The sequence below is a fragment of the Pieris brassicae genome, chromosome 12 (genome assembly GCF_905147105.1).
Source record: "Pieris brassicae chromosome 12, ilPieBrab1.1, whole genome shotgun sequence".
Lineage (NCBI taxonomy): Eukaryota > Metazoa > Arthropoda > Insecta > Lepidoptera > Pieridae > Pieris > Pieris brassicae.
In genome coordinates this window covers 6898860-6964531 of record NC_059676.1, presented here as the reverse complement: position 1 = coordinate 6964531, position 65672 = coordinate 6898860, and the positions used below count along the sequence as shown (strand labels likewise).

The following is a 65672-nucleotide window of genomic DNA, read 5'->3' as shown; positions in this document are numbered from 1 at the left end:
AGAAAACTAAAATAATTTTAAAAAGTTTGGTCCCAGTAGCACTTTACCTGTACGTATATGTTGTAAGTGTGAAATTTCTCATTATAATTTGAAAAGTCAAAATACTGCTTACATACGTTTTAATATATAATGTTCGGCTAAAAAATCATGTTTAAAATAAGGATAACAGACTTTTATTAATACAACAGTCATAACCAACATAATACCACAATCTTCACGTCAATTGTAGCCCAGTGTTGCCAATTAACACGCACAATAATTAAATTAAGTTAAGCATTTAAAAATGTCCGACTTTGTTTAGTTTTTTATACTCATCTGATACAGTTCTACGTAACGATAAATTGCACGTGTATAATTTTTTTTTTGTGTGAACACTGAAAATGGAAGCTCAATATGGCGGACTTGGGCTGTCATTTTACATTTAATAGTAATGTTTTGAATTATGCGTAAATCTCTTGACAGTTGCCTAAACGGCCGTTCAAGTATTACGTAAGCAGATTTACTGCTATTTATTCCCCCCCCCCCTCCTCTTGTCAGCAAAAGTAAGCAAAGCTCTCAAAAATAATAGTACATAAATGTTTTAAGTTTTTGTAGGAATCCTCGAAAATGCATTTCAATAGACAAGTCAAGCATAGAAAATTCAAATTCAAAATCATTTATTCATATACGTCACACAATGTACACTTATGAACGTCAAAAAAAGAAATGTATATGAAATGCTTCTAATTTTACATTTACTGCCAGTTCTCAAATCAAGGGCGTAGAACGGAAGACAAGAACTGGCAAAAAATGTGTGGGTAATGTGTGTTAAGAAGTAAATAATTACTGTTGTACGTTATCACCACATAAGAAAATCAAAGACCCCCCCCCCTTCCCCTTTAGTGCTTACATAATACTTGAACGTCCCCTAGTTAAAAAAAAGTGTTATGTTGCAAAAATTTGGCTTAATTATGTTTTGGAATATGTATCTTATTCGTTCATACTAAAACTCAATAAAATATTAATATAAAGGTTAGATTAGTGTCGAAATAGTGTCTCGCATTTAAGATTATTTTAGTTGATTGTTAGATTTTTCTCATTGGTTTTAAGAATATTATTTAAAATATATAAACTCAAATTGTTGAATATTTTTCTCCATAAAAACTTCACATTAAAAAAAATACTCGAATTGGTCCTGTCTTCGAGATTTGCGCAACATATTTGCAATTTGTTTTGTTTTTTGTACTTATTATTTGTTTTTACATAGTTTGACGACAAAAATTGGAAAAAAAGGAACACTTCAAAAACCTACTAGTTTCAAATGATAGAAGTTTAGATCATATTTACCTTTGTTATTGTTTAAAGTTGGACACACGTTCTTAATAATTTCATTTATTACGGGACCCATTTTGTTAAGGGTATTAGTATTTATAATCGGTACATATTGTAAAATAAAGACGGCCTTATTAGGGCAAGCACTGCATATATGGTATATAGTAAAATGCTGTATAGAAAAACAACAGGAAACGTTTGGTTACGTTAATTAGACGTATAAGATAATGTGTTTATCCTCGAGTGAACCACAAAAGCATGCATATTAAAAATAAAATATTTTTAACGAAAGAATACAATAAAACCAAGTTTTTTTTAAATACATAATAAGTTGTACCAAATTCTATATTATAAACCAAAAAAAGTTCTTTTTTCTCTCGCCTATCTGTAGCTGTATTATTATTTTGTTTCAAGGGTAAGATTTCAGAGGCGAGACAGTGTAGTCCGTGTGTCTTACTCTAAATAATGTAAATTTAATCTAAAAGTAGTATTTATAACTGTTAATTTTTTTTCTATGAAATAGTTCTGTATTGTATATTGAAATATGAATTATGACAAGTTTCGGTCCTGATGTCACAAATAAATTAGAATCTAGTCAATATAAGTATAACTTTTCATAGGAATTCTAAAATATTTTTTTCGACCTAAATAACTAGTATTAAACAAAATTTCTTGTTAAAATTTACTATTATTAAAAAAAAATCCTTTGAAAGTGTGTGTATTATTTTCTTCGAATCCCTTGACTTACAAATAAAAAAGCCAAGTCGTCATTAAATCTTGTGACAAACAGGAAAGTGGAGTGATTTTGCTTGTACACTGTCATACATTAAAATTAGTACGAAATTAGGAAAATTCGGAAATCAAAAAAATCAGGATAAGTATTTACACACTTAATTTCTAACATGAAGTGTTAATCTTGAAAAAAAAAATCGTTTCCAAGACAGCAACCAGGGGATCTTGTTCTTAAATTATTGTTGTCGGATTGCTATAAATATGTTTATATATTTCACTGATTTGTTTGTGTTTACAAATAGATTACGCTAACTAAACAATGTCTTATTATATTGCTCGTAATAATAAGTACGAATAGAATACGAAAAGAACCATTAGACATAGTTTTTACCCATCTTCTATGCAATATTTATTTTACAATATATTATAACTGATTTTCTGGATGATGCGTTTTGTGTCCACTTAACCGGTACCCCATCTTCGCCGCTCTATCACCGCCAACGGCTGCACGCAGCGAATAGAGACCACGTCTCCCCGCGAGCTGCAGCCCTCATCAAGGGCTATACAGACAGCAGTTGATATTTCTTCACTTAAATATGATTTGAAAATAGATGTTTTTCTGAAATGTGTAGCAACTGATCTATTTAATTGTTAGGAAGTGTAAATTATTGCGGTTTTTCTTCAAGTGATAAGTTACTACTATATTACTTATGTACTGAAGAATAATTGAGTATAAATCGTTTGTTTAGTAAACGTTAAATTGAATAACTTTATTAATTAAGTTAAATTAATACATAAATAATTTGTTTAATATAGGTGAAAATGAAGGTAAGTTACTATTGTTCGTAAGTACATATAAACTTATTTAAGAAATATGAAAGCGAGACAGCCTCTCAACTTAATGGCGAGTTAAATAAGCAAGTTATTAAAGTTGTCATTCTTGTAATCTCTTAAATAATTAATAAAAAATATGCTATTATTATTAAGGTTGAGACAAAATTCAATTGCTAAGGTTTAAAATTCTTTATGTTTGTTAATAGGTACTCGAAGATAAATTTATTAAATTGACCATATTTTTTTACAGTTCCTTATTATCTGTACGTTACTAGTGATGTCTGTGTACGCATCGCCTTTGCTATACAATACGTAAGTTATTTTAGTTAATACAAAAATAATAAAAAAATAACAATTTATACGAAATTTATAAATACTTCTTCATTTTACAGTAACCAACAAGGTTCGGGGGTAAGTTACTTATATTTAAATGCTTAAATAACAGTAACTCTTGTCTTGAAAATAGTAACATATATTCGTTAGTTCACGTAATTTAATGTACTCTGGATACGTTTCCGAAGAAAGTAAAAAGTCTTTGACTGGAATTAACAGAAATTTTGATAGATGTTAACTAGAAACATGGAAATTGCAATGCCTTATTTAAAAAAATAAGTGCATCATAAAATGTTGTTTTCTGTTTTTTATCTTTATCTGTCTCTTTTATGAGAATTGAGAAAGTTTATAAGAAAGGGACAAGAGAGTATGAGAATATTTATTTGTTTCTTTTCTTCATATAATAATTTGACGTGAGGCACGTCGGGGTTAAGTTCTTAACAACGCACAAAAGGTGTGAGCGTGCTTACTGCTTACGTTAGTAAGACGACAATTCTATAAGTGCAACACTTCAAAAATGTACTTTACTGTGGAGGAGCAACAATCTAATTTTTTTCTAGGACAACGACTACATGTTCAAGTATTTTGTAAAAGAGCAGCCGATTGGAAATAACTTTGGACACCGTGAGATGAGAATAGGCAATCAAGTGACTGGGATGTATTACGTGTTGTTGCCGGATGGGCGTGTTCAGGTAATAATCTATATAAATAAAAATGAATCGAAAATATGTTACTAACACAAAACTCGAAGACGGCTGGACCAATTCGGTATTTTTTATTGAACTAGGTTTAGAAGTTAGGTTTTTATTCCGAAATAATGAACAATCTCTGTGGGTAGCATAGTAAAACGTTCCATATGTTGGTATGTAGCTACTAAATAGGTAGGCTAAGTATAAAGGCGAAACTAAGTTGGCGGGGGCAGCATAACATATAACAAAAAAATTATAACATTGTTACCAGTTGATTCACTTATGACTTATGTCGATAAAGACTCAGCAGATATATGACTTTGCCCGAATTTTTTTCGGCCCAAGCAGTTAAAAGCTAAAGTCTTAATTATTTTTGTTAGATTTTTTAAACTTAGTGGTGTACGATTTCAGATAACCTTAAGTTAAATTAACATTTTCGTGAATACTTAATTACCATAGATTATATAAAAGTTCTTTCACAGCATTTATGTTTTTTTACAGAAAGTCGATTATGTTGCTGATGAAAATGGATACAGACCTACAGTTACATATTTGAATCCTTGATATCTTTTACATTTTAGGTGAATTACTTATTTTTATACATATTGTTAATTCAATTTTGCCGTAAAATTTACATGTAAATGAATCTTTGTAGATTTCAAAACTTGTCAGTGAAAGTTGTCTGTTTTTGTTATAAATAATATAAAAGGAAACAAATACATTTTATAAAGCGTCTTTTATTATTAAAAAAATATCTGTACAAAACCTTAACATTAATTTGGCAATACTGGCCGAATGACAATATACATAGACTAAATAAAAGCAAATTGTAATTTGTTCTACTCTGTGATCATAATAAAGTTCATTCCACAGATTACACCAATAAATTTCCACATTTTTAGTTTAGTATATCATAATTAAAACTAAATAAATAGTCACAATCCATTAACATAGCCTCTGTCGTAAAAATCTACTTATAATTTGTACTTAACATCAGTATTCGATTACTTTTATTTATTAATTGGTGGTATAAGTATAGATAATAATTAGATCTATAATAGTAAAATATTATGAATTTAATAGAATTTGCAAATATGTTAAGTTTTAGATACACAGTTATTAGTGTCATTTAGTAATGAAACTATGAAATTTTAGATATACATAATTTCTGTCTTCAGTGAAAGGAGATCTATTATCTGGTCTGTGTACAATTTAATACTGGTAACCACCACCGGAGTATCCACCTTGGGCATTTCTGTTGTAGCCTCCAGCGCCTACACCAACGTCTTGGTAAGAAATCTTAGGCCTGTATCCATTTTGGTCGGCTTCGTATTCGACAGTCTGAAATAATTAAAAAATTCGAGGTTACGGATGCAAAGAAGAATACAATTTGTTTGAGAAATGAAAGGAATTAATTCATGTGGACGATTTAAAAAATCATGTATGCGTAAATAAAGCTTAGCTTTATTTGGAATGCGAGGTTGAAGCCTACTAAAATCATTAACTATTATACTTTAATGAATCTAAATAGAAATCTTAATTTAAAATGTAATTTATTGGCATGAGACATAACCACTTTTCGACAGTCAAAACGAAACTTAAATATGATCATTTTTGATTTTGAGCTTGCAATAATTATAGTGAATAACAGGTTCGTTTTTGCCATAATGACAATCGAATGACATTTCAATATGGCTGCCTTTTTTTTGACGTTCTACAGATAAGATGTAGGCACTGTTATTTTACATACATGTTGAAACGACTAACCTGTTTTCTGCCATCTGGGAGCAGCACGTAGTACAGTCCCTCAGCCCTGTCGCCCTGCCTGGACTCACGATGGCCAAAATCATTTCCAGATGGCTCGTCTTTCACCATGTATTCAAAGCTGTAGTTGGCTGGCTCCTAAAGAGAAAGATTATGTATTAAGTTGCAATGTTATGTTAGTATGTTCCTTTACTTTCCAATAGAGAAAATCTCTTAACACAAGACTCCTTCGCGGGATTCGGGGTCCCGAGGTCCAAGGTTCAATTCGTAATGAACAATTGTCAACATAACATAAATAATAATGAATAGGTGAGTAGTTCATTATGATTTATGAGTATACATGTGTAGAAGTTTGACTTTTTAGCAATAAATATCTAATAATAATTAAATATTATTTTACTTACGCCGTTACTACCATCATCAGAGCCGTATCCGCTCTGGTTAGGAGGTAAATATTGTCTGTTTTGAGCACTGTTGTATCCAGAGTTTGAATCAAATCGGTTTTGAGAGATACGGTTGCTGCCTACAAAAAATAATAACAGGGAATTTATAATATGATTTTTTCTTATTGACATGTTTTGTTTATCAGTTACTAAAGTGGGATTGTGACAATGTACCTCGTGATCCAAGACCGGGTGCACCATACTCTTGCGAGGGTGTAGCATACGTAATGTCAGTACCAAAACCTTGGTTAGGAGCGCCATATTGTGTTGAGGGCTGAGTTATTCTTGCACTTGGCGATAGGTACTGGTTTGAGAGCTGGGATGGTGGTCCATATTGACTTGAAATGGCCTGGGATGGTGGTCCATATTGTGTGGAGAGTGCTTGACTTGGTGGCCCATATTCAGTAGAAGGTCTTCGTGGGGCGTTGTATGACGATGATGGGCGACCTCTGGTGATACAAGAAATTTTTAATAAGGCAGTTCTGAGTAATAAAATGAGGCTTTTTCTTTTGGAATTTAGTTTGGAAGGCTGAGAACATTCGTAAAAAAGATAATAAGTTTTTAGTTTCTTTGCAAGAATATGGTACAAAAGTATAATGGTGGTACAATCTAAACTTTGCGTATTCTGCCACACAATGGCGTGCAATCTCATAAGATAGTTTACATAGTAGTTACATATTACATTTCCAAATTAATTATCAATACAATCGTTTTTACTTTACGTAGTTCAAACTTTCTGTTTAAATATATGTTAAACAAAAAAGTTTTATAGAAAACTTCGTTAGATTCAGTGTAGTCCAACTGAAGAATTTTTGCATAATTTTTTAAATGTATTGACGTACCTGATAATAGCGTCCGTCTGTCGCTGTCCACCAAAGCCTGGTACTCCATATGATTGAGAAGGAGGTAGGTATCTGAAAAGTTTGTCGGTATTTTATATTAAACAATTAATGTTACTAAATCAAGCCTATTTACCCACACCGTACCTTTGCACTCTTATATTACTTTTAAGTGTGTAAACCTTCTAACTGGCGTGTAAACGTTCAATAAATAAATTAATATTAATAAAAACTACCGAAAATATAACCCGATTTTTTTGAAGCAATTAGCGTATTTTCATATAATTCATAGTTGAAAAATTAAAGTAGTTGGAAGAAAAATGACCCTTATTTTATTACGCTAAGAAAATACTATCCAGCAAATCAAATCGAGTCAAGAATGTTACCTATTGTTAACTGGTGGCTCGGCTATGGCCGATACAGCAAGAAGGACTACTGCAAACAACTGAAAAAATAATATAAAATATATTTACTGTCAAACCAGACATTTCTCAGAAAGCAGAGTTTCTACCGTACAGAATTACAGAAGGGGTCTGTCTCACATGTAGAGGTTTATATAAGTATAGAAAACAGTATCAGACGCACAATTGGTTTGAATTAAATAAGATTCCCTCGAAATTTTGGAATGAGAAATAGCAAAAGGTAAATATGTTTAACTGTCGCTTATAGAGGTATAGAGTTAGAGGTAGAGGCAAGTATCAATCTTACTTATAGAGGTTCACGCGGAAAAATGACTGTTACTTATGCAGGTTAAATGCTTTTCACTAAAGAATGTTTTAGGAGGGGAAAGACCCGGTAAATATTTTCATTAATAGAGTTTTCTCGCGTACTGTATAAATATCTCTGGTAGAAAGGCGAGTATTTGTACTATAGATTTGACACTTATTGTAAATAAGACATTATTTTATGTTCTTAGTAAAAGACATTGTAAAAATTGATATGACAATTTGCATGTCTATTTATATATGGCTGATTGTGCCGATATTTGTAGCTGATCGATCTAATCGGTGCTTTCCTCGCTCAACGAATAAGTATCGCAATATAGCGAGTAAAAGCTACCAGCATAAAATTAATTTTATTCTATTCATGAATTTTTAATTATTAGTACTATTTTGAGGTTGAAAATATTGTCAATACTTTTTACAAAAGTAAAGTCTTGTGCGGTCCAAATTGTATATTTTACCGCCGAAAATCTTTTGATATAATTGAGCACTACCATTCATAATGACCCGAGATGAAGCAAGTTCTTACCTTCATATTGTTTCCACTTTCGTCAGCTTTCTGCAAAATAAATGGTACTAAGTAATACTGGCAAAATTTTATAATATTCACTGTTTGCCAAAAACACAAATGAACTTTTCACTTCACAAATGCAATATCAAATCCCAAGATTTTATCAGATCAAAATGAATTTATATAAAATTAACTTGCCCTGCTTTTCGAATAGCCTAAGAACTAACAACACTAACAACTAACTAACTAAATAAAAACGTCACTTATATTTTATATTACGTATGAAATAATTAAAAATGGATTCAAATAACACGTTTAATGTGCGCATTAAATAAAATATTAAATGAATTGTTAAATATCTTTGTAAGAACTCAGAGTTGCATTTAAACTTACCCTATATGCAAAGGAACTATTAGTTTATCTAAACAAGGATGGTACTCGAATGATGGTCAGTGAAGATTCCAAACATTTATATACTAAATCAATCGTGTTATACATAGCCGTGTTTATGTATGCGTGAGCGCATCTCCTTGTGAACGTGAAAGATGCTCTACTTGTGTGTAGTTATTGAGTTCATATTAATAATAATAAGGCTTTATTCATCCACATCTGATTGACATACATTTAATAAAAAAAAAATTTTTACAACTCTAAGATGTTTTCCGTCCGATTTTATTTTTTGCAATTGCCATTCAATTTTTACCCTTTCGATCCAGGTCTATCGCTGTATTCATCTGCCCTTGTTCCTTTTTTCTTTTGGACCAGTGCATTCGGTTACTGACCATCTGTCATCTGTATAACTATGTGCCCTGCTCATCATCATTTAAGATGTAAGGCATGTTGCTATAGATGTTATATTAGCTTTGTCTTGAGCATTGTTGATATAGAGTTTATATTAGCTTTGTCTTATTAATTATCGATATGTGTGTGCCTATCATCGTAGTTTTTTTTATGTAATAGCAGGCAAACGGGCAAGAGGCTCACCTGATGTGAAGCGATACCGCCGCCCATGGACACTCACATAATAAATAGTACTTACATAATAACATACGTGTTTTTTACTTAAAAGGTGTCCCAAAGCTTACACAATATAATGCATACTTATAATGAATAAAGACATTTTTATTTTATTTAGTTATTTCGTTTATTTGATAAAGATGATATTAATTTATCCCTAATGGAAAAGGCAAAGGACTTTAGTCTATACAGCCAGGTCTTGTTCTTGGTAATAGTTGAAGTAGTGGTAGTTTTAAACACCGAAGCCATGTTTTGTTTTATTGTTGTTCGTTTATTTGATTCCTATCTTAAGATTCATATTCCGCCTATATTATATTGAAATATTATAAGACTATACCTACTTAAGTGAGTCTTTAAGCTTACTCATGTGCTTTATATAAATTATAAGTACTCAAACATTTAAATGCGATTTTAAATACCAATAGCATATTTATTGCAATTTAAATTTCTTTCGTAATCATTATATTTTAGCACGATATTTCGAGCAAAGTTTTGGTAAAATTTGTCGCAAGTCATAAAAAGTTTATTGTATACACACAATAAATTTGTATTACCAATTTATTTCGTATGTACATTCACGCCAGAATATAGCGTAGAGCATAAACACGACAGTTCGTCATACAATCGCAAAATCCCAAAATGGTGAGGCGTGCTCCAGTTGGCTTTACTTGAAACCAACAACATATAATTTATTGATGACTAGCGATCGCCCGCGGCGTTGCTCTTACACGATTCACAATTAGCCTTCAAATATTGCAGTATTAAGATTTTGTATTAATTGCTTCTTTCGACAAATCCTTGATTAGTGCCTTACGAATATAAATAAATAAATACGTGATATTCTTAAACGTACATATAAGGAAGAGTTTACATAAGAATATTATATGCAAGACATTCTAGTAATTATTTAATTTACAAATGTTTTTTAAGTAATTTAAAAAAAAAACATTTGGCGAGTAAAAATTTCCATTCTACGCCCTTGATTTGAGAACTGGCAGTAAACTAGAAGCATTCAATGTGTCTTTCATTGTTTTGACGTTTATAAATGTACATTGTTACCTATATGAACAAATGATTTTTGACTTTGACTTTAACTTGAAAATATAGAAAAGAATGTGCCATGAGTGTCCATGGTATGGTCCAGGAGGTAACATTTAATTTTAACAGATTACAAAAAGCCGATTTTCTGCCAGTGCCAAATTAGCTTCAAAATATCGCTTTGTTTTTCGATTCGACAAAATCCAAAAGTTAAATTAATACTTATTCACTAACTACTACAAATATAGGCAATTTGAATAAAAAATAGTGGCAACAACCATTTTAGGTCTGGGCCTCAGATTTCTGTATAATGATCATTTGTCATTCTAATAGGCAAGTAGGTGATCCTCGTAGGTAGGTAGGTGAGCCTCCTGGTGCCTGGCACACGCCGTCATCCTCTTCACAGACCACCAGATCACTCCATAATTCTCTACCCTTTGGAGAGTTTATCCAAGATAAAACCAAGAAATAGGTTTTTAGATTCTAACATGAAAACCGAACTCTTAATTCAAAACAATCTAAGGAAAAGTAAAACTACGCAATATGTAAATTTACATTTTGAATTACAAAATGTGCGCGTGCGATCAATGCATTCCGATCTGATATCATATTATAATTTGCGTATTTATCGATTGCAAATCAAACCAATATGAGATGTTACGTTGAAGGATCTCGCTTTGTATTGGAAAGGCATTCTAATCGCCTATAACTGAAACTATAAGCTCCATAAAATCAGAATCAGAATACAGACAAGAATTATTACACAGACCTTGCCTTAACTTCATTACAATCGTATTCGAAAATAATTAGGTCGCGCTGATAGAGACTTATAAACAAATTCTTACGTATTTAAAGTACTTTTCCCAAGTCTCTGAAGAAATGGGGGAGTGGGAAAAAACTTGATATTTATATATGTATTACATTGATAACAACATATTTTAATCTTCATCAGTGAGTATCGTCTTTTGTTAACATAGCTTTTACACATTTAAAGAAAACACTTTTTACCGGATTTAAGCTATGTATTATTATAAACGTATACTTATTTTACATAATTTATAATAATAAGTTTATAATAATACATAGCTTCAATCCGGTAAAAAAGTGTTTTCTTTAAACTTCATCAGTGAGTTTATGCATTATAATATTCCTTATTCCTTGAAACATTCATCCATCTTTACAAAACAGCTTAATTTTTTTTACAGAAATAATTATAAATGAATAAATTATATTTTTATTTTATATAGGCCTCCTCCAGTTATACTAGCTTAATTTAGTTTAATTAAGTAAATTTGTGAAAGTGAATATTCCCTTATCATCCAACGGCTCCGGCTTTGGAAGGTAGGTAACTGTGTGTATAGATTATAATACTAATACTATCCTACCCCAGATACCGGAAACTCATAGATAATTTGATAGCCTTTACGAAATTGTTATGAAATGATTATCTGTTCCGGTTAAATTATATTGAAAAAGTTTTACGAGGTTATTTATAGCTTTTTCCAGAATTCTCTTATTTTCTTAAATCTGGCTCTTGGTTGTTGTGGTGTTTTAGCGAGAGTGTAAACCGGCGTAAGGCCTTCTTTGATTTGGAATAAAAGAACGGATTCATTCTAGATGAGAACTTGCCCATTAATAAATGTAAAGTTCCAATTTGATCGATGAAATCAATTCAATGGTAAATGAAATAGAATGTATGCTATTTACACGTTGCAAATTCTACGAAATAGCAAAACCATAAATAGTACAGTTACTACATAGTGGGGTTAAGTGAAGACCTTGCTCTGAATCTAGCGATTACGATTACAGATTGTCAAATTGGTGCAGTATAGTGATGCGTGACAATGGTCGATGGTTTCTCAATCTGCCACTGATTTTAGGAATTTTCATGCTCTCTCCTGTCATATTCCGTAAAGCTCTTCATAAAATCATGCTTCGTAATCTTAGATGAATCAACCATGGAGGTTCGACTGCCTGAAAATTATTGATTAGCGTTGTTAGGTACGGTATTATATAATCCCCGAAATGTGTCACTCTCATGACCTGTGGAAAAGTTATAGTCCATACCAAATTGCCGTTAATGCAAATGCTATATTTTTCTAATTTTTATTTATGTTTGTGAAGTGACATATTCAGTACCAATATTCCCTTTAAATAACAGAAAATTAAAAATATATTCCTATAGTGTATTCAAGTGTCATCATATTTATAGTTTTAAATTCAAAAGTGTAAATAAAACGCCCATTATTCCGGTATTATAAATGAAACTCGCGGAAATAATTAACTAATAGTTGATATTATTAAATATCACAGTTTGTCGATTATTTTCTCCCATCACTATTTTATCATTGTTTGGGGCAATTACATCAAAATTTGCGTAACTTTATAATTATTTCACTTCGTGATGCGAGCTTTTATTAAATACTAATTGGATTAATTCTCGATCGTGTCTTAGATTAGAGACGAGCCTCGTAATTATTTTATAAAGCTATAATTTTTTATCGATAAATAATATTTTATAACTCGTTAGTCTAGTTATAAATAATTAGTATTATAAAATATTAATTCTATTAATGATTATTTATGTGAAATATTATTTACAACATTCTTAAAATACATAGTAATAATAATAGAAAATTTTAAAAGTTTGGTCCCTGCGACAGTTTACTTTAAATTCTAGCAGCATTTTCTCGCTCACGTCAAAAAAAGAAATGTATATGAAATGCTTTTAATTTTACATTTACTGCCAGTTCGTTGAACGGAAGAGAAGAACTGGCAATAAGCTCTCCGTCATTATTTTTAATCGCCAAGTTTTTGTTTTACATAACGTTCGTAAGGAGCTGCAACCATTACACCACGTTCCACATGACATCTTAAGTATAGTAAATATAAATTGTAATAAAAAATAGTTAAAACTAGTTTATTCATTAATAAAATATGCCTAGGCTGTGAGGATTACCAGTTTTGTTAATACAATAAGGAATATCATTGGTACAAATGGAGTTATTTTAAATATCAAATACAAATTAATACAAACAAATTGTTTGTTAACTATTTTGATGTTACGATATGTAATGATATCCATTTCACTGAGGTCCAAGGATTTGAGCGGCCACGGGTTTTAGCAGATCATCTAGATTAGGCAACATCTCGTGCGCGTACAAATATCGATTAGTTATCAGTTTATAGTCTAAGTTACAAGCCTACGCGATGTACTTTATTTTATTATAAAACTTAGTTTTTTATTATTATTAGACAATGTAATTGTCTGTGTATTTTAATTAATGTTCCTTTTGAAACAATATTTTTAACGTTACATTCGTTACGTTGAGTAATTTAAATCACCTATTCACTTTCTAAATATAATATATTATAATTCTTAAAATATAGAATGGTAGACATATGGAAAATAAATCTATGAATAAATCTTAATTAGTCCTTTAGTTCAAAGAAAACAACTAAAAAAAATTTTCATAAAAAGGTCTGTTTTATTTGTTATATCATACTATGAATCTGCATTTTGAGAAATGATATTGTTAATTCTGACTAATTCTTCAGCTAAGTTTTAACTTGGTAGCTTGAACTTAATTCGACTAGATTATGATTTTCTTAATTTTTATGTAACAGGAGGCAAACAAGCTGCCGGATCAATAAATGGGGCAGATGAGTGAGTCCACGGTGATTCTCATTTCGCGCCTTTTCACCTTGCTCCAAGTGTCTTCTGGCTCTCTTTGCCTTTGCAGCAGGTACATCGTCAAGTTTGCTTTGGATGGCCACGCTTCAGCTTTCTCCGTAGGATGAAATGCCTGCCGTGATACCGTTGGTATATTTGTGTAATTATCAATCAAATTTATCATTAATGTAAAGTGCGCGACAAAACTCTGATGAATTTATGAAAATTTCTATGTATTCCTAATCTCAGGGGTATCTTGAATAAAGTGATATTAGTTAAATTAATAACTGACGTTTTCAGAATCCAAGCGCAATTCTTATCGCTTGCACCATACAAAGCCCAGTGATCGCAATTTTCCTGCGCACGATTCAACATCTCTACACCGTGTTTTACATTACTTGTAAAGGTGAGCATCGACTTGCTTACTCATTAATAAAAATTAGTTGTAATAATTTATTTTGATATTGCAGCTTCTGTGGCTTAGTGGTTAGCACGTATAGCAAGGTCCTAGGTTCGAATTTAGGCCTAGACAATTGTTTTGGTTTTGTTTTGACTTGACGACCTATGATCCCTAAATAGGGCAGATGAGCGAGTCCACAGTGAGCTCTGATTCGCGCATTTTACGTTGCTCCAAGTCTTTCTTTGCATCTTTGCTCACGGCGTTCAGCAGGTACATCGTCAAGTTTGCTTGCCACGCTACCACTTTCCCTGTGGGATAAAGAGCCTGGATTTGTTTGTTGGTTGGAATCATAATCTTATTATCAATAAAATTTAACATTTATATAAAGCGCACGCCTAAACGCAGGATGAATTTTTCGATTTATTCATCATCTTATGGGTTAGTTAGTTAGCTACACTTCAATGTAGATTGAAATTATTTTAATTGGCAAATGCGTATTGATTTATGTAATACGTCCGAAAGTGGAGCTTCAAATCAAGGCTCCTGTCAATCAGTTTGAAATTTAATAGCAAATATTATTCTCCGTCTCTCTTTAATATAGAAAGCTGTGTATTAAGCAATAATGTTTCTGTATAGAAGGGATTCCATTTATTTCCATCACACAGATACAAGTACAGTATATACAATAATCTTTACATATGCTACAAAGTAATATAATAATAATTAAAAATTGATAAATAAAAAATTCCGGCAGCATTCCGGCTGCACAGGAGGAGACCCTTTATTTAATCCGTTTATTATTTGCTAGCGTCTGTGTTTTTCTGTTTATTATATATCTTTATAAATATAAATCTAAATGACTGGATTTTAGGAATTTTGTGGTTTCTAGTGGATGCGAGAATGGTTTATATTTACAAAAAGATATTTATTTAATTGTTCTTATAAAGTTTTTTAAAGATACGTGTAAAGGACAACGTCCGCTAGTATTATATATTATACTAGACTAGTTCACTAGGAATCGAGCCCAAAATATGTGAAAGTATATATACATTGAAAAACCAAAATTATTGATACTGAGAAATATGCCCTAAAACTTAAAGGGAGATGGGCATGCCACGTAGCCCGTTGTACAGATGACAGATGGTCTAAAGCAGTAACCGAATGGACTAGTCCAAAAGGAAAAAGGAACAAAGGAAGACCAATAGAGCGATGGGCCGACGGGATCGAGATGGTAGATGGAAGAAATTGCATGACGATAGCACAAAATAAATTAGGGTGGTAAAAGTTGGAGAAGGCCTTCTCCCGGACAGGGGCCGCATCTAAGTTAAAATTTTATTTTTATACATTTTTTTATTAAATGTATGTATAATATGGATATACATACATTTATTCATCCAATAAAATATGGATGAATAAAGGATTATTATTATTACATACAAGATACATAAGTACATAGAAATGATGCATGGATAAAACATGTTCTATTTAGTAATAAATAATTCTTAATTTTGGGTCCATGATGGGGCCTTAAAAAATTTCAATAAATATTCACTTTCGACATCATTCGTTTTCACATTTTGTGTAGAGAATAGTATTCGAAAATTTGCCTTAATTTTAGAACGTGATAAAGCTATAATTGTTGCGCACGATTCCATGGCACTTAAATAAGCTGTTACAAGCTACTTATATATATCTCGTTATATATACTTATAACATTGATTAACTTAGTCGTTAACCCATATTTAGTTCATAAAAGCACTAAGCTCTTTCTAGTTGACGAACTATACCAGTGGTATTTAACATTCAACGACAGTTTTAGAATGCTTTGGAATTTTTTAATATCTGAAAATTTTCCTATATTTTGAGTTACCTGGAAGGGATCGCTCGAAAGGCCGCCAGTTAGGAGAACTTTTCATTTATTTCTGTCAATTGTATTATATTTTTGCAACGAAGTGTTAATAAATAAATACTATATTAAAAATCAATGGCTAGCTTTCTACTAATAAAATAATTTCAGTATTTTATGGCAACAAAATGCATACTATCGTACATAGTGAAGATGTTTTAAACACATGAATGTTTATATACCCAATATTTCTCTATACTTTTCCTAAGTCGGAACAGATGAAATCTTAGTGATCGATTTGTGAACTTTTAGGCCGAAGCCCAATTAATCATAAATGTTCTCTGACAGCAGAAATCACAACTTCTATTCGGGTCAAACAGCTTAAACATGTTTATCACAACTAATAATATAGGAATTTACTAATTGATATGACTCATGATGTATGTAACTTCTATGTAAAATGTGTTTAAGAATTTGTAAGCCATTATGTGTGGCAGAATATGCGAACTCACAATTGTATCACCATAGTATTTGTGTACCATACTATTCCAAATAAATTTGTATTATCACATTAAAGACACTGTTAAACACAATAAAATATAATTACATTTTAGACTGAACAATGTCAAAAGTTTTAATTCAGAGATTAAGAAATCTTTTCATAGTTATCTCTCTCATATATAAATAAGATATATAGGCGATAGGTAAGGAAATACGAATATACGACTTGTATAACTTAAAATCACGTCACTTAAAAGTATCTTTTTAAAAAAAACTTTGCAAATCGATATTATATAAGGGTTATCTGAGTCAAGTACTTAAATCAAGTTTAAAATAAAGTTAAACTTAACAACTAAGATGTCACGATATGACGAAAGAATCGATTCTATTCTTATTTCAATCTTGTTGGTGATAATGAAAAAGGTTTTTCGAAGTGAAACTTCTTTTCCGGCGTTGGAAAAAAAATTACCGTCACATTTTTCCGTTACGTGCCATCTTTTTCTTGTCCGTACCACGGTTCGAAGCCATTAATAACAAAAATATATAATAACGATAACAATGATATTATAATAATTCTATTACAATTAATCATATTCTGTAACAATCTTCGTAGTAATAAGGTAAAATGAAATAATTGTATTATTTGTCTTCATGTCTATGATAATAAAAGCCTTTTGTTAAACTTTATCTAATTTTATTTATTTAACCAATTTCTGTAAAGTTGCATATAGTAGATCATTTTTAAAAAAATAAGGTCAAAAGTTTCACTTCTTATGTGTGTACACTGGTACACGCAAACCTTTTTTTTTGTAGAACTGGGGGAAAACTGCTCACTTGTTGGACACAGTTGAGAGTGTCCATTAGTGGTATCTAAGCTGAGGGCTGAAGGCTCGAGAGTGCGTTGTCGGCCTTTTTAGTATTGGAACTGTTTTCTTGAATGTGGCTAAGTCAAATTGGTTCGGTATGCGACAAAAATGCATTAAAAACTTCAACGAAGACGTCGAGGTGTATGGGTGGAATTTCATCATTTAATCAAAATACACATTACCATCTTAATATAACTATTGCAATTAACGCCACCTATTACCAGATAGCAGTTTCTGTAGATGCCGTTAAGATTTCTCACTTCGTGTATGTTTTATTTGTATTTTATAAATGTATATAAGTTAAATATAATTCATTTTTTGTACAATACTGGAAATAAACTGTGTTATCCTCGCTTTTATTTTCAATTAGCCCATCGTGCGCCATCTAGTGCGCAATAATCGAACATCGAAAGCTGCGAACACGATAGTTGCTTGTCGATTGCAATGCAAGGATCGAGTAAAATGAAGTTTATCATTAGGATATTATTATTATTAGCCACTACGGCGAACTTCGTACCGCCTAACTATGAATTGTGTTACAGATTAGCTGGACTTATTTTATAATTTAACTTCTACTTTCGCGTAAGTACTTATATAATATACTGACTGGATTGACAGAATAATCTGGAATGATTCAATGCGAAGTCATTTGTTGTACATTTAGGTAGCTTAATATTATGATTTCCTTGTGTTTCACAAAATATATTTCTGAACGAACGCATCTTTTCATTACTGACATTATCCGTATATTGTGGATATATGTCAATTAGAAACATTTACCTTTTGAACGCTATATCATCACGTCGTTAGGAAAAATTCTCCCCTAACACGTGATGCTAAATGTTTAACAGTTGCGAAACGCAACGAAACACTTGGCTTTTCAGTGTTAAATAAATATACTTATATTGAAAAGGAGACAGATCAAACCGTGACAATCAGTCCAGTCCCACTAGAGTTACCCAAACAAATCCGATTACTATATTAACATTATTAACGAATACACGATGGCACTATAAAAAATATTGTTAGTCTCCTTCATGCTTCTTTAAGCAATTTAAATGTTCTAAAACATTGTGTTTGATACATCCGAGAACTATTATTATTTAGTTAGTTAGGTACGTAGGTAGGTAGGTAGGTAAGGTGGACTCATTTTCCGCACTAAGACTTGTAATTAGTCCGTTGTGCGTTAAGTCCTGACTAATTTAGCCAGCCTAACTCCTTCCAGAAGCACAGAAGTCTCCGGGACACTTCACAGGCTTCGCGGAGCGACCGTTCCGAGGATTTTTGCACGATGATTTGCCACAGCCTCGCATTCCAGGACTACGTGGGTGACTGATTCCTATGCGCTGAAATAGTCTCTGCACAAGGGGCTGTCTGTCGCGCCTAAGACAAAAAGATGTTTATTAAGGATGCAATGGCCCGTAATTGACCGTATCATTGTTCTGAGTTCTGAAGTCGCTTTGTCAGTTGCGGGTTTTTATAGCTGGCAGAGCAATTTTTGACTGTTTCCCCACTTTGCGACCATCGTTGAAGCTGGAGTTCAGTGGATTTCTGGCGAATCCAGGTTCGCACTAGCAAGAAGGGCTAGAGGAAGAACAGATACGGGCCAGCAGGCATCATTCCTGAGCCTCTTCTCGCAAGCTTGGCGGCAGCATCATTGCCGAGAGAACCACTGTGTCCCTTTATCCACTGCAAGGTAACTCTGTTGGTTAGAGTTATTGCCTCCAGTGCTTCGTGACACTCCAGTATTAGTTTGCCGTATGTATTTTTGTTTCCGAGCGCCATCAGCAAGGATGCACTGACGGATGTGAACTTAATGCAAAAGTCATTAATTCCTAACCGCTGCACGGCTCTGGCTGCTTCGTTTAGAGCAACATATTCACATTGAAAAATCGTGCTCTGTATTCCTAAGGGTATGGTGTATGTTGATGTTGAGATCATGAGAGAATATGCCAGCGCCTGAGCCACACCCTGTTTTTGATCCATCAGTTTATATACGTAGCTCATTCAGGGGTGACTGATCATGTTCCTCTTCAATCAGTTGTATATGATATTTCCTGTTAAATATTAGTTGGTTAGTGATTCTATCACATGGCGCAGCTATAAGAGGTTGGTACTCTTTTGACGTTCATTTGTTTTGTCAAAAGCGCCTTCGATGTCAGTGAATGCAACAAGGGTTGACTGCTTTAACTTCAGAGAGTTGCCAATGTGACGTTGTGGAGTGAGGAATTCGTTGATTTGCCTGAGCTGCAGGCATGTTGATTTGGTTGCAGGAATTTGGATAGTGATACCCGGCTACGTATCTCCAGGTCTCCCAGCCTCTCTGTCGTTTTTAAGAAGAATAAAGTGAGGCTTATGGGCCTGAAGGATTTCACCTGGGTATAATCCTCTTTGCCTGGTTTTGGGATGAATATGATTTTCACTTCCCTCCATTTCAAAGGTGTGTAACGGTGGGCTATGCAGGCTCGGAAGACTGACACAAGATAGTCTACTAAAAGGTATTTAGTTAGTTCTTGTTATTACTTATTAAGATAAAAGGCTTTGTAGAAATAAAAATAAAAATGTTTAAATGAATTTATTAAATCACAGTTCTACATAAGTATTAGATCACATTTAAATAAAACTTTATAATGATCGTATATAACAAAAATGTAAAAAATAGGCGATTGGGACATCTTCACACAAGCCTCTAATGCAGCCGTTAACAATATAATACTAAAATAATACTTATTAAATACTTTGAATATTGAAATAAACTTTTTGAATGTAGTTTCAATAATTTAAAATAATCGAATTATATTTTATTGTTATTCATAAAATTACGAATTACAATAAAGTTGTTTATTCTAATATTAATAAAAATAAATAATATCGTCTTATAAGTGTGAAGAGCCCTTAGAAAACAGGAACATTCATTAAGTAATTTGTTTCGCGGCTGATTTTCTTCGTCTGTCTAACCGTCTGTGTCGTTCGGCTGAAAAAGAAAAAAATTATAAATATATTTTAAATGAAATTTAAAATTTGAAACTTAGAAATATATTAAGAGATTTTAAAAAAAACTATTTAGGTCTGGGCAATAGAGGTTGTGAAGGTAAGAGACGCTGCAAATAGAAGATAAAGTATATATTTTCTGTAGAAGTAGGTATAATTTCAAGCTGTATTTGGTAAGATCCTCTTCTAGGCCGACGCAGTTCAGGACAATAACAAATATTATTAAATAGTTTGTACGTTCACATTCTACATCTACATTCTGCGCTTACAAATCACTGCGATGACGTCATACAATTCTCGACCTTAGCCACTGGAGCCACTGATTAGACTGGTCGAGGATTCTCTTTAGGTTAGAGGAACTGTTCTTCTTCCTCCACAAGTAAATATTTGACCCATTTATTAACTAAAATTTTTATATAACAGTGAACTGCTAACTAAACCAATAATACATACCCGAGCCGGATAGACAAAAGTTTTGGCTTCAGCAGATCCAAAGAGATTTTTCGCGCGGCACGTGAACTCACCCATGTCCTTCCAACGCAGCTGAGATATTACTAGCTCTCCGGATCGAAGGACCTAAAAATGTTTCCTTTCTATTATCGTGGATATTGTTTCGTTGAAATGGTTCTCGATTTCTATACAACTTAAAGACATTTGATTTATAACCGTTTCCCGAATGATATGATATAGAGAGGACAAAACGAAGCGAAGTTATTGAACATTCTAGAATACCGTACGACGGTGTGATGTGTGAAAGAGATAAAGAGTTTCACGTTCTGCAATTGTGCGATAAGGATAGATATACTACTTATCATTCACGACTATTCCCAAAAAAAGGCTGAAAATTGTCATTCCCCACAAAAAGTTCTCGTAGGATGCCCCGACAACAATAACAATAGCTAATGACAAATTAAAAGCTGCCCGCGCGATTTTTAATGTATCCCGCACGCACCTTTTGTTTTTTATATAAATTTAATTTATTTAATAAAATTTCATTTTTTTTCTTTGTTCTTTTTAGTGTGAAAACAACTAAAATTAAGTATTATACTAAATCCGTACTTGAACAAGCAATAATAAAAGAATGCATTTCGCGCGTTTTTACTTTCGAATGTTTTTTTTAAATGGTACGCGTACTTTATTTTTGACAGCCAGTGACAATGTTCGTATTAGATCTCTTTGGTGATGGAAACATTTACTAACAATATTCGAAATCCAAATTCGAATTTATTGGAGTACAGGGAACAAACAAAGGATTTTTTACGTGACAAAATAATTCTTACTTTCATCCCTGGATTCTTTTTCACAGATTCCCCATTATTATCAGTCCACGTAACTATTGGTCGGGGATGTCCTTTCACGCGACATGGCAACACGATGTTACTGCCGATGATGTCAACGAACATTTTGTATGAGACGAGAATCTTTGGCGACAGAGGTACCAGCTTGGATCGTTCCGTAAGATCTGTATTGATTTCTGTAAAAATAAAATGCAATAATTAGACTTTCCAAATCACCATAATTGCTAAGTAAGAGTAGAGATAGTGATAGAGTAATAGAAACTAAAATTGTCTTTGGTTTAAGCGTACTCAAACTACACATTAATACAAAACTCTTTCAACGGATATCCACAAATTTATTAAATTATTTAAAGAATTCTCAATCCGTCGCTGACAAGTACTCGAGTTATATAAATGATGTATTAAATTCGCATTTATATTCGTAAACAAAGCTTTGTGTAAATGCCGTGTGTTTGAACCTTCTGTTTAGCATACGATTAAATTTCATTGTGACTACACGAACCATAAACAATCTGAACGTATAGAACGTAAGGTAAGCACTATAGCAATTCTAGATCTTTATAAAGATAAAACAATATTTTAAAAATCTAACGCCAATTTAACTTCCGTAAATATTATTTGAACATGCCTAATATTTTAAACATTGAACTTCAATTTATGACTAATATATTTGAAAATTCTTCTTACCAGAACTGTAGACAACTGTAGAGGCCCTAGCAGTCTTGGATCCAGAGAGTATAAGACAAGAATACTCTGACGGTGCGTCGTTGCGAGTGACAAGTAGAGTTGATCTCACACGACCAAGGGATGACGGATTGGTGTCTATCATCTCATTTGATTCTTTGTCGTACTGAAAGGATTCAATATATAAACAAATAATTATATACTGCAGTGTTAGTCTAGTGGTAATGTGTGATTTTTAACCTTTTCGAACACTTTACTTATGTTTTTTTCACACAGCACAACTTGACCCAACATCAAAATAAACAAGTTCTCAAAAATCGGGACTCAATATAAGTGATGAATGAAAGGGACAAAAAACAACAATATTATTTATTTATTTCATAAACCTACTGCTAACATACATTATATATAACAAAAAACAAATATACTTAAGATATAGCAAAAGATGGAATGCTTAATATGTATAAAAAAGTTCAAACATTTACGAATTTTTTTTTAAATTAAATACACTTAACTAAGTTATACCTAATTCTGCTGTCTTTTGTGATGAATGTGAGAATATGTACGTGAGGGTGTGTGTGGAGTGTGTTCATGATGCAGGTCATTTAGCGCTATTGATATTCTTAATACTCCGTTAAGCATATACCGCGATAATTTAAGCTATTAAAAATATTCCTCAGAATTAAAGATTTTTTCCTAGATTTTCTTACCAATAACAATGTAATAATATTAAAACTAAGTCACCTCATACACGGGAGCATCGTTCTTAAACCAATGTACAGATGGTGCTGGGGCAGCGATCGCTTCGCAAGTCAGCTCCAGAGTTGCGCCTGCGACGTGCGCGCTGCGAGACGCCGGCCGCTTAGTGATCGTAATGAAACGTTTGGTTTGATGAGCTGATGGCCTTGCTGCAATAAGTTTGGTTATAGTTTAATTACAACATTAAAATGTTTACCCAAAGACTTTTCTATAAAAAGAATATAAATTTGTTTCTTTGTTTCGTTCGAGCGAATGTTAGATAAAGGTTAATTGGTGCAGAGCCGGTTATCGAACCTACGACCTCAGGGATGAGAGTGGTTCGTCGTTTATATACCTATAATCATCTATAATTTACACGAAATTGAAGAACACAATATTAACGCTACGCATTTAAGACAACTTTTCTAATGAGGTCTGAGTCATGCATTCCCATCACGGCTGTGCACCAATGGACTTTCGCGCAATTTATAATCTCTCGTACGGTGAAGGAAATCATTGTGAGGAAACCGTACCTGATCAAAACAACGATGATGTTACAGAGACCTAGAAAAAACTAATCTCAGCAAATCTTAGGCCAAGAACAAAGGCCTAAGAGTTCTAAGCGCGTGATTTGTTTAAATTGACAAAAGTTTACAATTAGATATTAATCAATCTCCCTAATATAATCTATCTAAATTATATTTCTTCAAAGTTTTTTAATTCTTAAAATGAAGAATAGTTTTCCTCGCCTACCCTTAAAACTCAAAATTTCCAAAACTACAGATACCGGCAAACTTCCCATGTTTTAAAAGTGACATTAATATAAATTACCCAGTAGCTACTTACTAATTAAGTTACTATTTACTATATTTAGATATTGACCACAGATTACATTCGTTTCTATGATGATTTCATAGACAACTTGATATTTCTTCCTGGCATATGTATATGGCGGTTTTGTATTGGTTTACTCACGATCTTGTCCTTCCTCGTTATATTATTAAAGCTATTGATAATATTAAAATTAAGCTATTAAGAAAAAATCCCTATACGTAAGACCCAGACCTTAAATGTTGTAGCGCCAATGTTTTTTTAAATTGCTTAATTAGAGAGAGATTCCTTTCTACCATTCTCCATTACCTTCCAATGTTTGACGGAGTCATTATTATGAGCGGTTGTAAATCTATAGACAGTCCACAGACTACGGTTCTTATAATCTTCATAAGGCACAAAAAGGTTTCTATATATAACGATGAAATGGTGTAAATACCGAAGCTAATGAGAATAAATACTTACTATTAGTTTCAATATCGTTATTAATGTCGAGTAACTTCATGTGTCTGTTGACGTTAGCTGCGCGGGAATTGCTCAATAGCGCCGCAGCGGCGAATAGCAGAACTGCATACATTTTGAGATTCTATAACTTATCTGAAATAAAAACATATTTCAATTAAATAAAAAAATAAAATAAAACAATTAAATTACATATTTCTTTTTATTTTTGAACTGAAAATTGTATTTCTTATGCGAGGTATAATTAAAAAAAAATCTTTGTGTTTTGACATAATTTTGTCGATTTGAATTTATAACGTATCTATTTTGAACACAATATTTTCTTTTAGCTGCTTTAGCATTGTTTACACATATTTTGTTTATGTACTAAATTCCAAAGAATAAATCTAATCAAACGTAATCCACATGTAAAAGTGTTCATTATCAGTTTAAATCCGTGAAAATACGCGCGTGAAATATGTTAGTTACTACGCAGTTAAATTAAGTTTTACGTTTCCGTATCGAAACCGGTTCAATTTTTTGCGGCAAAATATTTGAAATACCAGCCCAGTGACGTCATAGGGTCCTTCTCGGAACATAAAAGGGTGTGTGTACATTGGGCGAAAGTAATTGGTGTGGTCAAGAGCTAAGTTGGAGAGAGAAAATATGGAGCTTCCTCTTATCTGTGCTAAGTCTTTTTATAGAACTGAAACCATGGAGATCCATAATCGATTAAATTATTACCAATTCTTTGTTAAATTACAATGCTTTAGTTATTAAATTTAAGTCAATAAAATACCGGTGGCGCCATTTATAGTTATTATAGCGCCATTTATATAAGTAATAAATTATTGTTGATTTATTATGATAGACGAGTAGTTAATAAGTTTTCTAGTTAACCGATTTAAAAAAAAACAGGAGCTTATCGATTCGACGCATGAGCATGTTTATTTCAGATTAAAGTTATATAACAAAACTCCGTAGAGCCAACGACGCAATAATCTTGAGTAAGCTTATGTACCTGTCTCACTTATTTTGGCATTTACGTATAAACGCAAGGTCCTTTGAGACTTTTTAAATAATTAACTGCGCCAATTAAACCTAGAATATAGCAAAACCAACCTCAAAAATAGTTTGTCAATCAATAATAAGACACGTATAATAATTATAGCGTAGGCAGGCTTTTAGGAACTTAAAAAACTAAAACAATATTATATGGGATTTTAGCCCTTTCGCTTTTGTCCGTTTCGATAATTGAACTTTTGGCCTTTTCGTTATTGACATTTGGCCTTTTGGCCTATTAGCCTTAGAGAGTAACGGGCGGTCTTAGGGCTGTACTAAACTTTGTGTTAAGGCCCAAAATGGCCTCGGGGTCTAAGACCGCGGCTTCTGTTGTTTGGCCTACAGTTAGAACTGATTAAGGACTTAGTGGTCACTGAAACCTTTTAACAATTATGTTACTATAACCAGCAGGTCTTCTTGAAACGAGGAACTGCTATACTAGTGTCTGCTGAATTTACACGCGCCAAAAGCGATGATGTAATTACATCCGTCAGTTTATCAAAGCGTCCTCTAGCGGAAGATTATGGAAGCAGAATTGATAAAACCTTTGTGCGGATACTTTTTTATTGTCTTTGGTACTAGCGAACAATCAAGTGTCTGCAGATGTAATATATTCTAGATAAATTACGGTAACTTAGAATTATGTTTATCTGGATATAACTACATTTTTAGAGAGAATATAAGTTTAGTAAGGTTAAGTTACGCTAGAGCTTTTTATAGTACGTTATATTAAACGTTGCTGTGTAAATCTTTACAGAACATACCGTTTACTAAACAGATTTTGACGCTTTTAAGTATGATTTTTTTTTCCATCCGTATGATTTTCGTTCCATTACTGAGCGCATAGCGCACGACCGCTATGTGGAACCCGCTGCCTGGTATTTCCAAACTAAAGGATCGAGAAAATAGAATCCGTCTTCTAAATAATTCTTTTATATAAATTTCAAAAGTAGTTTTTTTAATAATATTAGCTCGCCAAAGGCAGATCAAAGATATTTTCCTTAAACAAGATAACCGTATCGTAGTCGTCAAAATTTTTATCGACTTTCACTATTTACTATTTGCTTACGTGACTTACACCTCGTCCGATTGGGTCCTGAACTTTTATTTAAAAAAAATATTACTGAACCTCCTAAAATAATATAAAAATAATCATTTAATTTGTTATTTATAAATTATGAGTGATAGATACAAAATGCCTTTCAGCTTACCAAATGTCATGAAAAACGTTTAAGTCATGTAGAAAATATAGGCTTCAATAGTCAACAGAATTTCGATTCATTTTCATAGCATAATTTAACATATACAATTTAGGACTTTAAAAACTTTGTTTTTAAATCTTTTAATTACGAAATAAAAATATGTATGTACTTACGAATTACACGTCAAAAATTTGCCCGCGAAAACTTTAAAGTCACAATAAATAACTAAGAAAGAACCTACACTAAATATCACAGATAATCTCCGAAATCACAAATATAAACAATGTGTCAAATTTAAAAACCGAACACTTTTCTTAAGGCGCACACATGGGATCAGCGCTCGGGACTAAATGGGTGGCAAATGCTATGCCTCATTTATATAGCATGGCATCTTGAATACAAAATTAAAAACTGGATAAGAACGTCTCGGGAATGATTCACAGGTTCCGTATTAATTGCTGTTTTTCGAGCTGTATATGCTATTGTTAATTTTAACGTTTTATGGTTTTTTATTAGTTTCTCTGGCAGTAAAAATAAAAATATTTTAGTTATATGAGGTATTTTATTATGCGTATTTTATTTAAAACAAAAAACATAGACAATAAAACAAAGATTAAAACACAGATGAGTGATGTAAGTATATTATGTATACATAGACATAGACAGACTCTTAGACGAAATTATAGGTGATATAGCTATAAATTTAAGAAGTATTTTTTTAATTTGTGAAATAATTAATTGATGTTTGATCAACGGATCTCTGAAACGCATAAAGCAGATCGCGCGAAAACTTAAGTGACAGCGATACATACGCTGATATTATTCAATGACAGAATATAAATATTATAAATTTAACCATAAACCTTGATTTAGAAAATTGTTTATTCCTTAAAAAACACATGGTTAAAACTTGTTTGAGTAGAAGTATTTATTGATACTTAAAAAAATATTATTATATTTAACTCACGGAATGCTTGAAATTCTATATATTCTTAGTCAGAACCATCTACTTTTATCGGTAGCCACTAAACCAGTGAGGAGCTTTTAATCTTACGCTTAAATACCTATCAAATGTCAAATGTGACATGTCAATTAACGCGTCAAACGCTTTATTTTTAATATGCTTCATACGAAGAATTTAACTATTGAATGATTTTATTATAAACTAATTTTATATTATTACAACAATGTATATTAAAAATAAACCACGTCCCATCAAATTTATCAACAAACAAATCGTTTTTTTTTACAGTTACATTTGACATTTATGCAGTAATGTCAGGGTAAGATAATCACGTTCCAGAATTATACGCAATTTTTACAGGTTACAGATATAGGTAACTAGTAACATCTTGTAGCTTTTAGTTATGTATGTTATTACTAGATGGCAGTGTATGGCTTTTAAAAGCCAGTTTTTGTTAACACAAAATATAACAAAACAATGAATCGTGTGGTACATACGCGTATATAATAAACAGCCCTAATTATTTTTATTCGTTGTACACCGCCCCACCTGATATGCCTATTGCCTACTAGTGGCCATTTTCAAATGCCTCCTCAAAAACTGCACTTTCCCGGCGTAGTGGAGGCCATTGTAATACTAACTCGGCTTGTGGATTAGTATGAGCAAGCCACCACCAGTTACCGCCCTATCAGCTTTCACAATACGCTGACGAGAACGTAGTCAAAAAGCGCCTCCCAGATTTCAACCTACAAAAATGGCTCATGAGCAGTCTGGCTTCAGGCGGGCCACTCGTGCGTTCAAGTGTTAGGATACGAAGCCCAACCTTTCCGGGATGAATAGATAGCTTCCTGAAACCGAGAGGCGAGGTGTTTGACAAGGCTCTGGCTCAACGGCTTGGTTTGCCACCTTCAAGTACCAATAATACTTAATACTTGTGCGCATCATACACGACTTCTTGTCTGATCGCTCGATGCGCTTTAGTGTAAACGTTTTCATCTCCTCGACTCATTTGGGCCGTAGGGCTCATCTATGACAGTAATTCCCTCTTGACACCAACCTACATTACAAATGCCAATTTAATCGCACATTGAAAGTATTATATTAATTTAACATTGCCATCGGAAGAGTAAATAAATAAGATTTCAATTAATAATAACTTTTATGAGGTATAGACAAACTTTCTAGGATTTTAAATTATTTTATTTGTATTTTCCCGAAGCAAGCAGAGACCACAGATCTCCACTTACTCCAGGTCCAGGTGTGTACAACAAGGCCTATCAAACCCGGCTTTCATCATTATCGGTTGCCTTGTATATCCTAGTCTCTAGCACGTCCAGGATTTGGTCCAGCTTTAAAACAAGACCTTCCCAAACCTATGCCATCATCCACGATATCCTTTCCTACAGTTATCACTGCATACGTATTTTAACCCACATTGTTCACGTATCATGATAATTCTAAAATCCCAAGTTAAGAGTTGATTTTGTAATTTTTTCTAGAGGATTCCTTTCCATGACCGTTATTTTAAAATCAGACGAATTGAGACATCTAAAAAAGACATTTGTTAGTATAATCCTGAGTCAGATGTTTTTCTCGATAAAAGGTCAATATTGTACCTACGTATGGAATTCTTCTCGAATGGTAATCTCTCAGTTTCAATAATAAACTTAATAAATGCCAGAATTCTGTTTTAACGACGTTGCTTTTCTTTGCGTCAATCTATTTATTAAATGTCGGGCTGGTACGAGTTGGGTAGGCCAAATCTAAGACGTACTAAAGAAGGGACAATTTAAAGTTCACCATGAACGCTCGTCCGTTATGGGTCCGTTAAGTATGAAAGTAGATGAAGCGAGAGTTAGGTCCGTGGAGTGGAGATCTATGATCTCTCGTCTGGTTTCTCATAAAGGTTATTATTAAATGAAACAAAATTTATGCTTGTAATGAAAGAGAGAAAAAACTATCACCTCTCATCCAACTAAAACTTCGTTAGGGATATCTGTAACTCAATTTCATTAATTGATTGATATACTGACTGACGAAAGACGGGAAGGTTCGAGAACCTACAATATTTTTTACTTCAGTATAATCAGCCAGTATTAGCATAATAGCTTAAGTGAATTCAAGTGATACGTTGAAATTCAAAAGAGAACCTTGACCAAGGATTGTGCAATAATGCGTATAATCTGTGAACGTGTTTACCAATGAGACATGCATAACACTTCCTTTTGACGGATGGGAAATTTCCGTTCACCTTGCAGATTTTAGATAATTTTTAATGTCCCAATTTATTTTTAAGAAATACTCAAAAAGAAGATATTTCATTTATTTTTAACATTTAATTTCTTTTTATTTCAATCTTTAAACGTTGACTATCCTTGTTCATAACAGTCCAATGGCATTCTTCTAACATACCTTTCATCTCTTTTGTTATGACAAGAGATACCTTAGTTATAACATTGCAATTAGATTTATTTTTAAGCAATATAAATTTGTTAGGTAAAATTTAAAGCCTAAACTACATTTCTTAGTTAATTAAATATTATATTTATTAATCATACTTGTAAAAGTTCCATAGTTATGTTACCTTGAAAATAGTCGGAAATTCGGCCTTGAAAATTTTCATTAATATTTTAAAAATTGCAAAGTGGTCCAATTGCTTTGCAAAGGTTATGTGTATATATAGTAATATTCTCTATTTTCTAAAAAATAGCCTATAAAAGAGTGGTTTTATAAGAAAACTCAGACCAATTACATAATATGGAAAATAGTACGTTATTATAGAATTTCAATTAGGTATTTTGTATTGAAACGGTTATGTAATTCATATTTGAATACGGACAAGGTTACCTTATATTCCTTTTCGTTTATACAAAATAAAATATTTCCGTGTATCCAACGCATCAGTAGAATCTTTAGAAAAATATCAGATCGGGAATAATATCATACATTCCGAAATAATTCTATAAACTTAAAAAAAACAAAATATGTTCATTATGAAGTATAAGATACCTATTCCAAGCCATCAAATTTGTAAAGCAGACATCCCTAAATCATCGGAAAAGAAGCCAGAGGGTGTAGGAGAGAAAAAGCCGGCGTAAAAATCTCTCGGTACTCTTTTAAAATAGCAAATCATCATCCAAAACTATAATAAACTATTCCAATGAACAGTTCAATCCACAGCAATTTCAGCAGCTTCTCAATAAATCACATTAAATACCATGTAATTGAGAGTTCTAAAAAAACCATAAAAATGTTGACCAAGTAGGACTTATGAGTAGAGTTTTGGAGTTTGTATCAAAAGCATGGTACAGTTCATCTTCGTACATATCCTCAATAAATTATAATTATTATAGTAAATGTAATAATTCAACGCCTACTATCACTAAGGTAAAATTTAACCTCTACGATATCATAATTATGCGAGTTCTCACCTTTTTCTACATTAACTCTTTGGCTATTGTAAATATCTTTAATAAACATATTAATTTCTCAATCAAATTCGCTAATGGTTATCAAATAATTAAGAAAATTCAATTGATTGATAAATATAACACGGGCAGGAAGCTCATCTGATGTTTAGTAATACCGCCGCCCATAGACACTGATATTGCCAGAAGGTGGCCGTAGAATTGGTACACTCTATTATTGAAGAACCTCTTTGAATTTGTTTGGAAATATATCTCTATATATCAGCTTGTTCCATTGGAAATAAAAATTCAGTGGCGCTACAACCTTCTTAGGTCTGTATCTGTTTCATGATAATTTTTCAGTCTGTTCACCTAGTGGTATATTCTTTCACCATTAGAAAGCTGCATCTTCATCAACTGACAAAGGCTATATTACAAAATGCAATTATGTAACCCAATGTGTGAAAAAAATATTTCCAGACAATCCCGTATCGCGTGCGCTTTATAATCTGTAAATTTATAATCATTACGCTAAAAAATCCTGGGCTGATAAAAAATTATTTCCTATTTGAAATCAAGAGTTTCAATACCTGAGCAGTATTTTTAAATGTACTAATGTCGGATATTCCACGTAAATGATGTTACAAATTTAAAAATGTATTTGATATATATGCGTTGTAAAGTAAAATCTGTATATTGATTAGATTATGAATATAAGTGTGTGTCCAATAATCTGAAAGGAAGTAATTAAAAACTACGTAACATAATTAAAACTTACGCCCTATCTAAGAGCCTTACGCTTACCGCAATTGCCAACAAATGAATCGTCAAGTTATGTTAATTGTATAAATTTCCGTTTAAAGATACTCAATTATAAGGAATCGTGTGGTATAAAGGCGAACCGTATTTACGTACGCAAATTACTAACAAAGTCTTTCAACAGCGCGTGCGAATTTTTCCGCTTATCCAAACAAATTTATTTGGAAACTATTTATTTTCATTGCGGAGGTATGGCTAAGACGCGATGAAAACCGCGCGTTAATATATCAAGTTGTTTAATATATTTAGGATTTTGATCTCTTGGAAATAGATTTCTGTTGTACCTGTCTTTGAAAATCTTAAACAATATATCAACAATTGCGTAGTACTGCAGTCAAATAATAGATTAAAACGTCGTAGAACGCGATTGTATTAATTTTTTTTACTTTATCAAATTAATTAAATGCGTTGTAATTAATAAAAACTTTTTTAAATTAAATTTTCAATACCATTATCCAATTAATTTATGTTTAGGAAACAAACGAAAACTACTAATTAGAAATTTGAATTAAATACAAAACATTTGAATTATAAAGAAAATGTATGTATGTCTTTCGTTCGTTCTTGTGTTTTTTGTTATTTTATAAAAATGGACCAGGAGCGTGCGTGCCCGTTGCCTTTGTGTTGTTACACTGTCAAAACTGTATTACTATCTAAAAAATCTAACATCTCCTGCCTGTTCTACTTTTTTTACTATTTTAATATACAATTAATTAATAAGCGTAATATATTATTGTATTAGTAGATATATTTTCTCATGTTAGTGAATGGTAAATGACTGGTTACATATCTTAAACCGCCAGAAAGCTCTCAACGTACATGGCCGAGATCTTATTAAAACAAGGTTATTAAAGGGCTTTATTATTGTATCTAATTAATTGCCCGTAATGTAAAGGAATCACGAGAATCTACTCAATTATTTCGTAGCTATTTCTCTAGTATTATTAATAATTCTACATATAAAACTTGTTATAACTAGTATCGGTCAGCAAGTGTATAATTGTCGGCACAATTTAAAGCAATTTAGTTGTGTGCAAGCGCATCGGCACGTAGGCACTACATTTATAAGAGAAAAGTGAGGCACCAGGATATTACGACTTAGTTATATGTTAATAAAGATGGCCTTGTGGATTCATCGTTCGACTCTCATAACTGAGGTCGTAGGTTCGATCTCCGGCTGTGGACCACCAAGGGACTTGCTTACTATATGCACACTTAAAATTCGTTCGAACGGTGGAAGAAAAAATCTTGAGGAACCCGGAATTGTTTTAGACCAGTAATCCAAACATGGGGTCCACGCCCCACAGGGGGGCAATTAATCAAATTTAAGTTAAGGTGGGCTTTTCGAAAATGTATTATTTTTTAAATAATTATTTGTTTCATTATATGTTTCCAAGAAATTTCTTCATAAACCTATAATCTAAGTTTCTTAAACTAATTTCTTAGCAATTCAATTTTAGATATTAAAAGTTATGTATGTTTCATTTCCATAAGAATTTTAAGGAGTGACACAAAATAGGTTGGGAAATACTGCTTTAGACCCAAGTAGTCGACGGCGTGTGTCAGGGACAAGTGGCTGATCACCTACTTGCCCATTGGATTAACAAATATTCATGAAATAGATTTTTATAAACGTTGAATACTTATTACCCAGAATTATAAACGTTGTAGCTCCACTGATATATTAGATATATTATATATATTAGTATACAATAATACATCACCATAGTAATGGTAACCAAAGCTTTTCCATTGTAATTCTTCGACACAATAGCTTAGGTAAGAAAATCAAGGGATTTATTCTTACAAAAATTGGATTGACACTTGAAGTAAAACAAATAACCGATTCATTTGTACAAAGTTGGCCAGTGTCATTACGCACTTGGGGATTTAACATTATTGTTATGAGACACTTAACCACTTTAATATACGAGGGAGAGTTTTCTGAAGAGTTGTTGGGGTCGATCCTTCCTCGTTTTACCACCATACGAGCCGTCTTAATTCAAAATTTTATTTGCACCTTAATAGCTGGAAGTCTTCCATGGTGAGACACTCTCTTTTGCATGTGAACGACCTCCAATTCTTTAAAGAAAGAGTAAGCTCCTTCCTCAACGCAGCCAGTAAAATAGGTGCCCATGGCCAGCCTATACTATAAAAATAACAGATCTCTCCATTAATAATGAATTTTCATACAACTGCGGTGTAGTATAATAATTCCGTGTTCGTTGTCATGGTTACCATTTATATCTTTAATCTATGGAAAGCATCCAATACGGTTATAAACGCATACACATATATGTTCGTTTTAATTCCTTTTTTATCTCTTATCTTGAATGTAAACATTACCTAAGTATATTATTTAAATTTACATACTGAACGAATCTGGATACGAAGGTGTTTTTATTACTTGTAAATCTCTGTTTTATCTGGAAATTTAGGACTGTATCAATAATATCAGAGAAAATTGTGAATGCCTCTGGTGCAAATTGTTACTTATTTGTTATTAGGAAATATTGAGACAGAAGTATTGAGATGATTAATCAATGTTTACGTTTTCATGTATTATGTATATTTGGATAGGTTAAAGCAGTTTCCCAATGAAATCGGCTGGATATAATACAACGAGACTCGAGACGGAATGTAATATAAAATTTCTGTGTAGCGAGTATCAAGCGCAAGAATCTCACTAAATTAAAATAATAAATTAATATAGATTAAGTCTTGAATTTCAGTCTTGAAGTTCATTATACGTTTAACGTTTCATTCAAATACTGTGTTTCATTAACAATTTCCAAGTTGTTTCTTCCTAAAACCTACCATTTAAGTTTCTTAAGTTAACAATTATTTTTTATTACTAAAATTTATGTTACATGGACATAAGAATTTTAAAAAGGCTAAGGTCAGGTAAGGTCATGGCAAAAAGAAGGTAAAACTGTTGTTATCGAACTATGAAAGAAGAAATGTTTGTTCCAATCAGTATTATGTGATTCTCATTGTACCACAACTAATACGACATAGATTAGTTAATTTTTATGTTTGTCAGGTCAAAAATACTTTAGGCAGTAGACGTTTAATTGGAGTTCTAGGAACTTGTAGAACCGTAAGATTAAAAACTGTGTACATGAACAAAAGCTCTCAGATAACATTTTTGTTACCTCAGTACAAAAAGTGACTCTGAAACAATTCTTGTCCTAGATAAAAGCACGCGGTTCCATTGTTCCATAGTAACAGATTTTTTTATTTATTACGCTAATATTGAATAGATACTACGTTTGATGATAATTTAAAGTAAAATATTGCATACTAATACAATCAGTAGAGATTTGTATCTTTTTATAGTACTTAGTAATAATTACAAAAACTACTAAGTCACGGGACCACGTGGCCGATCCCCTGCTCGCCACTGACATAAGGCCCTCACAGGCTTTAGTAACACAGACGCTAAGGTTTGCCAAAGACAGGGGGTATGAAGGAAGCTATGCAACAGATCTTCAATAATGCTACTTTCAGCAGTGCGATGATATACTATCCTTAACAGGCTAAATTTAGTTTACAAATATTAATAAGCTTGCCAACCCAACAGCTTCTAAATAATAAATGTCATTTGCAAAGCCTTTAGGTAAAGATCACTAAATCAATGGTGCAATAACCTTTGTAGGTCTGGGCCTCAGATTTCTGTGAATGATAATTCGTCAATCTAATAGGCAAGTAGGTGTCCGGACACACACCTTCGACTAAGGCAAGCCGGTTTCGTCACGATGTTTTCCTTCACCGTTCGAGCGAATGTTAAATGCGCACATAGAAAGAAAGTCCATTGGTGCACAGCCGGGGATCGAACCTACAACCTCAGGGACGAGTCTCACGCTGAAGCCACTAGGCCAACACTGCTCAAGGATGGTTAAAAAATTATATTTTTAGTATGCAGGAACATGTTACAGAATATTTCTTATATTATTTAATACTTCGAACATCTAACCTTATTTCTATGAAAAAAGTGTAAGCCGTTGCATAATGGAAACAATCTACCTGTCCAGGTTACGTGACCCACTGCACGGACAGACGAAAAGACGATTCACATACAATCACGGAAACTGTTTCTTTATTTCTATACAATAAAGTCGAAAGTTATTCGTTTAAATTTATTTGGCTAAAAACCTCAAAAATTTGTTCAAAAGAAGCAAATTTGATCTTTGCTGCTTTAAGCTTAAGTATCATTTCTCGTTGCTTGTCGATTTTTTCATATATATTATGTATTTGAAATTAAACTTTATTATTAACATTCTTGAGTTCAGTTCAAATTGCTCATTACAACTTGCATAGGATTTTCCCTGTTGCACTTAGCTGTGTGATAACCATCTGTTTTCTTAGGAATTAGGTCGATTTATTCGTTCGTTTATTTTAAAGTTACATAATACGTGTCGTTGCAAGTATTTATTGAAGCATCAGGTATATTCCACGTCGGGTTTTTAATTTTTGAATATACGTGCAGCTTTTTGTATCTATAAAAGGCATATTAGCGATTCAACAAGAAATGAATTTGCGTAGGTTTGAAAGCGCATGGCTCTCCATACGTACGGATATTTTCTGTAAATTTTTAAAATGGCCTAGTTGTTATGTTTATAAAAAAAGCAGTGTAGTTAAAATTGTTATAGCTATGGGCTCACTTCTCAAATAGCATTATATGAATGACAAGGGGGTGTGGCTATGTGCGCTACGTGCTGACGCTAGTTCACAAATTATTGCGTCACCAAGGCGTTAGGGTGACTGCGCTTTTGATATTTAATTGAAGTCTCAATAATATTTTCCATATATAGGCATCAAACAACTAAGAAGTCGTATCAGTTTTTATTTTTTTTACTATGAAGGATTATACTTTAAAAAATCTATTTAAGATTATTATATTTTTTAACTGATGAAGTTTCGACTTAAAGAGGCGCGCGCGATTTCTAAGTATTTTTAGAATTATAGAGTCGAATTTGAATAACAATTCAACTTAAGTTTTTAAGTATATATTTTTTATGAATGTATTCATTCATTGCATGTGTACAGGACAAAACAATATATTAGAATCCCCGAACCCGACCTGTCATTTTGGATTTTATTGCTATTATTTCGGGGAACTCCAAGTAAGACGTCATTATACTAATTACGACTTACAGAGTCCTTTTTGAAATTCGAGTAATAGAGAATAAATATGTATTACCAATACTTCGTAGGGACAACAACATTTGTTCGAGTTACAAAATCTAAATAATTCGAGATTATTTAGGAGTTCAGCGGAAGGGAATGGCAATTTGTTCGACTTACTGAGCATTTCGACCTAACGAGGTTCGAGTTATCGAGATTGCACTTATATATGTATATAAATACTTATGTTGAGGTTATGAATTCCATGTGTTTATTTACTTAATTTTTAAATTAATTGTAAGAAAGGTTTTTTATAATATTGACGTTCGTGCGTGTACATAGGTATTAATATGGTTAACCAAAAATTTGATTTGATTATCGCATAGAATTTTCGAGCTTATCAAACGAAATTTTTCCTATCCGATAAATTATTTTCATTATTATTTATTCTTAGACTCAATAGGCTCCGCTCAAAAAGGTTCTTTTATATTGGTTAAATATATAAAATAAGAAATTCCAAGCGAGTAAGGTATTTAATAACCGATTTTCTTACACATCAAACCCACAATCGAGGAGAAGGAGGCTTCTAAAGGACACATTTAGATATAAAAATGAAATTTCTACTAAAAATTACAGTATGTGTCGGTAAATTCGTACACTTTTACTTGATACCTACTTTTAAAGAAAACCCTTTTTTAACGGATTGAAGCTATGTATAATAATAAGAACTTATAATTATGTTACATAATTTTAAAATTTTCCGACGTTTCGTGTGCGTGATCACGGTGACTGAAGACAAAAGGTGTTGAATGTCAAAAAAAGTATCACAGCTGTAGAGAATGTTATATTATCTGTATTTATTTCCCCGGAGTTGATATCGACTAAAAGATGATGACTATTTTCGCGGATTGTTTGTTTTAAGATTTTAATTTGGATATTATTGGATCCCAGGTGTCTGATAATTTTAGGCCGTCTTCTCTATTGAAATTGGGATGTTTTTATTATTTCAATGGCTTCGCGTACCAATCTTGGGAAGAATCTTTTTTCTTTCGCAAGTACTTTCGGTTGATCAAAGCGTATCCGTTAAAAAAGTATTTTCTTACTACCTACCTACATGTTTATTAAAACTGGAATATGTGGGTCTCGTAAAGTTAAGAGTTTATGGACCATATACACCTGCAACACCGGGTTGGCAAATTCGTTGCCGCCGTTTAAGGTGGTGAAGTGGTACGCTCTAAAGGTATATGACAACTCCCTTAAATCAGGTCCTAGTTGGATTTTAAGTGGAAAATTGTACAACGATTTAGAAGGTATGAAATATTTAAAACCTGCAGATGTGAGCCTGAGCCTGTGAGTGAATATATCGAGAATTTCACGTCAATTAATATTTTTACCATTTTTTCAGTGGACCGACCACGCCTACGTCTAGTATTCAGTCAGTCTATTAGTGGTCAGCTCTGGTTTAATAACCGCCTCATTAGTTGAGTGCTTCGCGTGTTCGTTCGGCTTAGACTGATCTTGCTTAAGGTTTGAATCCGTTATAATATTTAGGCCCGCGTAGGTCAGTTTTGATACAGATAACCGCCGTAAGCGTCCATTCGGAGATCTTCATACATATATTATAAACAATGAACATATGAAGAAGCAACGCCATAACGAATCGTATCTTAAGCAGTTTACAAGTATCATCAAAGATAAGTGCTGATTTTTAAAAGATAGGACAGAAGATATAGGGTGACGCTATACATCAGCTAATACACACAAAAATCTTTATCGCTTGAGTTGATCCTACTGTTAATACTTGCAACACTAACTAAAAATTACAACTACCGAACTAAAAATGTCAATTAAATATTTAATATTTGGATATATGAAATATTTAATTGACATTTTTAGTTCACAGACTACGTCGTGAGTGAGGGCTTTTAATGATCTCTAATCTTATATAAATATTTCTTTACGTCCTCGTTAGTGAGCTTTCACAAATAAATAATAATTGGAACGGTAAAGGAAATGGCTATTATTAGTAAAAAACTAAATACAACGGAAATCATTTGACTAATTTAGCACTGTGATAATGTTCTTCTGTACATAGGTTTATAGAGAATTTATCTATAAATGGTATTATAATTAAAAACGTATTATCAATTCGTACAATCAAATTTTTCGAGAATAAAAGACAATAAGTTCTTAAACGTGTCAATTGACATCTATCAAATATTAAATACATGTGTCAAAATATACTTAATTCAGTTAATAGGTTACCTCGAGAAATTGAGCGTGTTTTTTACTACAACAATTTTAAGTTACTATTTATTTATTTCGATCTACAATTGAAAATTAAATTAATTAAATGACAATGGGTTGATCTTAAAATAATAATAAGAACTTTCCTCTCAAATAAGAATGCTTTCTCAAGGAGGTGCAAAATTGTCGACAAGTGGTAACGCAATTTTTTTATTAGCATTTCCAATATGATAAAAAGTTACCCTTTTAATTTAATTAATTTGATTGCTTTGATTGCTTGTCTATATTTCAAGTTGTTTCAAGATAAAACAATAATTATTATTATTAGATAGACTATTTGCCGTATCGTGTTCCTTTAATCTTATCTTTGTAGTAGAAGTCGTCTATCTTTCTATATGAAGAAACGAGAATTTTCTAAACAATAAAATGAAATTTTGTGTTATTATTATGTAGGTAAACACACTAGCAGCTGATACGTGAATGTCTGCTCATTTGGTCTAGTTTTTCAGAGACTTCTAAGTTAGTGTATTCATTCCATGATTACATATGGATATGAGGTCAATCATTTCATGAAAGTAAACTATTTCACTATTCAATTACGAGATATTCTGAAACAAAACACGGTAATGATTAAAATGAGAAAGTTGAAAACACGATTGATAATCACTGGCAGTATTTCTGATACGTTTTGAACTTTAAAATTTGTAAGTATTTATAAGTTGACACGCGAACAGATAAGGGTTTCATACACATAACACGTACAACCGTGTAGGCGTGTATCGATAACACGCAAGTGTGGACTAAGCTTCACCTGTGATTATCAATTTCCTTAAGAGCCTACATTTATTTTAATGTTGTTTTGCCATCTGATATTTCGTAAGTACAAGAGATGACCCGCCTTCTTCAGCGCGTTACTAAACGATCCTGAACTTTGGACATATAGCACTTAGAGGTTCCGATAACTTAGAGAAGCTTGTGGTAATAGAATAAAAGGCACGAGACCCCGAGGCTAATCCCCTACTTGCTGGACCGAGTTAAGGTATTTACAGGCCTTAGTATTAGGTATCGAGACTTGCCGAAACAGGAGCAAGATATACAACACTAACAAGACACTAATGAAGAACTCGACTAAAGAAGATGTCTTATTTCAAGAGGATGGTTTATATTTATAATAAAAACCGATCACACAAAATTCTAATTTTAAATCCAGAAGTCTATTTAATAATGTTTGTTGCGACAGCTAAAGAGTTGCTGCATCTGGCATAAGGCTTCACGAGGCCGACGGCTAACCTCCAGTAATGGAGAGGGACCAAAACAAGAAATGTTTGTAATATGTCACTAATTTCAACTACTTCTCAAATTGCCTCGCCTTTGCTAAGTCGAATAGAATCTACTAATCGTAAGAATTTGCCTAAGTTTGCCTTTGGTTGAGATAGACATAGAATTCATAGAAAGGACACAATAATAGAATTAAAATATCCAATAATAATAATTTAAAACAATTAAAATAATTCTTCCGGGTTTATTCATATCTTATAATTTATCGTCTAAAGATATCTTCGTGAAAACTCTACACGTATTAGGTACTGATAGACTGAACTATGATAAGATTCATCAAACGTCTGACTATAATTTATTCAAACACATAAAGAAAATGTGACTAAGTAATTATAACAATGATCTGTTCCATAAGAAAATTGAGGCGTAAGTCTAACAGATAGAATATAGATTATGGTAATTACAATGATACAATGACTCAGCAAAAAATACCTAGAATACTCCTAGTAATTCTTTACGCCTAAACGTTGATGTTGTTAGCCTGAAAAAAATGTGTGGTCCTTGTCACTCTCCTATTAAAAATAAATAAAGCGACAGAAGATAACACTATTGAATATTTAAAACAAATCCATTTGTATAAAGAGACATCACGTGGTATATAAAAGGTACAAACATTTTGTCACCTGAGAATTGTTCAAGTCTTCGTGAAAAACGATTTCTGGACATATTTTTCGGTATAACCTTATACATTATTTAGCTAACGAGAATTAATAAGAAATATTTATGTTATTTAAAACTATGGTCATCATTTCCCATTCATACGGTTGCTTCTAAATACGTCACTAGTAAAATAATCCGAAACAAAACAGGTCTTTCTATGGAGCACGTGGTCCCAACATTCTTATGCGATAAGCGTAGGTAAAGATTGCATCATCTTCTAGGAATTTAGATGCATTAAAAAAATCTTAACAAAACCTATAAGAGAAATTTGGCGATACATTGGTATAGATGTATGTATTTTTTAATTAAAAAAACAGTGACGCTGCAACCTTTTGTCTTCGTTTAATATGTTTTTGTTAATAGGCAAGTGGTCAAACCAAGTATTTTTTTTATAAATAATTTTGTATAATTGCGAGAAGTGTGTTTAAAATATTATTATTATTGCTCTCTATCCATTATTATTCCGGCATTCGAACTTCTGACTTACGTGCTTAGCGGTACCACTATTTGGGACATTAGACGAAAACTTATTGAATGCAGTTTTGCAGGTGATGTCCAGACCATATTAATTCTGGAAACTTGGGGCTACACTGTACTGTCACATGCGTAACCTAACTATATATATATATATAGACACCGGTAATTCCATTCACCATAGAAGCTGTGTAGAAGCTGAATTCACTCAAATATATGAATATACACTAATGGTACAATTTTATTCAATATAGTGATCGCGCCACTATATCATGCGATCATTACGCAACTAGAATTGGGTCGAGCGGTATCGAGTTATGGGAACTTTCTATAGTTCTTCTGTGAGGAATCTGTGTAGAAGCACATATATGACATACAGATGCGAGTAGATAATGATATTTTCTCCATATTTATACTTTTATGTATATATGTTTTCGTTATATTTCGTATGTTTCAGACATTGGAGCGGAAAAATTGAATGAATAGTTGACAGTAATCTATGGTTACGATAGTTTTATCACAATTGGACAGAAACACAGGTATTTTAGTTCCAATCAATTGTTTAAAATTTACATATTTTCCCGTTACCAATCGATTTATTTCCAATACGCAAATATACAATATTCTTAATCTACATAGTAATTAAAATTAATAAAAAGAAAATTAAAACAAATTTTAAAAGTTTGTGGCAGTTGGCAGTATTTACATTTAATGTATTTCTGTATTTTTTATTATTCTCGTTGTAACTTAAGATCAGAACCTTCTCGGCCTCCAGAAACTTTTCCCAAACCTCTGTTTGCTTTCTTTCTGCATTCGCTTTCTACTTCTATCCTCGTCTCCTTCTTCCCCTTACTCCTTTTAAGTTATTTTTAAAGTCCATCTTTTTGCGTCGTCATTCTATGTAAATCGTTTATCTATATAGACCAATTTAGTTTTTCGAGTTAAAGTATATCCATATATATCAAAGTACATAATCATTCCGTATTAAGCGTTATATAATAAGAACATATTATATGATGCAAAGTGCAGTAATACTTGAGTCATGTGCGGACAAATTGGAGGTCAGCCTGTAATTTCTCCATTACGAATCTACTTCGGGGCAGTATTTTTATTATCGTGTATTCAAAAATTAGTCTGGAAATTTCCTTGCGCTCCTTGTATGCAATTCCGATTTTTAAACTGATCCGATATTATGACTCTTCTGATAGTTTTTTTTATCGGTAAGACTTTAGAACGTACTTTATCAGACGCTTCGTTAAAATACCAATAGATACCACATACCAAAAACGCTATAAGCGTTATAACGACAAGCCTCGAGACGTTGTGTATAGATCGTGATCGTGAACTTTTTTTAAACAAGATAATGCGTTACGCACGCCTGAAGCGGGACACGGTATCAGCGTAGCCCTGTTGGCATCCCAACAGAATGGAAACGTTATCTTGAACTGTGTTTATTGTTAATTTCGTCTTTATTTCCGAACGAATTCTTCTTAGGGTCCTTCAAAAAAGAGCGTACCAATTCCTAAAAAAACCAGCAACGTACCTACTAGCGAGCCTTCTGGCTGTGACTGACTATATCACTTAAGATCAGGTGAACATCTTGACCCTTGTTATAAATTTAAAAAATGTTATAATTTTAGCCAAATTTAATTAAGTACGTAAATATCTCGATGTATTTTGCGATATTAAACCGATAACAGGTTGAATATATGGCATAACTATCGCAGAGTTTAAAGTTGATACAAACATCGGGAATAGATATTTCTACATAACGTACGTACGATATAGATAGATAGATGTACGAGGGACATACATAATAATAATTGTATAACATCTATAAAGAGCAGTATTTGCCTAGGAGCTTTTTATTTAACATTCGCTCGAGCGGTAAAGTAAAACATCGTGAGGAAACCTTGCACCCAAAAAGTTGACTGAACGCGTCAGGCACTGGAAGCTTATCACCTACATGCCTATTATATTGACAAGATAAACAGATACAGAAATCCGAGGCCAGACTTGTTTATTATATTTACAAAATTCATACACATGGTACACATTAATGGAAAAAGTAAATAAAACATATATATAGTTGGGGTTACACTGAGGTTACTCGAATCATGCCACTAGTTCTGTCTAGATCATGCTAGAAGGAAAGCAAAGTGTAACCAGCCTAATGCCTAAAAAAACACTTGTATATTATAAAAAAAATACAAAAATAGCAACGAAATCTGAGACTCAACCGCAACGATTTACAGTGACCACAATTGTGGGCGTGTTTAATTAATATTGTATCATACGATGCAGTTAGTATGCCAACGTCACATGAGGGCTGCGCAGGATTTCCTGTCGACGTCATCGCGGCCTGTCCTTGTTCAAGGTTAGTCTTTCTTCCATATTAATGTTAACTTATTATTCTACACACGTTTTGAACGTGTTATAAAATAATTTATTTAGTACATGCACGTATTTACAGATATTAATACTATGTATGGGGACTACCAGCTTCTTCTTTTGATGCCTTACTCCTCAAGTAATGGAGAGGAATCAAAAGAATGCCGTGTCAGTCTCTTAAATAATGTCTTTTCCTGTGTTAGAATTTCTTCCGTAGTCGCAATAGCCATGATTCGTTCTGCCAGCCGTTTATTCTGTATTTAACCTATTTATGTAGAAGGATGTGATAGCGGTCGTGGCGCAACACGTGGCCTAGGTATTCAACTTTCAACAAATAACGTTATGGAAGAAGAAGTGAACTCAATCTCTTGAGGTTTGGCCTTCAGATTTCTTGATCTTTGAGTGTTCAAAAGAACTGTTCGGTCGAATACCCGCAGCTATGTTACATTATCGGACGTTAAGGCAAAATACTAAATACCATCCTTATCACCGTGACGTCCGTCGTTCCACAACTGAGCGTTTTCTAAGGCAGTTTTTGCCGCGCACCACCACTATGTGGAATTTTTATTCCTGTTTGAACCCTTTTTTGTATATAGACGCATTACATCTTTGGATATATATTTAGTCTGATTGCTTTTTGTTGTATATGATGTATGTGTAAAGGCTGATTTACACGTATCAAGTTGACTAAAAATTTACTAAATTTTAACTTAATTTTAAGTGACTTAACCCGTGTAAACAGTGAATTTAGTAAGAAGTTGCAAGTTAAAATTTACTTGCAAGTAAACAAGGTAGAATATAATTTTGTCTATTATTCGGTGAAGTTGGTGGGCGTGGCTAATAACTTGACACGTTTGGACAGGCAAAATTTAGTTAAATTTAAGTGAAAAGCATAAGCTGGCGGAGTGATTGCAACGTAGTACCTACTTAATTTATAAATAAAAATCTTCGAAAATGTCGAAGTGGACGGAAGACAAGATAATAAAGTTCATTGAAGAATACATAAAGGAAGATTGTTTATGGAATATTAAAAGATTAAATTACAGAAAATTATTTGTTCTGTGGTCTGGACGACTGGAGCGAATAAATGAGTTTAACTAGTTATTTAGTATTTTTACGTGTAAACGGTTACTTAAAATTAAGTCGCTTGAGATCTAGTTAAAATTTCGTTAAGACTTGGCAACTTAATACGTGTAAATCAGCCTTAAGAGAAGCAAACTCTAAATACAAATGCGCACATAAGCCATTTTTGCAAAACCTGGGATCAACTCGCACGCTTACCTTTCCTTAGCCTTTATTATAGAATAGGGTGGGCCTACGCGACGCCCAAAAAGGGCAGTCATCCCATCCCAATGACATCCACAGTTAGTGGATGCGTTGCCAGCCTTTAAGGGACAAGTATACACTTACTTTGAACAGTTGAAGGTCATATCTTTCAGGAAATCCCCCCGGAATCCGAAACCGGAATCGTTTCCACAGTTCGCCATTTAGCTTTATGGAAATGTATTATAAACTAATACATATACTACATTCCTAACAACCGTATCTATGACTAGACATTCTATATTCTATTAAATTTAAAAAAAAGTTATATTCAAACATAAGAAAACTTTTTCTGAGGAGAAAATAAAGCTTTTAAATTAGACCATTAAATCCAACAGGTGTACAAATTACGCTCGTAAAATTACCTTACAATCAGTTATTAAGTCATAAAATGCTTTTTTTATTATGTATAAATGATGTACGAGATATTTGTTGCTTTTGATTTTGAACTTTGTTTGTATACGAACAAGATAGATTTTATAATTAAAGTTTTTGTACTTACTGATTTTGTTAATGGATTAGAATAGTTTGGGTACAGGTATAATTATGTTAGAATAAATTTTTTGAAATAGTGTTGTAATCATATCGATAGGTGATAATAATAATAATACTTTTTTTACGCCACAGTAACACAAAACAGAAATAGAAAAAAAAGGATCAAATAAAAGAAGATGCTTCCAGACTACCGACATTTTAGCCTAACTTAAAACTACTCAATATAAAAATACATATAAGTCAAATTATCAAAGGTTTTTTGTCCTTAGACAATTAAGTCTTTAATCATATATATGTCTAACTTTTCTAAATGAAAATTCAGTTATGGTTTACTTTTGTATGCATAGTTATAATATATTCGTGTTTTTTTGTAGTACAAGTCAAAAATGACAAAACATTAAAGCAGTCGTAATACTGATTTACAACATTGTTCCCCGGGGCATGTGAAATTATCTTGTATGTACGATTCGTTCAATTATTGCAAAAAAGATAATATGTAGGTTTTTCTTACTAAGCGTACATACACTAACCACTTATAACCTGGCTAAGTTACGTGCCTATTCTCAAACACTAGTTTAACTCGAAATTTAAATTTAAAGTTTTTCCTTCAATTTAAAGTTTGAGGTATAAAAAAGTTTGTCGATATTATAGATATTCAACAACACTAAAGGAACTAAGTAATTACTGGAATACCAACCTAATTTTATTATTTTTCTCTGCTTTAAATGCTACTATTCAGATCTCCACGCTTTCATGTAAAAATTGGGGCTGTACCAATAATAGCCACATCCAAATAATCCAACGATTCCAAAACAATGTGCTAAGGGGAATAGACAATGCTCCCTTACGTTAAAAATCCTTTCTAGTAAATTATATTAGACTTAAATTACTTATATTATATTACGTATTTTTCTATGATGTCTGACTGAAGAGAATTACTAAATTAGAATTACTAATTTAGCCACAATCAATAATCAGTGAAAGCAATGAAAACATTTTTATATTACTCCAAACAAAAACATTAATTTTGGAATAAGCGAACAAGACGGTTCCCAGTTTATCCAGCAGATTATGCGACGCAAATGGAAATGGATAGGCCATACACTCCGAAGGGATCCCAATATTCCCAAGCTGGCGCTTGATTGGATCCCGCATGGAAAGCGGTAGTGTATCCGTCCCAGGAAAACCTGGCGTCATCAGTTGCAGATGAGGCAAAGAGAGTCGAAATGACTTGAAGTGATATCAGTGACTCAAGACCGAACGCGATGGACGCCCTCTGTCCCATCTAGGGTTTATGGGACATTAGGTCAAGAACGGTACTACTTTCGCTTCCAAGATTTCCAATAGTTTAGATAATTTCATAGTTTTGGTACTGATTTATATTTATACACAACTGGACAGACAAGCCTATTTAAATGAACCCATATTAAACTGTCTAGGAAGGGGTCAAGGAGTTCCACTCCTGCTGTTTTTACAAGAAACCACAATTCGAATAGTGCATTGCGGAACCTGGGGATGCCACGAAGGGATGAAACTCCAGCGTGCTTCCAGATGAGCGTGGTTTTAACGGGGATGACGGAATCAGGTTGTGTAGTTCCATAAAGCATTCTCCAGAGTGCAATCTGAGATATCTATAGAAGACTGAAAGGCAGGCAACTCAACGGCGATGGTCAAGACAAGAGTTGAGATCTAGACAAATAGACAAAAGAGAAGAAAGACATCTTTGTGGGCGATATTTATTTTCTTTGATTACCCCCCTTGATATAGAGTGTACTACCATTTTTTATCATAAAGTTATCAGTATACTTTCGATAACCATTTGCGCGTGTACCGCTGCTAAAATCAAAGTTTGTTGCCCTTTACAAGTACTAAATAAAACAAATGACGTAACAATTATTAAAAAAAGGTTTTATATCGAACTGGCCAGTATTGTATGACTCATCGCGAAAAAAGTAAAAAAAAAACATGGCTGCGCAAAAAAGGCGGGAATTCGAGACACCGAGCAGGTGTTCCATCGAAGGACGAGTGCCGATGAAAGTCGTTTTGTTGGAGATCCGTATGGTTTGAGGTATGAATTTTTAAATTATGTTTTCGCTAAAGAGCGTTTTTTATGAGACGATGTAACTTCATAATTAAAATTTACGACTTTTCTGGTCGCTATTCAATTAAATTGTATTTGATAATCTTGTATTTCATTATTTAGTAACCTATAAACGGCGGCTATATGGTACGGTTTTGACATTTGTATAGCCAACAACCATTGTAGCACATTTAATGACAACATATACCTGGAATATATTTTTCTATAACAGATATTTTTATGCCAAAACATAGCAATTATAGTATGGAATATTTTACGTCTATAAAATTCCATACAGAACCAAATGCGCTTATTGTAAAAAGCATTTCTTTCATACAAAAAGAGTATTTGTAATATGACGTAAGCCTCCAACCAGTTTTGGCGTGACCTTGTTGCTTTGTGGTCATCTTCGTTTTGTATGTCCGTCTGTGCAATATTATGTACCTAGACTTAGGGGTCTTCTTATACGATTCCAAAATATCAAAAAAGTTTTTTTTTTTTGTTAAAATATGTTTTTTTATTGTCTATGATCTTTCTTAAAATAAGGTATCATGTAAATTATTGATAATATCTACATATCTTATGCTAGAAATAGAACTGAAACTGTACTTCTATATAGTATCAGGAATAAGTGTTTTAACTTAAATAACGTAATTAGTTTATTTATTAGCTTTATTTTATAAGCTATTGATTAATATGTGTACAAAATTATTCTGTGAAATGTTAAAGGTGCTATAAATTAACTCTGCAGTAAATTTAAAACCACAACCTATTTTCCAACACAAGTAGCGTTATCATTTTCAAGTAGTAAGAAAAAACAACAATTTAAAAGCCCTTTGAATAATTTCTTGGAATTCAATTGAAGTTTGATTTCCTATGTACTTTTAATTATATTTAAATAAAACTTTGTGCACAGTCCCGAAGTGCTGTGTGACACGACAACCAACCGAATACCGTACTAGTCAATCTAAGTCGCGATTTTTTCTGTCAGAGCAAAAAATCCTTGTAAATGATGTAATACAATTTCTAAGAACTGTCAATCGGAATATTTCCATAAGTAATGCAAGGAAAAAGATTTTTTAGTTAATTAAAATAGTTAATTACTCTGGAAACAATACAGAACAATAAGGAGTTCCATCGAGTTGAAGTGAGAGTTTGGGGGCAGAAACAAGAGTATATGACTTTGTAAAGTGTATTGTAATCTTGACATACATCAACATCAGTGTTGTTGCCCTGGTAGCTTCAGCGTTCGATTCTCATCCCTGAGGTCGTAGTTTCGATGGCCTGCTGTGCACCAATGGATTTTCTTTTTATCTGCATATTTAACATACGCTCGAACGGTGAAGGAAAACATAGCGAGGAACCGGCTTGTCTTAGATCCAAAAATTCGTGTCAGGCACATAAGGCTGATCATCTACTTGCCTAATAGATTGACAAATGAAACTCTTCAGGGATTTTGTCCTATAATATAAGGAATAATAAATATTTATAATAAGCTCTAGATAATTCAGCCATTTGTGATAAGGGTTCGCTGTTGTATCTTTACCGTTCGATTAAAAGTGATATCAGTCAATGACGTCAGTGATCAGTGACAATTTTGCATGCACGTCATCAATTGAAGATTCGCATTATGTATGAAGTAACCTCTGAAAATGTGGAGTCAATAGGAATGATGACTCCCGTTCAAAGGCTAATTTATATAGATTTTGTTAACTAAAGCTTACTCCATAATTTATTATTGAATCTACTTATTTTGGTGCCCCTCCATTACTGGAGGTTGGCCGTCAGTCTCGTGAAGCGTGTCTTGTCCTGTGCGAAATGCAGAAACTCTTCCGCAGTCGCAATTCCCGACCGCTACCTATCGTTGCGAAGCCTTGATATTTTGTTCAACACGCCGTTTATCCTGGATTATACCCATAATAATTAATTATACCCATCATATAAATTAATTAAATAAACACGGCGCAGCACTTGGCCCAGGCACACAACCTATTATTTAATCACTCGGCTTTATTTGGACTAATATCTTGATGTAAATCATACAACATTTAGTTTACCCAATACATAGTATACTGTCGTAGATATTTTCAGTGAAAACGTGTCATTAATTAATCTTTTGCCATATCATACTAATATTCCAAATGGAAATGTTCACACTTATTGTAGAACAAAGTGCATTGAATACTATTAACACACTTGTTACACCGTTATTCAGCGCATGCGTACACTCGCATAGAAACAAGCATAAGTTTGTACTTTCGTTTTTATTCAAGAGACGACTTAAAATGTGAGATGAGACGCCATCTAGTTATAATATACACGTAATACAAGTTGTCATTGATAAAAAACATCAAAAATTATTTTGATTAGATACAATGAAACAAATACGTAATTGTAAGCGTAATTACAATTTTAATTGAAAACAATATTAAATAAATATATTTAATATTTTTATGTTAAGCTTAGTATCCCCTTATTAATATGATTTGCTTACTTAGCCTATCTTTTGAGTAGATACCTACCAACATATGGAACATTTTGCTATGCTACCCCACAGAGATTGATCGGTATTTCGGAATAAAAACCTAGTACTTAAAAATCAAATAATTTATATATATTATAGTTTCTAATCTCTCTATTAAAATCTTCGTCAGATTTTAAGAAATAAATAATAAAAAAAACTTGAACTGGTCAATTGATTTTCTGGTTTTGCGCTTAAAAACATATTTTTCCATTTTATTCATATATAAGATGGTAGTCTTTCTTCTATTTATTTGTTGGTAGAATCGACATACTACGTTATATACTATGTTATATGTATAAGTCTTTATATAAAAAATATGATATGCATATACTTACGAGGCTCATTTGTCACTTACTATCACTGATTTATAATTCAATCAAAAAGATCAGCTCATGGGCGTTACTTAGTTGCGTACAATTAGTAATTAAAACACTGAGTCATCCTGGCATTCCAGAAATCTATCAAATCATATTAAAGCGGTATGACGTTCCTTTACATAGAAATAACAAAATAGTTATTGTTCTTAAAGCACTGTCTTCTAAATTTACTTCTCTTTCAGATAGACTGTGTGTGTCACTTAAATAAAAAGAGTCAACTGCCTTTTAAAATTAAATTCCTTACATAACACAATATCTTTGACTTATAAAGAACATTTATCAGTCTGCGAGGCTGAAACATGCCTACTACATCTCATTCTACTAATAATAAATAAAGGATAATGAACCCGGGACGCATTTTTGTGTTCAATATATCAAAGGCTACAAGGTCACAATTGGTCACAACCCTTAGTATGACATTCAATCAGGAGGCAAGCAATTGGCAATCATCAGTGGATCGCACGCGGAGATCAGCAATTATATGCACTTGTTGCTAGCTGACGCTGCACAGAGTGGTGAAATAACAGAGATTAGATAAATATTGTGGTGAACAATATTTATCATCACCTGGGAATGACTTGACTAATTAATAGAGGGAATAGTTTCCATATATGGCACAGTTTGGTTCGGTTCTGTATAGTTTTATTAAAGAAAGATGTATCTGAGTAATTAAAAAAAAACTTTTACGTGTATCAATAACATTTCAAAGCCATACACCAGCATAACTACTAAATAATAGATAATGCTTCAAGATTTATTAAGACTGAACTGAAAGATACAAAAATGCCTTACACAGAAGACAAATTGTTAGTGTAACATTTATTTTATAATAACATCGTGGTTCAAGTCTGTAATTTAGTTCCATCAGCAAGAATTGTTTCGGCTTAGAAGGTAACATGCCGATCATTTACGAGCCTAAAGAAGGGGTTTCACTTCATCGCTAACGTCTAAGGTCAAAGGTGACGCCCTCGCGAGACCTCTGGCATTGAGAGTTTCCATTGGCGGTATCACTTAACAACAGGTGAGACTCCTGTCGGCTCCATCAAAATCTCATAGCTAATAACAAGTTAGAATTATCAATATCAAATAAATTAAAAGTCCATCTCTAGTTATTAATTTCGGCATAAGAGTGACTTTATATCCAGAATACATCTGAATATTAATACTCTGTGTTTCGCCAATTAATTGTTGAAGAGACGGCTTGGCGACAGTGCAGCGTGCAAGCTGCGCTCGCGTCATCATGACGCGGTCTTTATCCTTGCGTTATGCAACTTTCTGTTCACCATTCGGTAGAAGTTGTTGTAAATTCTTGATTGACAGTTTGTAAGTTAAAACCGGATGTGTTTAAACGCTTTGTGTTATTAAATTATTTAAAATAAAAGAAGTTTTTTAAATGGGAGTTAGAGTTAGAAAAGTAGAAAAATTTAACAGAATATCCTAAAGGATAATGTTACCATCATAAAACTGTAAATTTTGTTGAAACTTTAAGAAAGGAGAAAGAAACATTTATTCACACGCACACAAATGATTTAGCAAAGAAAGATAATACTAATATAAGAAAATATATAGTAGTAATAAAATAGATAGCTTTTATTAATATAATTAAGGTAACATTAAGCTTATGTTCTTATATTTAAAGTAGTAGTAGTAGCCAAATTCTTCCACTTGTCTCTTTTACAATTTCTTCCAATCTTTCCCCGCTATGTCTTTTATTTCATCTTCCCAGGTTTCTCGTGCGCGGGATGCCCACAGAAAGTCAGTTTTCTTCCCACAGGGTCATTTCAAATTAAGAATGTTTAAATGGCCCTATGGGACAGTGTTACCATTTTCGCTTTAAAATTAGACACTCAGTGCGCTCAGAATATTCAGTCAAGCTTTGTGACCACAGTAATAATTTTCAGTGAGAATTAGTATATAAAATCCAACCAAACAAAAAATTAACGAATGAATTCATTCCTAAAATTGAACATGAAATAATGTAAAATTCGTTAACATCAACTCAAAGACTGCTCGCCTGTCTGTCCCGCCTCTCAGAGTTTCCCCATAGATCATAGAGTATATCAATATATACTCTATGATCTATGAGGAAACTCTTTACTGCTTTATTAAGAAAACTTTCGTTCAACTGACTTTGTAAGTTCGACTACCACACAAAAGTATTTTAATATTTCGTGTTAATAATAACAATAAAGCCGGTGTAGTTCCAATCTTTACAAATGTTGTACAGTTTATATTTATTGTATACATATTTTTTGTTACTCGATATTTTCACTTCCTTTAGTACCATTGTACGCCACGCCATCACGGGTAGTTTGCTGCTAACGCTTCTATATTTTCTATCCCTTTAGGGCGCCCTCTTGTCCTTCTTCTTTTACCATATAGTTGTCGGTTAATACTGCTACTTTTAATGGCCCAGTAAATAGGCTATGTCTCTGTTACAACTTGATTACAATATAGATGAATATTGATATAATTTACAACAATGTTCCAACTTACCGTAACTTTGTTAATCATGCTCTTAATGAGGATTAAGATTATGTTTAGTTTTAGTTCTTATTTTTTTTTTGTTATTATTTGTTTATTTCATTTTTTAATAAGTGGGTTGCTACCTTGCTTATATTCTAATATAATTGATGTGTATGTGTGTAAAATTTGTGATGTCATATTTTAATGTATAATTTTATGCATGTGTTGGCTTCAGCGTGCGAGTCTTATCCCTTAGGTAGTAGGTTCGATCCCCGGCTGTGCACCATTTTTTTTCTATGTGCGCATTTAACATCAGCTCGAACGGTGAAGAAAAACATCTTGAAGAATCCAGTTGCTTTAGACCCAAAAAGTCGACGGCGTGCGTCAGGCACAGAAGGCTGATCACCTACTTTCAATCTCAGTCATGGAGATCCAGCGACTACCCCCTACCTCTTTATAATATGAGCCTAGATAAAGGAATAAATTACGTAAGCGGTAAGATAATACTGAAACGTGATAATATGCCATTAAATGAATCTTCATTCGCGACCATGTATCTACATGGTCGCGTGATTTATGAGTCATTGATTAATAACCAATACGCAAGTCATAAAAACGTGCGGCAAGAATTTTTAACAAAACCAGTTGATTCGGTTTGGTTTGGTTTCGATATAATCGATTTGAATAATGAGCATTACTACAGTTATTTTAATTTAATATTATGGAATATATGCTCTCATTTAGAGGCTTCGTCTTTAACCGATTTAAATTAATATATTCATCAAAAATCTTAAACAATATCATCTCAAACTATCCTTTGCTGAAACGTAAAGTATTCTTATCTTATAACAGTAGTTTAATTATAAAATTGTATGTGTTAAGTAGTGTTAATATGTCAATTGGAAGAGTCTAGCTAGACATTCTTTTAAACTAAACATATTTTTTACTACGTATAATATAGTTGGGTATAGTTGTTTCTTTTCTTCTATATACCTTTATATAATTAATATCATTCTCTAATATGTAAGAAATAATGTACTAATAATGGTTAAGAACATAAAAATATATATAAGCGTGAAGTAATCAATCGCCAGGAATTTATGACGGAAACATCTAGTCTAGATTTAATAGTGTGAATGTCTTCCTTAATTCCTACGATAAAGATACGGAAGGAATTATATCTACAACTTATCATAACAAAAGATTAAATTGGGATTTAAACTTTAAAATAAATTAATATAATGTCTCCCAGAGACAGATAGTTCAAAAAAATAATATCCCAAGTACCTCTAATGTAGTATACGTTAGAGGAAAATAATTGTTTTTAATGTTGAGGATAATTCTTCTACCTCGTTATTAGCTGTACTCATATATATACCCTTCAATCAGCGTTTCATTTTTTATTGTTGTTTTTTTTATATTATCGTTGAGTATTTTTTGTGTTTATTTAGTTATTCGCTCAACGAATCAATACAACGAGGATATGCTTCCAGCATTAAAAGTACACTGCCGCGTAAACCAATTTTGGGCTCCCCAAAAAAGGTGCATAGAAGAAATAGGTGCGGTAGTACGAAGAGAATGGAGAAAGAAAGCCATGGCCAGAGTCACTTGCAAAAAGCTGGAGGTGGCCTTTACTCGCGAAAGGATTCCGAACGACGGTATCGAATTAAGCTAGGATAACAAGATATATAAAATAATGTATAAAATGTAAAAAATCTAAGCTGTATATGTCTTTTTGTCATAATTGGAAATTAAACGAGCTTTATTATTTTTATTATTACTACTTAGGTATGAACTTCTTGTACATTATCCTCAGTAGGTATTTCTTTTATTTCCATGCTAGGATTGCATGCAAGATCGCTTGTTAGTGATATAGCTAACCTATTTTTTATACATAAATTTTAAGGTGACTTGTAATTAATTAAGTAATTATTAATTGTTAGATGAAATAAGTGACACTCTCATGTACTGTTGACAAGTATTTAAAAAAAACAGCTTATAACATCCGTTACGTTATGTAGATGAATGTAGAATAACAATACTTGTTACCATGGTTACGATCGTATTCTAATGTATTTATAAGTCCTAAAACAACATGTCTGTTAAAATATACAAGATGACAATTTTACACACATACACATCTATTATATTAGAAAATAAAATTCAAACTAACAAGAAAATAAATAAGTAACCACAATATAAAAAACAACTAAATAGAAATTTAAACGTTAAAAGTTACGGTAAGTATGCAGATTGGGAAATATGTAAAAAAATGGTAACCATGGTAACAAATACTTTATGTTTAGGTTTTATAAGGTTGGCAATATTGCATTATCGGGACATGCGGCAAATTCTTATTTTGAACCATATGGCACACATAGGCTCACCAGATTATGAGTTTAGAAAATAATTATGGACAAACATAAATTGCAAACAAACAGCGTATCGAATTCACGGAATTGCAATTGTCCTACATACATTTATATCAATCGCTGTCGTGTGCCGCTCTTGTAAGCATAACTGAAAAATTATTGTGTAAGGTTTTCTTTAATACGGAGAATTGAAATGTGCATTTCAACCTATTTTCCTTACCATATCAACATTACCATTATCCAACTGCACCGTTCTAACAAAAGTACTCATCATTATTTTCATCACAGTGTAAACACGATTTGAAAGAAAGAGACGGAAGAGTGTTATACTGATTTACGTAAGGGTTTGACATTCCATAATCGTATCGAGCTGTTTGGTATCTCAACAATTAAATGTTCTGTCATTAATACTTTTGTATAAATATAAATTGGTTGATTTATTTAAGCAGACAAGTGAATATGCAGTCAAAATCTCTTATAACGACATCGAAGGGACTACCGGTCGTAAAAACCGATAGTCATAACAGCCGATGACGTTAGTATTAACTAATACAATAGAATTCAGCCGGGATTGATTTGGGCCAATATAACGGGTATGTTGTTGTAAATGATGTTGTGGGGTTTTGACTGTATTTACAATATTGTTATCGATACAATATTGTCCTAAACATTATATTAGTAGGTTAGCTCTAAGTGCGGACATTAACCAGAATCACAAGTACTTATGTAATAAAAAACAATAAATATGTATTGATCCGTCACTATAATTTCAATAGTCGACTCTCGACTAGTCGAATTAAAAATATAAAACAAAATAAATTCTTCGATACAAAAAATACATAGTCATCTCTAACTTTGCCTGATTTCGATTATAATAATCTTGGCGAGTATTATGGATCCAACATATTTGAATTACAGCACATTAGTTTGGCCGTGATCACATCTTACGTGATCTTCAGGCATATGTGTATGCCACAGCACTAGAGGAGGACGCGCGGTTGAAATCATGAATTTTGGTAGCCCTCTTAGCATTAGTATCATAATATATTATTATGAACATAATGCCATAGGGACCAAACTTTTAAAATTAATGAAAATTTTCTATTGAAATGAAACTTCTTTATCGGCCTTGGAAAAAAAATCACCGTCACATTTTTCGGTTACGCGTCAGATTTTTCCGTTACGCGCCATATTTTCCTCATCCCTACCACGGTTGATTCGAAGATATTCGAATCGAACGGTAATAACGATATATTACAATTAATGAAATTCTGTAATAATCTTAGTAGTAATAAAGTCAAATGAAATAATTGTATTATTTGTATTCATGTCTATGATAATAAAAGGCTTTTGTTAAACTTTATCTAATTTAACTTAATTTAACCAATTTCTGTAAAGTTGCATATAGTAGATGATTTTTAGAAAAATAAGGTCATAAACAAATTTCACTTCTTACGTGTGTACACTAGTACACGCACACATTTTTTAATTTTAAATTTTAATTGTTAGTATTACTATGTAGGTTACGAATATTTGTGTTTTGGATATAAATATTTATATTAGAATATATAAAGATCCGATCCTGAATAATAGGCCTAGAAGCTCAGAAGGTTCATGGGATTTCGCAGGCTTCACGGAGCGACCTCACTACTCCGAGAATTTCAGTTCGTCAGGAAGCCCCAGCACCGCTTTCCAGGAATACATGAGTGACTGATTTGTATTCAGAAACGCTCGAAGTGGAACTTGCTTACGTTTTACTAGTTTACGGTAAGTGATGGAAATCCTAACTTGAGTGAGACTAAGCGAATCCGCCCCACCAATACGGACAGTAATGAAACTAAATTTACAGATAATGTGATGTAATTTTTAACAATTACATGGTTTTGTATTTGAAATTATTTTCTAACACAACACGTTTCTTTGCAATTTTGAAAACGTTTGAACATGTTTTTGAAGAATGCATTATTTGCATTTGAATGCATATTTTGTAAAAAACGAATGCAAATAAATAGTAATTACATCGCGAAGTTTGACAAGAATAATGATTCTTAATATGATTTTGCTGGCTTGACCGCGACTCGGCTTAGTCCAGACTTGGACTGTCTTACAATAAACCTAATATTTAATATTTCTTATCGCTAAGTATGACTTCCGTATGTCAAATCCACGACGTTTTTTACTCAGAGTTTTTACCCTTTAAGGCTTAATGGTTGTTTATAAAATGAATCTATTTCCTACGATAATATATATATATAAATACGATTCAACGTTTGAGACTACATAGTAATTTCTATGTATATTAAAAATTTAAAGAGAAAAGTATACAGGCATTTAAGAAGGATCCTTCAATTAAAATTACATCACACTATCTAGATGACAACTACATAAAATAAGTGACACGCATCAAGGCATATGACCTTATTATGTGACGTCAATTAATTGGTAGCATAGTGCAGCAGTCTGTGATTTCATTGTTACTGCTATTTTTCACAGGATATCTGTTCTTCCTTGGTTTTATTGATAACCTATATTTAATAGACTATTAATAAAAAAATACATTTAATATTAATATACAACGTTTTATTGTATAAAAATAATTGCAAACTAGTTTAAAAAATAAAATAAATTGTATAAAAGACGCCACGTGGCGCATGCATGTCCTTAACTGCGACATGAAAACGTGTTATACAGTAATGAGATGTGAAATTGATATACAAACCCATTACACGCAATACATTGTAAGTATAAAAATATTCAAAGTAAGTATAAAAGTATTCAATATCTAGAAACTCTTCACGTTCACTTTTAACCATTTCAAGTGTGTATTGTATTAGTTATAACTGATATACGGTTTATATTCTGCCAATAAGTACAATGAATTGACTTCCGCCAATTTTGACTTTACATATCAAATTATTATCCTAATACCAAACCTAGTTTTAGCTGGTTAACCCCTGTGACAAATGCAATGCTGTGGTAAGCTCTAGCATGTGCGGTCAATGAACCGCGCACAATTCAGTTCAAGGTTGTTCTGACTTCATGCGGTCGGGCTATATTAAAAGTTCTCCATGCGTTCTGTGGTCCTCGAGCTGGTTTGCAAAGACCATCTAGTATTATTATTGACTTCGTAAAATCGTTTCCCATGTAAAAATTATATTTATTAAGTAATTGTCCTCTTCGAATATGTGTGATGGAAGTATTTAATTAATTTCATATGTTAACGCGAAAGTTATCTGCCCCAGTTTTCCAGACGTCGAAAAGCCTTGTATCTATATCATAGAGAATAAGAAATAGATTGTTGTTGCTCGCGTCATCAAGTACAGTTGTTGCATCAGACAGATGCGATAATGCGACTACTTTTCTTGTTTTTTATAAATCTAACTGTACGTTATAACGTCTATAAAGTAGTATGGCGTTTTAGCTTCAGAGGACTACAGAAAAATAGCATGTTGTCTATTAAATGATGAGGGAAGAAGGTTAAATGTGAAATTAATGAACGTAGAAATATCGCTTTTAATTTAACTGTTGTGTTTGGTTAAAATCTACAGAAAATATAAGTTAAGTTTTACCAGAACTAAAGTTTGATAATAATTTCACAAAATAGAGAAGCGCATAGTAATACTTGGAATACTATGCGTATATGATATATAAATTCCTATATCGACTAAGCAGACAGGAGCGATATATGTTTCAAACATATATAAGTGATTGAATCTATAATTCAATCACGTTATCATGTTATGTTAATTTGTTTCAATAGACACCGTCTTGATATGCTTTAAGAAATAGAGTCTTCCAAACTGATCGAATCGATTTTAGAACCGCGTTGTACCAAATATAAACATATACAGACTATGTGTTGCGAAGCAACATCCGATATAAGTATTTGCTTTATTTAAATCAAGTCAGTATAAGAACAGTTTAATAATATAGTTTTTTAAGAATTTTAACGCGTGACTTGCCTTGAACGTGGAGGCTATAAATCAATACTATAAATGACGTTTGTTTTAATCCATTGGAAACAGAGGTATTTTATATCTCGGGGATTTTATATAACTTGTATTAAATTCTTAACAATTAAAAAAGTACAAGAAAGTTAATCGTCAATTGTTTCTTGTTCGTTCTACGCCCCTTGACAGTTGACGTTTGCAATGTGTTACTTAAATTGATATATGATATTTTGATGTTGGATAGATTAAAAGAAATATCTGCCAACGACGGATTGTTAGTGCTGCATATGAACTACGCTAGTTAAATGACTATGTAGTAAAAGTAATGAATTCGCACTTAAATCTGCTAAAGTATTTGTATATTGTTTTACAATAGTAAACAATTTAAGATGTTACCTGACATGAGATGTTCTGGACACTCATCGGCGACAGTGTGTCTGATAAGATGTAGAATTTTACAACCGAAAATTGTTTTGTTTTAAGTACACAGTTACAGTAGACCACTTCTCGGTTATCCGTGAAAAAGCTTTTGTGTTTTTCACATAAAAGAAATGACATTATTCATTCTAATATTTAAAAAAGAAGCGCTACAATCCTTTTAGGTCGGGGCTTCAGATTCTTATATCTGTTTCGTCATAATTGAAAATTGATGATCAGCCAAGCTTGACTCGACTTTTTGGGTCTAACGGATGCCGGTTTCGTCTCGATCTTTCGCCGTAAGAGCGAACGTTAAACACATAGAAAGTCAAGTGCACCCGGGGCTCGAATTAACGAGTTCAGGATTCTGAGTCACAAGTAAGATAGGCCAACAATAGTCCAATAAGATTTAAATACAAACATATAATAGTAAGTAAACGTTAATCATACACATTTTTATGTATGAAAACTTGTATGTATGTACTATGGACTCATTTTCCGCACTTAGACGACCAATTGTGCCCTGGCCATTTAGCCAGCCTAGCTCCTTTCAGAAGCTAAGATGTTTCTTGGACACTTCGCAGTGCACGCGACCTCACAGCTCCGAAGATTTTTGTTTTTTGGGAAGCCACAGCCACGCATTCCAGGGGGTGGTTGACGGATTCCTCTACGCTGAAACAGTCTCTGCATAAGACTGTCTATCGCATCAAAGATAATCAGATGTTTATTAGTGGCTCGTAATTGTCTTTATTGTTTAAAACAACGCATGTCACGTTTAGGTGTCCAAAATTAAACCACGCTGAATATGCTTGAATCAGTATTTCAGTTCAATCAATGAGTGCCTAATATTCATGAATAATCATCATTCTAGCTAAATTCAACCTGTGTGAGAGAATAGCTATAACGTGGTATTTTACGGGCTACTGTATCGTATCTAAGCATCGCTTTACTAAGCTAAGTCCTGCACAAGAAGTAAGAATAGACTTGCTTTTCCAGATTTCAGACTTAAAACTGCTAACTCATTTATGGGGAAATGTATACAGATATATAACAAAATTGCAGATCATGTAACCAAACTTCCGCTACATAAGTTCAAGCCTTACATCAAGGAATCCCTAAATAAAAAATGGATCAAGATAACAATGTGTGATCACTAATGCCGCTATAAGATAGTGAGATGGCGTAAATTGACATGCATAAGTGTACAAATTGTACCTAGATGAATTAGTTTATTGATTTTTATTTTTGAAACGTGCAATGAGACATATAGCTTTTAACGTTAATTGCACTTTCAATGCCCTGCGGTTTCACTCGCGTAGACACCAATCTCGTGGTATTGGAAAGTCGGACTATAGATATTGTTATCATGAAAGTTTTATTTTACTTAGATTTCTTAGTTTTTAACTACTTCCTTCCAGATTATTGGATACACACTTACATGCATAATCTAATCAATGTACAGATTTTACTTTAGAACGAATATATATACAATACATTTTTAAATTCGTAACATTATTTACGTAGAATGACCGACATTTACCTAAATTTTAAAACACTATACTACCAGGAATTTGTTAAAATTAAAAACAAATATTAAAAATGCAAAACTTGCTTCTATTATATTAGAGGAGAGATTTATTTGTAGAACTTAAGTGTCGTAGTTTTTTTGTGTATTGGAAATTGCAAAATAAATTCACGTTTTTGTGTTCCGGCTCGGGATAGACCAACATACAATTGTATGTTGGTCTATCTCGGACAATTGCCCATGGGCCATTTTTTTTATTTTTGTAGATATTGATATGTTCTATAAAATATGCAACTTTTCGCAACTTATACAAAATTTTCGTTCTATCGTCAATAGTTTCCACAGCGCACGCGATAACAGTTTTTTATGTATAATTTTTCACGCTTTGGGTTATATTATTGCATTTTTATCAGGGATCCCTATTTTTTTAAAATGTAATATAGCTTATGCGTCAGTGTCAGTTAGTGAAAATGCAGCTTTCTAAAGGTTAATTTTATTTGAAAACAGTCCGGTAGTTTTTCTGTAAAAACATTACAAACAGACATACAAATATACAAATGTAGGGAACATCTTTATAATGTTAGTAAAGATTACGGAGCAAAATTAATACAAAGCTTTTTGAAACATATCAAAAAATGTATCACAAATATCGCATGCCTAAATTAACAAAGCATTATTACGTAGGTAACACTGAATATGTTTAGAACTAACTGGCCAGTTAGAAACATTGCTGATGCAATCTTTTTTGAATTTCAATTTTAGAATTCTTTGATAACCTAATGTAGTATATTGCATTAATTTGACATTTGTTTTTGCGAATTGGCGGCAAATCTAAAACTTGTTATACGTGAAAATGAACCTAACGCGAGAAAATTTTCGGACAATGATTTATTATGACTTTCGTTGTGGGCTTACTCAACAACAAAGCTATGATAGGCTGCGATTAGCTTTTCTTTATGAAGCCCCATCTCATGCCACTATTTACAATTGGTTTAACGAGTTAAGCGTGGACGTTGCAATCTCAATGATGATCCGCGTGAGGGACGTCCTTTAACAGCAACTACTAAAGATAACATCAGTGCTGACGTGCGACGAGAGGAAGATAAGAGATTGACCTATCAGCAGTTACGGGCAAGCCTAGGCATTGGTATGAGTCAAGTTCAAAAAATATTACACGAACAATTAGAGGTTAGCTTTGTACCAGATTATTTCCCCATACTTGAACGGACGACGACCAGAAAAACCTTCGCATTGACTGGTGTCGCCAAATGTTAAATAAGTTCAACGGCGGTGACCCAAATCCTGTACTTGATATCACCACAGGTGATGAAAGCTGGATATATAGCTACGAACCCGAAACCAAAAGACAATCAGCTCAGTGGGTGATTCTTTTCGAGGATCGGCTAACTAAGACAAAGAAAGGAAGAAGTCAAGGAAAAAAGATGATTGCCTCATTCTTTGTTCGGAAATATCGTTTCGCGAATGCGACGATGTGTAGAGAGGAACGGAGATTACTTGCTGCTGGACTGTCCGGCATATGGGGCATCCAGGTACGAACTACAGCAGAAAACAAACGAGGCTCTGACTAAAGCTCTGATACACCCCCAGGCCCGAGTACAATGTAACTGGAGAATCGATGCGAACGGATAGTTCAGCAACTTCAAGTAAGAATTAATAGTTAAACAGTCTTGCAGCCTTCGACACCAGGTGGGTCGGCATCCCGTCCCAGCAAATTGAAGTACGTATATGTCTTTAATAAAGTCTCTTCCATGGTAGGGAAGTAAATTAATTTTAAAACGGCCAAATTTTATTGGGTTTAAATAAGGAAGTAAAATTGTACAGCCACTAGAAACTTTTGTTTCCGCCTTTACTTGTCTAATATTTAGATAAGAGATCTCCATCTCTATCTATATCCATTGAAGATAACAGACTGACAGAAATAAAGCCTTAAAACAATTAAACCTATTAACCAACCGGCTGTACAAATGATCTACGCAGTTATCAGTACGGCGAAGACAAACTTCGTAAGGATGCTGAGATGTCTTAGACCCAAAAACACGTAAACAGAAAGATAATCCTTGCCTATAAAATATTCTTGGCTTCATATGCAGAAATTTGAAGCCGAGACTCATAATGTAGCGGCTCTGGATTGTCATATGGACCGAACTTAGTGCCGGTATGACACCAAATGCCTGTTTGACTTATAAAACACAGAATTTTCATAGATTCTAAACTACAGTTACAAATTACGTATGGAATATTTTAAAGTTTAATCTAAAAGTAAGTGGCCCCTTCGCTGTCAGATTATCTACTATAGCGACGTTGTATATATATATATGTGTATAGTGGACTGTTCTGCGAATTTAAATATAATAACTTGTTTTGTTACTTTCATATATCGGAAAGGGATTAATAAAAAAATTAAAACTTACCTGAAAAACACGTGGTCAATTCTTCTAAAACTGCACAAATGTTACTTTATACTAAAATACAGATAATATTGTATTCGAATTATTAGCATTTTGTGTTTTAAAAAAGAATTTACAGTCCACTCCACGTGGTCAAAGAAACTGGCACAATCACAAAAAAACCGCGCCGATTTCGAAAATGGAACGTTCCCGTTGGAACAAAATAGTGATGTCCGGATGAACTTATCGATATTTTTTTCCAAATGCACGCTTATTGCGTGCGCAACGTCGAATGTCACGTTTGAAACTGGTGGTACCTTTATCAGTTACATTTCAAGCTTAACTTAAAGAATGTACATTATAGTGCTGCAAGTCGAGTCATATCGATATCTGATTGCATCAGCATTCTTGTTAAGAAACAGCATTTCACTACTTGTGGTATGAATTGAAGATACGTTAATGTAATGTAACGGTCACAGATTGGAATTAAATATATAATGTGTGATAACACGTTTTAATGTGTGAGTCTAAATTTTTGATACAAAATTGAGGTTGATGTATAAAAGTCATACGCTATAGATAATTATTTATTATAATTGTAAGTAAAAGTATAAAACAACGGACATCTCTAAGACTTCTATATTCATTCACTATATCAAGGATTGGGATAATGTCACTTATTTATCATCAAGTGTACGGAGGCCGCATTATGCCGGGCATATGATACAACTCGAATGTTTACAAAAATAATAAATGCCATCTACTTAGAAGCAATTGATATATCGTTTACGTTTAAGATAATTATGAATTAGGTTGATTGCCCCAACCTTTAAAGTTGTAAAATAAATTAAATAAATGTTACCTGTCCACATCGTATCCCTAACTTTCTTACTAACTACTTACTGACGTGAGACTTATCTTAAATTATCGTGATTTATGTGTCTTTTTACTTTCTATTTTTAATGTATCATCTTTTTAGTTCATTTTTTGATCGCTCGAAAACGATAAGGCCACCAGATGCCCTCCTTTTGATTTAATTATGTTCAATTTTTTATTTTATTGTAGTGTAACGAAGTGATAATAAATAAATAAATGTAATATGAAATATAAGAATTATATTTAAATTTCGGATTGTCACATTTGTCCCTCTCTATGTCTGGAGATCCATAATCTCTCCCCTCTCTCTTTGAAAATTTAAGGTCCTTTAAGAAAAGGCTACCAATTCTTAAAATAAGTAACGCACTCGCGAGCTCTCTGACATATCAATGTCAAGTTCTCTCTGACATACCTATTTACACTATCAAGTGTGCAAAGGCATATCACTTAACTTCAGATGTTCTTTTAAAAATGCAATAGAATTGTAATACTACTATGCAGCTTGAAGTAATGTGGGTTTCATAATTATTATACAGAAACGAGAATTAAAAACCTTTTACTTTCCAGTAAAATATAATACTTTAAAATTTACTTGTAAAAATCCCTAAAACCTAATCTTCTATTTATGGTAAGTAGTATTATATTTAAAGTATAACTCGAAATTCC

General features: G+C 32.7%; 3 protein-coding genes across 3 annotated transcripts; 1 reads left to right on the top strand and 2 right to left on the bottom strand.

The window, feature by feature from the left end:
* Positions 1–2768: 2768 nt before the first annotated feature.
* Positions 2769–4649, top strand: LOC123717543 (pro-resilin-like). Its single transcript, XM_045673590.1, has 5 exons — positions 2769–2871; positions 3128–3189; positions 3270–3288; positions 3771–3902; positions 4401–4649. Exons 1-5 carry the CDS (start codon positions 2866–2868, stop codon positions 4461–4463), a joined length of 282 nt encoding a protein of 93 aa, XP_045529546.1. The 5' UTR covers positions 2769–2865; the 3' UTR covers positions 4464–4649.
* Positions 4646–8609, bottom strand: LOC123717542 (pro-resilin-like). The gene is made up of 8 exons (XM_045673589.1): positions 8572–8609; positions 8197–8226; positions 7332–7390; positions 6949–7020; positions 6281–6555; positions 6068–6186; positions 5667–5801; positions 4646–5240 (listed from the first exon to the last, which is right to left on the bottom strand). The coding sequence occupies exons 2-8, from the start codon at positions 8200–8202 to the stop codon at positions 5112–5114; spliced, it is 795 nt and encodes a 264-aa protein (XP_045529545.1). The 5' UTR covers positions 8203–8226; positions 8572–8609; the 3' UTR covers positions 4646–5111.
* Positions 8610–20079: 11470 nt separating this feature from the next.
* Positions 20080–64474, bottom strand: LOC123717530 (neural/ectodermal development factor IMP-L2-like). The gene is made up of 7 exons (XM_045673576.1): positions 64155–64474; positions 24527–24658; positions 23237–23400; positions 22496–22658; positions 21791–21984; positions 20964–21086; positions 20080–20493 (listed from the first exon to the last, which is right to left on the bottom strand). Exons 2-7 carry the CDS (start codon positions 24636–24638, stop codon positions 20473–20475), a joined length of 777 nt encoding a protein of 258 aa, XP_045529532.1. The 5' UTR covers positions 24639–24658; positions 64155–64474; the 3' UTR covers positions 20080–20472.
* Positions 64475–65672: the final 1198 nt, after the last annotated feature.

Coding starts and splice junctions, on each gene's coding strand:
- LOC123717543 (XM_045673590.1), top strand. Junction 3,903..4,400: donor TGCCGGATGGGCGTGTTCAG/GTAATAATCTAT, acceptor GTTTTTTTACAG/AAAGTCGATTATGTTGCTGA.
- LOC123717530 (XM_045673576.1), bottom strand. CDS start 24,638: ATGTATGCAGTTCTGCTATTCGCCGCTGCGGCGCTATTGAGCAATTCC. Junction 21,985..22,495: donor TACAGTTGTCTACAGTTCTG/GTAAGAAGAATT, acceptor TTATTTTTACAG/AAATCAATACAGATCTTACG. Junction 20,494..20,963: donor CTTTTGTCTATCCGGCTCGG/GTATGTATTATT, acceptor TTTCTTTTTCAG/CCGAACGACACAGACGGTTA.
- LOC123717542 (XM_045673589.1), bottom strand. Junction 6,556..6,948: donor CAGACGGACGCTATTATCAG/GTACGTCAATAC, acceptor TTGTATCACCAG/AGGTCGCCCATCATCGTCAT. Junction 6,187..6,280: donor ACCCGGTCTTGGATCACGAG/GTACATTGTCAC, acceptor TATTTTTTGTAG/GCAGCAACCGTATCTCTCAA.